Source organism: Rhamphochromis sp. 'chilingali' (assembly GCF_963969265.1).
Source record: "Rhamphochromis sp. 'chilingali' genome assembly, chromosome: 1".
Classification (NCBI taxonomy): Eukaryota; Metazoa; Chordata; class Actinopteri; order Cichliformes; family Cichlidae; genus Rhamphochromis; species Rhamphochromis sp. 'chilingali'.
This window is the reverse complement of record NC_137929.1, coordinates 32,233,564-32,294,511: the sequence shown is the minus strand read 5'-3', so window position 1 is coordinate 32,294,511 and position 60,948 is coordinate 32,233,564. Positions and strand designations below refer to the sequence as shown.

General features: G+C 39.5%; 5 protein-coding genes across 10 annotated transcripts; 4 read left to right on the top strand and 1 right to left on the bottom strand.

The window, feature by feature from the left end:
* Window positions 1-5,866: 5,866 nt before the first annotated feature.
* LOC308395341 (cornifelin homolog B-like) lies at window positions 5,867-6,643 on the top strand (the record flags this gene model as incomplete). Its single annotated transcript, XM_080880146.1, has 3 exons — window positions 5,867-5,978; window positions 6,137-6,282; window positions 6,503-6,643. 3 exons carry the CDS (start codon window positions 5,867-5,869, stop codon window positions 6,641-6,643), a joined length of 399 nt encoding a protein of 132 aa, XP_080736272.1.
* A 1,620-nt stretch (window positions 6,644-8,263) lies between these two features.
* On the bottom strand, window positions 8,264-11,462 carry LOC308395348 (placenta-specific gene 8 protein-like; the record flags this gene model as incomplete). The annotated part of the gene is made up of 3 exons (XM_080880157.1): window positions 8,264-8,639; window positions 11,140-11,285; window positions 11,405-11,462. 3 exons carry the CDS (start codon window positions 11,460-11,462, stop codon window positions 8,499-8,501), a joined length of 345 nt encoding a protein of 114 aa, XP_080736283.1. The 3' UTR covers window positions 8,264-8,498.
* Window positions 11,463-14,398: 2,936 nt separating this feature from the next.
* LOC308395310 (cornifelin homolog B-like) lies at window positions 14,399-23,897 on the top strand. Of its 6 annotated transcripts, none has more exons than XM_080880105.1 (6): window positions 14,399-14,655; window positions 18,027-18,139; window positions 18,225-18,336; window positions 20,568-20,675; window positions 21,181-21,326; window positions 22,873-23,897. In XM_080880105.1, exons 4-6 carry the CDS (start codon window positions 20,570-20,572, stop codon window positions 23,008-23,010), a joined length of 390 nt encoding a protein of 129 aa, XP_080736231.1. In that variant the 5' UTR covers window positions 14,399-14,655; window positions 18,027-18,139; window positions 18,225-18,336; window positions 20,568-20,569; the 3' UTR covers window positions 23,011-23,897. The 6 variants fall into 6 exon arrangements, with proteins under 6 accessions (XP_080736231.1, XP_080736229.1, XP_080736230.1 ...); XM_080880107.1 differs by lacking the exon at window positions 14,399-14,655 and adding an exon at window positions 17,841-17,950; XM_080880103.1 differs by having other exon boundaries at window positions 18,027-18,336.
* A 654-nt stretch (window positions 23,898-24,551) lies between these two features.
* Window positions 24,552-26,288, top strand: LOC308395300 (uncharacterized protein). Its single transcript, XM_080880092.1, has 2 exons — window positions 24,552-25,188; window positions 25,943-26,288. The coding sequence occupies exons 1-2, from the start codon at window positions 24,589-24,591 to the stop codon at window positions 26,276-26,278; spliced, it is 936 nt and encodes a 311-aa protein (XP_080736218.1). The 5' UTR covers window positions 24,552-24,588; the 3' UTR covers window positions 26,279-26,288.
* Window positions 26,289-50,337: 24,049 nt separating this feature from the next.
* On the top strand, window positions 50,338-59,988 carry LOC308407786 (uncharacterized protein). Its single transcript, XM_080899640.1, has 7 exons — window positions 50,338-50,363; window positions 52,254-52,370; window positions 52,563-52,708; window positions 53,186-53,318; window positions 59,063-59,170; window positions 59,252-59,397; window positions 59,726-59,988. The coding sequence occupies exons 2-7, from the start codon at window positions 52,256-52,258 to the stop codon at window positions 59,864-59,866; spliced, it is 789 nt and encodes a 262-aa protein (XP_080755766.1). The 5' UTR covers window positions 50,338-50,363; window positions 52,254-52,255; the 3' UTR covers window positions 59,867-59,988.
* Window positions 59,989-60,948: the final 960 nt, after the last annotated feature.

The following is a 60,948-nucleotide window of genomic DNA, read 5'->3' as shown; positions in this document are numbered from 1 at the left end:
AAACAGGAAAAGTATCTTGTTAGAACAATAAACCTTTCACGTTATACCGTGATACACTTGTATTTTTCTTTTGCCTGGGTGGCAGCTCTACGCTTCCGTAGGTGTGGGTAGTGAGAGGCTCACAAAGTAATTTCTGCAGAACTGGAGAAATGAGGTGGGCATGTTTTAACGAGTGGAAAGTCTCCTTTCAGTAAATCCTGCCCTTCATCACACCAAACAAAACAGTTAGGCATTAAGAGATTGCAACTCTTTTTATGCAGAAACTCTACTTGGCCAACATGACAGAGAGAACCTATCAGAATGAATTAACTAATCAATGCTCTCCTCCCATCCCGTTTCAATAAAGTGATGCACTCAGCAGAAGAGCTCTTAAAGTTCTGACACGTGGAAACATGACACAGAAAATGCACAAACTCATCTTATCCAAAGACTTATTGAATTAAAATGCTGAACATATTGCCATTAAAACTTTATGTTAGTCTTGTTACTGCCAAAAGAGATACTGAGTGAATGATAATGTTTGTTGGGTGTTTAAATAAAGCCATCTTTCACAAATATGTTTATAATATCAGCCTAAAAGATGATGTGTTGAGGGAGTTTACATATGCTTTCCATTCGCTTCATATTAAACTCACTAACACATCTTACATCTTGTCATTTCCAGTGTTTTTTCATAGTAACTCTCTGTTGTCTTTGGGTCACACAGGTTTTGAAGAAAAAAAAAGGTTTTCAAGCCAAAGAAGGTGTGGATTCATACAGATACCTCTGTGTTTGACAGAGTGTGATGTGAACTGAAAAAGTAAGAGCAAGTAGCAGCTGGAACAATGACAGTTGAATTCCCAGGAGAATTAGTCAGCAGCCTTGCAGCGTCGATCAGAACAACCCACAGATGTTTTAAGGAAATCAAAAAAGAAAGTCAAAAATCTAGTAATCCAGATGTGATATAATAAAGGTGTGAATAACACCATTCTCTAGTTTAGAGCGTGATGCAAAGGTACTCGGAAATATTCTAAGCTTCCTGTTACACGATACTACAGATAATAATGGATTGCATTTATATAGCGCTTTTCTAGGCACCCAAAGTGCTTTACAGTTCTGCTATTCATTCACTCTCACATTCACACAGTGGTGCAGGCAAACCACAGTTGTAGCCACAGCTGCCCTGGGGCAGAGTGAGAGAAGCGAGGCTGCCAATATCGCGCTTCTGGCCAACACCAGTAGGCGGTAGGGTAAAGTGTCTTGCCCAAGGACACAACGACCAGGACAGAGAGAGCTAGGGATCAAACTGGCAACCTTCTGTCGCGGTTCGGATTTTGAGGAAGAGACATACGACTGGTAGTAGTGGGTCAACACAGATTATTTTTATTATAACACACAGTACAGTGTGGGAAGAGCCGGACTTCTTCGAGCAGACCGCTCCCCATCCTTATATAACCCTGATGACATCACAGTTAGATCTTACTGGAAATGATCACAGTTCCCTACACTCAAAAAGTTCTCCTTATATAGACATCAGCTGCTACTTTAGAGACAAACAAGTGTGTGATATGTTGTGCAATTGTGGGTTCAGGCCAACAAAAGTCCACTGTCCTTATCTGACTCGCTGTGGAGCGCCTGGACCTCCAGCTCCTCTGGTGCTATTTGCATGACAGAGTATAGTATTATATCTAGAATGTGTTTTATTCTGGAATAGCAGATCTACTAAGTGATCAATGATAATACTGATGATAAACTGATGATCAGTGATGCAGACTAATGAAATAATGATAAAATAATGACAGTGCATGTAAATGATAACAAAGTGACAGTAAAATAACAGGTTTTTCTCGACACTTCCGGTTACAGATAAGCCTCGACTGTGGCAAAGAGGTTGCTCTCATCTGAGGCAGAACTAAGCAGCCAGCCAACAGCTGTTTGTTATAGGTCAGATATTCACAAATAACTAGGCATGCGTATGGAAAATCTGTGTGCAAGTGAACAACATAGCATTGAGGCAAACCAATTACAGCACGTTTTCAGCTGAAGTTTGGATGGAAAAAGTGAAGGTGAAAACTGCATATGTCTCTGTGTCAACTAAAGAGGCTAATAAATACAAGCATGTAAAAAAAAAGAGAAGAAGCTTGGACTGAAAGTGTGAGAATATTTCCACTCCATCAAAGTCTGTACTGCAGATAGTTACCCCTTGAAAATAGCTGTCCAAACATGTATAATGTAATTAAAAGTATTTATAAAAACAACTTTGCGGTTATTTGTTGTCATTTAATCATCACAGAGTTATGTTGGCTCATACGCCACAGAACCAGACAACCCTGCCCTTTTTTTTTTTTTTTTTTTTTTTTTTTTTAATAACATTAAACTTTTCATGGTAGTCCTCACAAAAACATGCTGAGACTTGAGGAAAGAAAAACATACTAAGTCTTGGGGAAAACAAACATGCTAAGACTTGGGGAAAATGCGTACCAAAGTTGGCTAAGCAACAATGGTACTTGTTGACCTTAAAAAAAGAATTGATGCCATTTCGGGGCGACTGTGGCTCAGGAGGTTGGGAAGCGTATCTGTAACCGGAAGGTTGCCGGTTCAATCCCTGGGCTCTCTGTCCTGGTCATTGTGTCCTTGGGCAAGACACTTTACCCTACCTCCTGCTGGTGTTGGCCAGAAGGACCGATGGCAGCCTCGCTTCTGTCAGTCTGTCCCAGGGCAGCTGTGGCTACAACCGTAGCTTGCCTCCACCAGTGCGTGTGAATAAATAGTGGCATTGTAAAGCGCTTTGGGTGCCTTGAAAAGCGCTGTATAAATCCAATCCATTATTATCCATTATTATTATTATTATTTCCTAAACACAACTCAGAACTGTTCACACTTGATGAAACTGATGTAAGCCAGTTCAGAGTGCACAGCAAGCGAGGGCGAGTAGACAACAGTCACCTCTGACAATTTTCTCATACGCCAGGTTCGCTTGTTGCCTGCTGTGTTTGGGTGGGCAGCTAAAAATATTAAGTGGGTCTTGGGTGAGATAGTGATCTCTGACAAAATTAAGCATAATGAAAAAAAATGGTCTAGACTAAAATGAAGACCAGTCATTTGTTACAGCTTCATGATGACTTCTGGAAGGATGAAGACAGCAAACACTGCAGGATTTAAAATCTGCAGCTGTTTTTGTACTTTTGCTTTTTTCGACAGGTCGGTTTTTCGACAGGTCAGTTACAGAGTGCATCTGATTAATAGCACCTGGCTGCTGCTCACCCTCATGGTTCCTGTTGAAGCAGCAAGGGTGCACTTAGGTTTTCACAGGAATGTACACCTCGTCTTAGCACACCGCTCAGAGCACCAGTCAGATTTTCATAAGAGAAAGAGTAATGTAATAATGTGCATGTAATAATAATAATAATGTGCATGTAATAATAATAATAATGTGCATGTAATGTGCATGAAACTTGATGAGGTCCATTTTAAGCCTTGCTCTTCAGGAAGTTGACTTCTTTCCTGTTACGGCGAGTGGGATGAGCTGTGTGGAGAAAAATCACGGAAGATCCAATTGCAGGCACTCATGGAGGTGCGAAGGAGGTTTATTGTAAAAATAAAATACAAGTAGAAAACAACAAACGGGACTGAAGATAATCTAAACTGAGAACAACTAAACATGAACAAGAACACGAATATGAGGGCGGGTGAGCAGAGGCAGATGACGGACAGCAGGGAGAACACACGGATGAAGCACGGTGGATACACAGACGGACTAGTGACTACAACATAAGAAGACACAACTTAAACACACACAGAAGAACACGGGGAGATTACAAACAGGTGGGGAACACAGCTGGAAGTAATAGGGCTAACGAGACAGGGGGAGAAGTAAAACTGAACACACTGACATCACACATGAACATGAACCTTCAAAGTAAAACAGGAAACAAGACACACTTTACTAAGACACAGACTAGAAAGGGAGAGACAGACTAGACACTGAACTAAACCTGCAATAATAACAAAATACAACCAGAACATCAATCATAATACATATACCAGAATAACTGAAACATAGATTTATCATAATAATCAATAAAGCACCAGAGAAACAGAAAACAATCCATCATTCAAAAATAAACCAAAACATAAGAAACTCAAAATGCTGGGTCAAAATGACCCAGAACCGTGACATTTCTCCTTGTTTATTCTGTGACTTTGTATCTTCTCTGTCGTTAAATTAAAAAGTGTGTGACCCTTTGCAGGACTGAAAGAGTGCAGAGCCTTGTTCCCTCACAACACCCCTCCCCTCACAAGTTTTAGTTTTAAGTAGCACTTCCTCTGATTTTTATCAAAGCTCAAAGAACCAGAGAACAGGTAAGAAAAACATCTTGAAGCAGTCAGCATTCTTTCTGAATTTGTGATGCTGTTTGGTGTCATTTTTCTCAGCTGGTGACATGTAGAACTTCTGTTAATGAAACTCAAAACATAAAGATGCTGTGAGCTTACATGTGCAACAACAGCATTTTATTCCCTCAGCGAAACAGGAACAAAGTAGACATTAAAAGAAACAATCTTTACTGTGACCACAGGAAGGTTATAAGCATTTAGGATATAACTAATGTATTTTAATGACTTCAATTTTATGCAAATCCCTAAATTTTGTATTAGGATATTTAAAAGCAGAAGTATGTAATGAAAGACATGCAAACAAAAAAGCTTTAAAATTCAAACAGCTTCTTGACCAAAGAGCAATAACACTGAAATTACCTTTACATGCCAGCATCTTAGGTATTCCACGAGCTAGTGAAAGTTTGTGTTTTTTGTGGTTAATTAAGTAATTTAAATTAGGAAGTCAGAAAATAATAACATGTCAAATTTAAGGCTCGATACAAATACAAAGCTACTCCTGTTCTTGCTGATGTTTGGGCCGATGCTAATATTAACTCAAAGTTAGCTAAACTCTCAAACTGTGAACAATGTGCTGTATAACAAAGGAACTGGACCGAAGGCCACCTTCACCTTTCAAACACGATCACACGGAGCTTTGTCTGCTTTGCAAGCACACCTGCAGGTGTGCTATTGGCTGTATACCGTCAATTTAAAATCAACAGTGAACCTCAAATCTGTGTCTTTGGACTCTGAGAGGAAAGCTGAGCAGGCACAGTGAGCCCATTAAGACTAAAAAGGCCAAGTTCTGCATCACATAGTGTTTTGGAGTTACTACATAGACAAAGGATGTTTTATTATGGAGGAAATATGAGTAAAGTCCTCTTTGTCTGCTTTTCCACTCATCTTTAGTCTATCTCTTGTACCTGACCATTTTCAAAGAAATGCTTTTTGTTTGTAAGCCACTTCACACTGACCTATGAATCATTTAAGCATAAAAAATACACCTAACCCAAAGGATGAACCAGTGTTATGTCTACACAGCCTAATAAAACATGTCAGATCCAAACCCAAGTATGCAGAGATACCTCTGGCCCTTCAGTTGATCCATCTACGGTTCACTGAAGCCTCATCAGAAATGGTCTGAGTGGAAGTGAGGCTGTTAAGAAGCTGTTCTTAAGGAAACAAAACAGACAGAAAAGACTGAGATCTTTCAAGTTACACAAGAATTGCACTGAAAATCAGTGGAAACAGGTGTGATGGAGAAATTACTCCAAAATAGTGGATCTTATGTTGAGGTCTGGACTCTGAACAGTATTTGGTGATATCCATAGGTTCTAGACTTTAGATAGTCAATGGCCGTCTAAAGCGTGCAAAGATCCTTGTAGAGGGTTGCTTGCACCAGGAAACACTGTGCTGTGCACGTTACAGAAACAGCGCTGTAGACAGTAATGTTTTACACCAGTCTATTGACTTTTTCAGATTCTAGCTTTGGCATTTCTATCTTCCAGCCATGGCTGCTGTCTACCAGCAACCCATCCAGGTAGTGACGGTCGCCACCACTAATAAAAACTCCGGACGATGGAGCACCAACCTCTGTAATTGCTGCTCTGATATGCACACCTGTAAGTGAAGCCAGCAAATTTTACAAACAGCAGTGATTTCTGCATCAACTCTGTGCTATTTTGAAAACACAAGATGCAGGTCATGAAAGGAGACGTTAATGAAAACTGTTACAAACTCAAGGATATCTTACATCTCTGTGAGTTTTTCTTCCCTCAAGGTTGCTATGGTCTTTGGTGTTTCCCCTGCATGCAGTGTGAGACAGTCAGTAGACATGGATGGTGCTGCGTCTTGCCTCTCCTGGACGGTTGCTGTGTGGTGTCCTACTTATTCCGCAAGTCCATCAGGGAGCGCTACAACATCCCTGTAAGGCTGGATGACCAGTAAAATTGAAAGTGAAACCTATTTTTATTGGAAATAAGAATTAAAGTTAAACTTAACAAGCCCAAAGTGAGATAATATCGCAGCCCTGTTTTTAATGTTGTATACAACAACATTTTAAACTGTTGCAACCACGACAGCTTCAGAGAGACTACATTAACTCCTGCTGTGTGATCCTCTCTCCTTCTTCTCTCCTCATTTGCAGGGTTCATCCTGTGCCGACTGCTGTCAAATATTTTGGTGTTACGAGTGTGCTTGGTGCCAGATGCATCGTGAGCTGAAAATCAGGGCCAGGCAGGCACCTGCCATCTTGATGGTGGTCACCACGCAGGTCATCCATGGATAGAATATCAACCTCGTGTGTCAAGTGCATGTCACTTTTTCTTAATTAAACTTATTTGTCATAATATTGCAATTAAAAAACATTTAGTTGTTTGTACAGCTTGAAATGAAAGCAAAGAAATGTAGCCCCTTTGTATCTGCTTTTTCATAGCATTGCAGAGGTCATTGCGAGTGCTAGCATGGTGTAGGTGATACGTGACAGCCACATTAGTTGCTTTACTTTTAGAACATTTTTATTACGAAGATGTTTGAACTTTTCATAAATGCTTTGTTAGTGCATTAAAATTGAGGATATATCATGACATAGCGTATAATATCATCACTTTCTTCCAATCGTTCCCCAACTGGGTTTAAGCTATGCTAAAATAAAGCATTCATAGACACCTGTCTAATGCATTCTTTCACCTTTTTTACACAAATGTATGAAAACATGTCTTCAAACCTTTCACCCTTTTCTCAAACCCTAAATACAAAAGCCAAAATGACCTGCATCAAAACTGTTTGTCTGTGGCCAAAACCACACAGTAGTTTTAGATCATGGTCGCCTTAGCAACGTTTAGCTCATTTATAATTAAACAGACTCTGTCTGTGCTGCAATAATTTTTACAGTCACCCACGTATTGCCTTCCTTCTCTTTCTTATGGTTCTTGGTGTGTTCTTGTTCAGCATATTGTCTGCTGTTACTGTAGTTTCTTGATGTATGTGTGGATGTTTGTATCCAGCATCTGTTTCTGGATCGCCTGTTTAAATATGCTGCATCAGATATGTTTGTCTCAACCCTTTTCATTTAGAAGTATAACAACATAAAAACATATATACTAGTGGCATTAAAAGATAAACAAATAACTGAAGACCTTCTTTGGGCAGCCCAACAGTGCCCTCTACAGTAACGTTGATGTTAGCACAGCCTCACCTTCTTTCTTTCGCCATTATTTTGTTTCTAACATTCAGTAGCTTGGGGTAAAATGAATGGTTAATATATCTCCCCATGAGGTGATAGATAGATAAATATTTCCTGCAGTATTTTATGGGTTAAAGTGTTTATAGTCATATCAACAGGCTGACAATCTTTGTACGAGCTGTTTCATTAAACCAGTTTTTATTTGTGTTTCTCCATCAAATCAAAGGCTTTGTAGAACTAGCCAGCTGCAATTCTTCATTTTTAATAGATTTATGTTGAGCATTTCACAACAGCTTTCTGAGTATGGAGGCCTACAAGTGTCAAAATGAATAAACCACATCAATCAAATTAATTAATTAAAATGGGAACTAAATAAATTAATAACGTATCAGATGTTTTCAATGAAATGAACTGATATTTAATTAATTACTTAATAGTGTGTTTATTTTATTCATTTTAGTATTCGTGCCTTGGTTAACACATTCATTCTTAAGTTTTTCAGTTTCATGTAGTCCAAGCTGAAGTTTCAGCAGAAACCGATCCTTCATTTAATTGAAGAGATTTTATATGAACACAGGTTAAACTCAAGAAAAATTACACCAAGAGCAATCAAGTTTTATTAAGCACAGAGATTTTATTAGTCAGATTAAAATCTTCCCTGAGATAACAACCACCACCTGATATGTCAATGAAACCTTTAAAAAAAATCTAATTTTAAAGCTCAAGTGTTTAAAACTGTATGAAAGAAAACTAACATGGAACATGGAACCACACTTGATGGTCGGAGCTAATGACTACACTGTAGTAATGAGCTGTGCAGGGCTCTGAAAATGAAAGCAGATAGGACGCTATGCTACTTGATTCTCTTTGGCAAACTGAACTAATCCCTTCTTACGTGCAAAAAACTAAACAAACCCCAAAACCACAACAGGTCCTGAACATCAAAAGTGGTTGTATCTTATCCACGGACCACCTGAGTGGTGACCACTGATGAGTTAGCAGGCTGCTGGTTTTCCCTGATGTTCAGCTCACGATACATCTGGCACCAGGCGCATGGGTGACAGAAAATCACATTGCTGGCATCATCAACGAACGAGCCCTGCAGGATGGAGAAAAAGGAAGAAGAGAGTGAGGGAGAGGATGAAGCAATGAAGCAGAAGGAGTTACTGTAATTTAATTTAATGAAGCTGTCATGCAGGCATGTGCGGTGTGGAGTCCTGCCTGGGCCCCTCAACAATAATATTTAACTATTAATCACAATTTTGCTAAATAAAAGGATCTGGCTTGCATCAGTCACATCACTACCATTTAACCAATGATTGCCCTTGAAGGTAGAACGCGCTGGTTATGAGCCGGGAATCAACTCACAAAGAAAACGTGGATTGCTTTTGCCTCCTGAGCGTTGTGGAGTTGTAGGAGAAACACAACTTAATTGGGAGATGCAGACGCAGATTGATGCAAAGGAAACTAGGTGTACAGCTCACACTATAGTCTATAGCATATTAGCTTATTATGTAGTGGTCAGTTGTTCTTCTGTGGCAACTGATGAATTGAAATAAATGAGCATTTCTACAGGGCTTATATTTCAATAAAAACTAACTAATATACATATCCACATAATTATGGATTATTATAATTACAATATTATGAAACCCCCCCACTGTATTTTCAAAAATACATTAAGAAACAGATGATATTAGATTTATATTTCAAATATGACAAAATGCTGAATTTACAGCAGCAAAATTATTGTATCTCTACAGTTTAAACATTTAATAAGCTTTCTGCCTGCACAGAGTGGACAGTTAAACAATCACTGAATCATCATAAATACATTATTTTATTTTTATTACTTTAATATCAGAGCATTAGGAATAAATAATAGGAGAAGGATTCTGGAAGAAAACTTGTGGCCATATTGGACTGGAGAAGGTATAAAATGTCACTGTATGTGTGTGTGTCTACGTGTGCATGTTTTATGTGTATAGATTTTTTAAAATTATTATTCATGTTATAACATTGTCCAGACATGCCCTGTAAGGATATGAGGAGAAAACAGTGTCAAAAGGAGCTGTGTGAGGCTGCTAAAGGCAGTGGATCCTTCACCAGCTGGATTAAAAAGAGTAGGTAACAATAACACACGTACCAGTTGTTGCATTGCTGGTACAAACACAGCTGCAATGATTTGGTTCAATAACATTTTTCTATTATTACTTTATTACGGATTAGGTGCAAAAGTTATTCAGTTTGGATAATTAAATAATAGTTTAAAGCAATAGCAAATTGTGCCTTGTTCTCAGATGGACAGCGAGTGGAGCTCGATAGCTCAGATGAGGAGATGGAAGGAGGGAGAGAGGCAAAGAGTGATTCACAGACAAAGCCTAGTTTATTTTCATCTGTTGTCTTATGATTCCATTGCTGTCACCAATCTTTGCATTTTATTTTTATCTGATAACACTTGTTATCAGCAGCAGAAGCAGCAGCCACCCCTCAACAGCAACAGTGTACACCATCAAGTAAAAGGTAGGCCATGTTTGCTTTGCATTGTCCCCACCTGGATAACCAAATATCTGAGAGTTTTTTAAAACAAGCAGCCACAGGTGCAGATTTCTTCCGTATGCAGACAAATAAGAGAGTTCAAATTTGGATAACTTTCCATTTCCTCTTTTTCTAATTTGGATGCAAGCTAGTCCCTAAAAAATGCCATCCCACTCAGTTTACTGATGCCACTGAATGATAAGGTGACTTAACCTAACTTATCTTCAGCTCGGCCTTCTGTTTTTCTGTCAGTAGTTTTGCAACCCATCCACCACAGCAGGCCTAACCATCATCTTGTAAATCTTCATTTTCACTCTTGCAGAAATCCTTCTGTCAACACTCATCTCCACCCACCCCACCCTGGCTGCACTCTTGTTTTCACCTGTGTCTGTTGCTTTGGATGGTTGAGTACTTAAAGAGGACATGAAAGAATACAAATATAAAGTATAATACCCTACTACCCTACATTCATCATCCTTCATCGTCTCTTGATTCAGTAACTTGAATATGCAAATGTGCACATTTTACTAATTAAACCCTACAGAAATCCCTATAAATTAAGGCAGCGGTCTCCAACCTTTGTTGCGCAATGGACCAGTTTATGTCCGACAATATTTTTACGGCCTTTAAGGTGTCACAGATAAATACAACAAAATAAAACCAGCACCGGTACCAAAAAAGAACATTTATTTATAACACACGGGAAAAGACTCAGGGAAACAGAGTTAACGATAAAAATGATAAAAACCATGAAAACCATAAATTTCACACCTGAGCATCAACTCTCGCGGCTCGGTACCAAACGACTCACGGACCGGTACTGGTCCATGGTCCGAGGGTTGGGGACGGCTGCATTAAGGGATGCAGTTTTGCTAATGTGAAGTTTTAACATCGAACTGTTTCTCCACCCCAAAAACAGGCATTTCTGGATCCACAAAGCAAAACAAACAATAGTGAAAACTTTAAAATGGTTCACAAACTAAGGCTAGACGTCCCAGTGGGGTCATCAATCTGTTACACACTGTTTAACATACGCCCCTCCATCCCTAACCCAGACTTACAACAATGTTGTAGCGCTTTCTGATGGACTGACGGAGTAAGCAGGACACCACACAGCAAATGTCCAGGAGTGGCATTGCGCAACACCATCCATTTTTACTGGCTGTCTGACACTGCATGCAGGGGAAACACCAAAGGCTGTAGCAACCTAGAAAAATACACAGAGACATTTGTGTTTCATTACTAGTTATTACATTGCACTCTGCTACCTTATTGCAAAAACAGTCAGAGAAACTGCTGTTTGTAGGATTTGAATGATTAACTTACAGGAGCTCATATCAGAGCAACAGTCACAGATGCCGGTGCTCCAATTCATTGCACTCATCCCTGGAAGAAACAAGGCAGAAACAGACACAGAGTGAAGGGTTAATGCCGTCATAAAGATTATCACTTCTAGAATATGAGAAAGGTACAGACTGGTTAAAACTATTGCTCTCAACATGCTGCTTGTGTTACAGCTGGAACTGGTCCACGTAAATCACTACAAAAACCTGGAAGCAGATGTAGAAATGATCTGCGTGCAATACAGACAAAAAAGTTTGCCAACAAGTGGCAAGGAATTTACACACAGATGTACGTACACACATGTACATGGCAAACATTATTGTTCATATATATCTTTTAATGTAATTGTCTGGTAATAGTCTGTGTGCTTTAATGGATGTTGTGTGGCTGTGTCTTCAAACCCTTTTTGAATAACTTAAAAAAAACAAGCAAATGAAATGATTAAAAACAAAGTTTTGCAATAACCTGAAAAATGTGTTGTTGTACTATAACTGCAGGTGCAGTATCTGCTGTTCAGCTGCACTCTTATATCTAACAGGCAGGTTAATGCACGTTGCTAGACCGAACCATGTGCTGCAGCCCTGCTTTCAGTGACATCGTGGAGATACATGTTCAGTAATAAGAAAATATTCCACAGCCTGCTCACACCTTTTCTTGTCATTCCTGTGACGTGTCCATGGTGCAGCTGTATAGTTGAAGTTTTCAGTACTAGTTTCAGTACTTCAGCGTCTGGCTAGACAGCTACACAATAGGACGCAGCATGAACCTTCTTAAACTGGAAACTCACTCTACTTTAATATCACCCGACTCCCAAAAGGTCTCTGTGTAGTGTGTCACAAAATGTGTCTGTGAGCTAAATGAACAGCTGCTGTATAAATAAAACCCACTAATGTGGCACACAGAAAAATAAAGGTGTAACAAAGAGAGGACAGGAGAAGAAGATAAATCATTATTTTCAAAGAGAAACTTTATAGACTGAAGAGGTCAGTTTTACATCTTCATTTTAGGGTTTCTTTATCAGATATTGGATTGGAGTGACTTCAGAAGCTATTTGAACTTGTTTGCATATCTTTCAGTACAACCTGTCATCAGTCTCATTCTTTTAAATATCTTGCGATAAAATTGAAGGATGGTTATAACAACATTTGTTACTTAATGTTCATCCTCTCTTTTACTGACCCATGAGTAATTATGATAAGTAGACTCCAGAATTTTCTTTCTAATTCTGTGAAGATATGAAAACCTTTAAAAATCCCCCTTGTTTTACTCAGCATCACTTGAGTACACTGGTTCATCAGCTCACTTGAAAATGACTGAGAAAAACGATACAACAGTGCAGTAAGCTTCAGAAACATTGTTGAATGTTTCAAGCTGTTCATTTTTATAGAAAGTCTTTCTTACCTGGTTTCTGGTTTGGTGAACTTTGAAGAAAAATGAGATGAAGGGTAGAAAACCCAACATTTAACTAATACACACACACATAGACACACCCCACCTGTTCACACAGGGAAACACAGAATTCACGATACACAGTCATTCAGCTAGTGTAAATGTAAAATAACTAGTTTGCATGTGGTAACACAGAAACATTGTAGCAAAAGTATTTGAAATATGGATGAAAAAGATAAATTTGTCCCCGGGTAAATGTCCCCAGGCAAAAAACACCACAGTGACTAGATACTTGGTCAGACCGTCTCTTACAGAGGAAGGAAAAACCCAGTGACTGTTGTTGTTGTTTTAAAAAAACAAACAAAATATTTGACTGACACTATTTTGGTCATTAAATGGTCGTGAACAGCCACTGAACCATCTATCAGCACATTAGCATTTTCACATTCATTAACATGTTCGCTCTCACTTGTTCAATTAGGTCATGTGATGTTACCGATTAAACCTTTAGCTCAGGTGTGTTAATGTCACTTTAGTTCAAATACTCACTTAAAGCTATTAGGTGAGTCATCAAATGACAAGCTAACAAAATCTGGTAAAAAAATAAAATAAACCATCCTTAAGATGAACAGGTGGAGATGTTAAGAAACATAAATGCTTAATTTTATTAATTTTATTAAAAGGGATAGACTGTCAGGGTTCAGTGGCCCGTGACACCCAGGTCATGACATAGAGTGTGCAACAAAGACTGTAAAAATTTTCATTTACAAGGAGGAGGATTATTAGTTTTTATTATTTCTTTTGCAAAAACATATGGAAATTTGGGAAAAATAGAGCACCTTCATTTTCACATTGGTGTGCGTTCACTCCTCTTCAGAGTGTTCTGGCATGGATCACACACCTCCTAGGAGAGGTCGTATCTTCTCTTGCTGATATATGGTATAGCAAACACACGTATATCTACCCCTTTGTTTAGATGGACCACTAGACTCCTGGCAACAGCTTTGGGGAGTCTTCACAGGGTCACATCTTGACCCCACACATACACATACGCATAAACATACATACACACATACCTGGATATGGATAGTATGGATAGTGTGTTGCACTTGCTAAGCTGGTGACTCCATAATGTGTAAACCCCACTAGTCAGCAAACTAAAGCTTTAAAAGAAATAGCATGGTGCAGTAGTACAGTAATTGCATCCAGAATACAGCGCAGTAAAAGTAGAAAGCAACATAACATGGACAAACTTAAATAGTACATTACAACAAAGTAAAGTGCTTGAGGAAATGTACTCAGATCCATGCTGCTCCTGTCTATGCGCTCATCTAATGGCGTTAGGGACCGTGAGACTAATAGTACTCATGCACAGTGCTGTGTGGTTAGTACCATTAACTCAAAGCAAGAAGGTCCTGGTTTCAGTTACTCTGGCCCTTTGGGGCCTTTCTGAGTGCAGTTTACATCTTTCCTCATGACTGTGGAGGGGGTTCTCTGTGTACTGTATCACAGTCTATCACAGGGCTCTCTGTGTTAGCCTGTCCATGGGCTGTACCCTGCCTCTGGTGCTATAGCAGCTGAGATACACTCCAGTCATGGCTGCAAAATAGATAAGTGGAAGAAAATGAATGGACAGTCCAATGGCTTCAGTCAGGGGACAATAGGAGGATAATCATATTTCATGGCAGGAGCTAGTACCCTCACCCCCCCATCTCCACGTCCTGCTTCTGGCCCCACCCCTAGAAGCTAGTGTGTCCACACCCCCCTCTCTCATTTCCAGTTTAGTGCTGGGATTTCTCAACTTCATCTAATTTTTTTTCAACGCTCAGAGAATCAGAGAAACGGTAAGACTAACTTTTCATATTGATGAACAGCTTAGTATTTCTGTGTAGTGATTAACATGTAAAGCTTGTGGGGGGACAAGACATTCAATGGTTTTTTTTCCAGCCTGGTTTAACCATAGTTTGCCATATAGTCTATCTATTCTGTCAAATCTAGTAATTTGTCTTGCTTGACACTAATTATTGATGTTTGGTTTTTGGGGATTCCTGTCCAAGCTGGGTCAGAAGCTAGTGTACACATAATGCTAGTTCCAAGTCTGGGTTGAGGGAAGGGTCATCTGATGTAAACTCTGTTCTTGTAGGAAATAAGGGAGCGACCAGAAATGCCTTTCTTATCTTAATCAAGGACACCAAACAGAATTCTGCCCCCGCCTTTATTTGTTAATGCGTATCTCTCACGCATGTTTTGATTGTTTGAATAAATCATCAATGTACGAAACAGTCCTTAGTGGTCATAAGCTTGGCCACTAATGAACTGTTCACATTTAACCTTTGGTAGAACCTCAAAATCCCATCCTTTCGTGAACCTCGGGACCAAAAAATGGTCCCGCCCCAAAAGTGCTCTAAAAATGTTATATATCAATATTTTTTTCTACTTTAAATTAGTCAATCTTTTAAAACTACTTCTGCTTAAAATATCCATGTCAAGTTTTAATTATATTTTCATTGTTTTAACCCTTTAAATCCCAGTTTTATTACATGAGCGCCCTGTTTTTTTAGCCCCAAAAAACAAAAAAACTAAATATTTTCCAAAAAAAACATTTGAAGTAATATTTGTTTGTTATTATAATTAGGCCTTTAGATGGACTAAAGATTGGCACCAACAGTCATTTCGATCGCCTTTTATTTTTTTTCCAGGAGCGCATTTCATAAAATGCACACTATCGACCACGCCCAAAAAGTGCTATAAAAAATTTATATATTAATATTTTATTCCACTTTAAATTAGCCAATCTTTTAGACCTACTTCTCCTTGAAATATTCATGTCAAGTTTTAATTACATTTCGCGGATTTTAACCCTTTATATCCCGGTTTCGTCACATGAGCGCACTGCTTTTTTTGCCCCAAAAACATAAAACATAAAACATAAAATATTTTCCAAAAAAAACATTTGAAGTAATATTTTATTGTTATTATAATTAGGCCTTTAGATGGACAAAAGATTGGCACGAACATTAATTTCGATCCGGTTTTAATTTTTTTTGCAGAAGCCAAAAATGTCCCCAGGCGGCGCTGCTGCTCCTGCTCCCCCGGGGAGGAGTGCCTCTTCCGCGGGTGTGTTTCGCGCAGCGCCGGAGCATATGGTTCGGTTCCCGTGTCTGCAGCACACACTTCCGCTACCACGTGAAAACAAATACGTCATTTCCTGTTGATTAAAAAAAATTAATGCACCCTCAAACGAACCTAAGGTCAGAAAATGGTCCGGAACGAGCAGCGGGCCAAGCTGCTGCTGTACGCGGGAAATTAGTCTGCCTTTTCCGGGTATCTGTCTCGAGCAGGCCGCTGGAGAACATGTGTATGTTCCAGCAGGCGTCACATGTGGAGCAAGGGCGCCACCCGGTGGACAAATAAAAAAAATTACAACTCTAAGGCCTGTAGTCCAAAACGAAACCTAAGCTGGAAACCTGACGATCCCTTTGACCGTAATTTTTCTGGCGTGAAAAATAGCGTTTATAATGGGTTTCAATGGGGCACAAATCGGCCACGAGGTTCGATAGTGGATGTATGCCTTTTATTCAGCCATTTAAGCTCATTTAAAAAACTCAGACTGAAATTTTAAAATAAAATGGGAAAAAAATACATGTTTGAAAATTTGGCTATACTCCATTAAACACAGTGGAAATGGCGTGGAATTAAAAAACGGAAAGGCCACGAAATGGTCCCAGGTTCTACTTAATATGCAAATAAATGTGAAATGCACATAAATCTGGACAGTCTGAAATCTCCTCTCATTTCAACCCTCATTTCTGGTCACACTGTGATTTTTAGTTCACATATTCTTGCCATTTACCTCACAGACAGGCCTCCACAAGAGTGGAGGACATACTGTAGGACTGATAGTAGCCTGTTAGCCTACCTCCTGCCCCATACTGCTTTTAACCTGTCAGGTGTTGAAGCTCAATTTGCCATTGTAATATAGAGATGAGCAGGTATGACATCACTGCCTACCGACCAATGAATTCTCCAGAAAATGGTGTCACCTTTCCTGAAAAATCCCATGGACCTCTGTTGGGAGCCTGGGATGGTGTAAAGTTTCTCACTTGCGTCAGTTGGATAGCAAGTTGATAACCAGCTTTGTGCGACAAAGCTCACCTGATCCTAATCGCCTGTTTCAGGGTAAAGGAATGCAGATCAGAGGCGGAGCCAGACATTTGAAACACCCGGGGCTTAGCCCAAAAGGGTAGTGTGCATGTGGGATTTTTTTTTTTTTTGGGGGGGGGGGGTAGAAATGACTGAAAGATTAATAGGCTCTGTTTTGAGTTTTGTTCAAAAAAGAATGACTTCATATAGGAAATAAAATATATCACATATGCAGGACACCTTAAACTAGTTTTTTAATTAAGCAGCGAGGCAGAACAAAGTCGGGGCTGTATCAAGACACGAGGACTAAACCCCAATTCAACCAGACCCAGAACTGGGCCCTGTTTCAGGAAGCCGGTTTAGTGGAAAAACTGAGTAAGTATACCCTGAGTTAACGAAAACTCTGGGTTTTCGGTTTCAGAAAGCGAGTTCAGATGAAGCCTCAGTGAGTCACTATGACGACACACTCCGTGAAGCTAACCTGCCCCCTAGCAGGTTTACTACAACTAACCCTGACTGTCTCCGCCCCTTTGTCGGAAACCTGACAGTAGGAAGTGTCGGACATGGCGTGCCCCTTCCTTGAAGAGCCAGTAGATCGTGAAGCCCAAATTCTCCGCAGAGCTCTCCGCCGGGAGAGAGTGATTAGAGCGCGTTTGGACATTTTATCATTTCCTGATGATTTTCTGTGTGAACGTCACCGTTTCTCAGCACAATCTATAATTTATTTGGATAACATCCTCAGGCCATATATTACGCACGTGACACATCGCGGACATCCTCTCAGTTCATTACATATTATTTGTATTGCACTTCGGTTTTTTGCAAACGGGAGCTTTCTGTATAATATTGGTGACGCTGAGCATGTTTCCAAGGCTACTGTCTGTCGGGCAGTCAGGAATGTTACAGTTGCACTGAAACGTCTCCTGTACACGTTTGTGGTGTTCCCCGGTCACAGACCCACAAGATTTATCAAAGAGGGATGCCACAAAATTGCAGGTAGCAGGATGACCAAAACTTAATTTATGATGTGGTGATACTTGAACTACTACTTAAATTTTACATTTATTTTCAGGGTTCCCAGGCGTGATTGGCTGTACAGATGGCACTCACATTCCAATCATTGCTCCTTCAGTAAATGAAGGAGACTATGTGAACAGGAAGTCTTTCCACAGCATTAATGTACAGGTACATAGTTCCCTGTAGCATTTCAAACTAACAAATTATTTCATCATAGTAATGGATGCTAATTTGTGTTCTCTGCACTGTGAAGATCATATGTGATGCTGCCAACATTATCACAAATGTGGAAGCCAAGTGGCCAGGCTCTGTCCATGACTCACAAATATTCCGTGAATGTACACTGAGCACAAAATTTGGACATGGTGAGTTGAGAATACTGTAAAATATATAAAGACCAATTGCTTCAGGGACATTTGAACTGAAGTGTATCCTTCTGTCTTAGGAGAGTTCACTGGCTACTTGCTTGGTGATAGGGGGTATCCATGTTTACCCTATTTGCTTACCCCTTACCCTGACCCTGAACCGGGCCCACAGCAGCGATATAATCTGGCTAATTGCAGGACAAGAGCCAGAATTGAAATGACTATCGGAATGCTTAAGGCCCGGTTCCAGTGCCTGCAAAGACTCAGGGTCACCCCAGAAAGGGCATGTGACATTATTGTGGCATGTGTGATTCTTCACAACATTGCCACAATTAGAGGAGAACACTGTCCTTCTGAACCAAACATCAGCAGTGATCCAAACCATGAACATCCTGACCCTCCCACGGACATACAAGATGGAAGAGCAGTCAGAGACACCATATGTCACAATCATTTCTTTTGACCCATCACCTCAACATGTTGAAAGAAGAATAAACAGATTTTTTGTTCAACTGGCTTTATTGGTCGCCTGTATTTCCTGTACACAAAGTATTAAAAGATGTAAACCTCATAAAGTGTCTCTGTTGCTTCCTCCTCTGTAACAGCTGTCAATGTTTCTTCATTATTTTCCTGTAGTAAAGAAATAAACAACATTGCTGTTCTACTGTAAACTCATATAATCTGTGGAGTATTACTCACAACTGCATGTTGGTCTGGCTCAACAGGAGGCTGCACCAGATGCAGTACACCATCACCATCAACTGATAGAATATGAGGTTTATACAGGTCACTTATAACTTACAAGGGACCAAATGGCAATTAACAAACATACCAATCACCTTACACTTCATTGTCATTATGCTCTCAAAGACAACCAAGACTGAGGGAAGGCAAAATCAGTAGGAAAATAACTTGACTACAAAATAATCCATTATGGTAAAGAGTTTATCAAATGAATGAGCAGCACTGCAAAGGTGACTGTGAAGAAAGGATGTATGCACATCATGTATTATTTTGGATTTACCCCCTATGTAGGCACTTGTGTCTTGCGGGGTTATTGACTCAGAGGATGTCCCCGCAGAGATGCCTTCGGCCACAGGGCGCCCACTGTTTTGGCTGAGGGCCAACTGCTCAGCCTCTGTGAGTGGTGGTGGTGGAGGACCCCCACCTGTTTTTCGGGCCTCCGCTTTTTTTCTGTTGGCTATAACGGGTCACATTTGAGCATACAGAGTAAGCAAATATGTACTTGTAATGTGCTCAGATAATTTCAATAAGTGCTTACAGAAAGAAAATTAATGTAGCCTCTAACTGCAATTGATTTACATGGGACAAACAGACCAAGCACTATGGCTCATAATACAATTACACCTTACCTGTTTGGACTATATTTTTATATTTCATTTTTACTTGCTGCCAGGAACGTTTGGGGCCTGTTGGGTTGCACCTGCGCTCACATCACATCACAAAATAAAATGTATAAAATAACAAATAAAATAACATATGATAAAATAACGTGTTAAATGGGTGGAAATCCCTAGATCAATGTTTAAATTAACACTCACGCATTGACTCTGTCGGCTATGTTTTGCCATGCATGCTCCCTTTCTTTTGCAGCTGTGGCTGTGTTACTTTTTTCCGCGGAATTTGCATGTTATCGGCATATACTGCCATCAGAATTTCGGCCTCAAGCGCTGTGAAATACATTGACCGCGCCCTCTTTCCCTCTGTCTCCATGGTGACTCGCTTAATCTGTGCTCCGCTTATCAGGGCTTTATGTATCCTCGTCCGCGCGCTTAACTTGGGGTTGACGCAACTCCGCGTTGATTGAACTAAATGTTATCAGCCTTTCTGAAACCGAATATTCCGAGTTGGACAGTTCGGGGTTACTCAACCCTGCGTATCGTTTTTCACTCTGAGTTTTCTAAACCGGCTTCCTGAAACAGGGCCCAGGGCTCCGCTGGTTTCAGATGATGTCCACCATGATGGTACACAAAGTGCACAGGCATGATTTGAGGATGGTTGGTGGCATGGGGTCCAGAGGACAGAAGAGTGCACTGCACGCAAATTCTTTGCACATCTCACTCCAGCTATTTGTAGTGATTTAAATGAATCAGGAAACATCCTGTTATATATGTAACAAACCAGCCTGTTACCTTTCTCAAATTCTACCCTTGGATTTCTCCACGCGTAGCAGCAATAACTTCTGTCACACTTCACGCTGTCTCCTCCAGGCATGGCTGGCCACCAGCAGACCAACCAGGTGGTGACAATCACCACCAATCAGAACCCTGGGCAGTGGAGCACCGACCTCTGTGAATGCTGTGTTGATATGAACAGCTGTAAGTGAACACTCAGCAGTCATTTCTGCATCAACCATCTCCTCAGATTGTCCAATCAGTTGCATTATGGAGCTTTTGATTATATTATGCTCTTCTCCAGAAATCTGAGATTCTCTAATTGGCACAGGAACTTAAATGCAGCACTCTGTTGGAGTGCTTAGCACTGTTGCATGTTCTCCTGCCTGGTTTCCTGTTGTTACTCTGGCTTCCTCCCAGAAATCCACTGGCAAGTTATTATTTGAACCAACGGCAGCTGAATATTCCAGGGTAACGAATGACCCTTGCAATGAAATGACCAAACCAAACATCACCAGATCATAAGAAGAAGAACAGAGGCACACGCTCAGGAAACAAGAAGACAGAAGTGACAATGAGCAGAAGGGGAAGTGTTTAAAAACCCAGAAAACTACCTGAAACCTAGTGAAATGAGGATTACATACTGGCAAGATTATTCCCTATTCCCTTCTTTTTTTCCCCATTTTCTCTTTTTCTGTTTTGTTTCAAGGTTGCTGCGGCTTCTGGTGTTTCCCCTGCATGCAGTGTCAGACAGCCAGTAAACATGGATGGTGCTGGGCAATGCCACTCCTGGATGTTTGCGGGGAGGTTTCCTGCTTACTCCGTCAGTCCATCAGAGAGCGCCACAACATCCCTGTAAGGCTGGGTTAGAGATGAAGGGCAGCGGGCGTGTTGCTAGGATTTTGAAACATTTGAGGGCATATGTTTTATAGTGAAATTAATATAAAATGTCAAACATTGTGCAGTACCTAATGGCTGAATTCTCATAACTTTTTCTTTTATTGTGCCATATCACCTCTTCCTCACCTTTCATCGTCTTTTGGTGTCTCATCTGTCGGCTGCCCTCCATCCAGCTCTCTCATTTTTGATGTGATTATTAGATCTTTAATACGTGTTATTTCTCAACTTACTCAACCGACTATTCAACAAACATCACACTGGATAAAAAGCAAATGATTAACTATAGACTGGCTTCACAGTCACATGACTTCCTGTTGATTTATGTTTTCTGTTTCTGGAACCAGGGTTAATGACTCACCCTGTGGCTGTGGCCACTGTGACATCACTATGATGTCACTCATTGGTTTGAGGAAAGCTTTAACTTTAGGTTCCTCACCATGTTGGCTATTTGGAGTCCGAAATGACAGTATGTTGATGATAGGGTAGAGTAGAGATAAAAGCTAACATTAACAAACTATAGTTGTGGGCAGTGTTGGTCAAGTTACTTGAAAAAAAAGTAATCCCATTACTTTACTGATTACTTATTTTCAAAAGTAATTAATTACTTAGTTACTTAGTTACTTTTTAAAAACACGATTTACAACCTGAATAGGTGATAAAGCGATAGATCTTTCAGCCCAATTCTACTTTTTCTGCATAATCCATCATACAAAATGTAATCAAATGGAAAAGTCTCTTTTTTTAAACTTGTTTTATCAGTTTTAATCTTTACAAGTAACGCGTAACGCGTTACTGCCCATCTCTGGTTGTGGGTAACACATTCAGCTAACAAGCACTAGCTCAATCCTGGAAGGAGACAAAAGTCCCATTAGAGTTGCATCAGGAAGGGCATCTGGCATAAACTAATTTTTATTCATAAACACAGAGAGAGAGAGAGAAGCATAGAGAAGTGCCTGCTGACCAAATTAGAGGAAGAGGAAATGGAAAGCTATTCTAATCTCTAACTCTCATAGATGTTTTGCCACTCAGTATTTTTTACTGTTCATGTTACTCTCACTGCTTTTATTAGCCCTGTTTGCCAATATTTAACAGTTGACAGTAAGTGAATATAGAGGATCTTTGAGCAGGTAGAAAAAGACCAATGCAGAGCTCATTGAAATTACTGCAAATCAGACTCCATCTGTTATTTTCCTCTGTCTCACTGAAGGAATGGAAACCTCTCTAAATCCTGCTTGTGTGTGGTCCTTCACTGACATCCTGACAGTTAACAGCAAGGAAACTGGCTACAGACAGATAAAGTTTTGAGGAAATAGAGAGGTTGTTTTGAGTTGCATAAAGATTTGAAAAAAATCGCTCCTCCCTGTTTCTCTTTCTAGTCGTGTTAGTTTCAGTTCAGTTCAGTACAAAGCAGCGTGAACAGGGACATTTAAACAGGTACAATCACGACAGCTACAAATTCAATCCCGATAACTCTTGCTGCTTCCTCTCCTCCATCCTGTAGGGCTCGTTCATCGATGACTGCTGCAAGGTATGTTGGTGTTACTCGTGCGTCTGGTGCCAGATGCATCGCGAGCTGAAGATCAGAGAAAGCCAGCAGCCCGCCACCTCGACTGTGATCACCACACAAGCCATGCTGTAAACAGTTTTGCTCTGGATCAAAGGCATGTGTCCCATTCAAAGCCACATGTTTCAATCCACTTCTGTTTTATCTGCATGTAACAGTCATCTCAAAGCATTTTGACCTCAGTTGAATTTTGAGAGCTGTAAACTAACCTTTAATGTAAATTAACCTGTAGTGTGTTATTAGCCTAGCTCACTGTCATTCATTGTTTGCAGAGCTAATTTCATGTAACAAGTAATAAGAATGGTTATGCAGGGATCCAAATAACAGTGCTAGCTCACTGTATTTTTGTGAGAAGCTTATTTTGAAGTGACGAGTTTGACCTAATCTCACCAGACATCACCACATTTATCACTTTACATCTCATCCTGGGAATCTTCGAAACACACCCAGGGACCTGTATAACCTCACCTCGATGACCTGAAAACCACTACTGTGACCAAAACAAGGGGAACCTTTTCCTGTGTTTAATAGTTTAATAGATGTGAGTTATATCCTTCATTTATAATGGTTCACATTTAAAAAACATACAGCCCAACACTGCCCTCTGCATCAGTACAGATGTTAGCACAGCCTCCACATTTATGCAACTCTTGTTATGTTCACTGTCCAGGCTGCATTAAACCTGTTATTTTACTTTTAATTATGGAGACAGTGGAAACAATCTATAAATCCTTGTAGTATGTAAACCTTTATGCGCATATGTTGAACTGAGAGTTAGTGTTTAAACTGACCCTTTTTCTTATACTAAGACAGGATTTGGTGTATAAGAAAAAGAAACATCTTATTTAAACACCCAGCACCCAAATATTAGTATTCATTTAATGGCTCTCTTGTACTCTTTAAAATAAATAAAAAGTCTTTTGGCAAACGTGAGTCTGTCCCTTTACACTTTTACAAGAACAGATTTTTCACCCTCTGTAAACATGATGACACAAATGCAACTGAAAAATGCCAAATTAAAGGTTTATTCATTCACATGCTTAAACTTATGGAAACTGTGCTTAGTTATAGCTGAATGTATAGCAATCAAATAAATTTCATTTGACCAGATACCATTAAATTCTACGGAGCCCCTCTGATGACATGGTACAAAAAATAAATAAATTGTGGCCACGAAATATCATTTCGAGGCCACGAAACAGGTATAACGTGCCCACGAAATACTTATTTGTGGCCACGAAATACTATTTCGAGGGCACGAAATAGGTATAACGTGCGCACGAAATGCTAATTTGTGGGCACGAATTGGGTATAACGTGGCAACGAATTACGCATTTGTGGCCACGAAATAGATAACGTGCGCACATCTTATTGATAGAATTCCTGGACAGCTGCGTAGAGACACAAGCATAAAAGTAGGCTAAATACACCATGGACAGAGACAGTCTGATTGAGTTTTATTTCAGGCTGGGAATGAGCTACAAATGCATTTTGAAAAGCCTGGCAATGCAAGGAACCATCATTACGGAGAGACATTTAAACCGGATATTGAGAGCCAAGTCGCTTTACAGACGTAAGTACGACCTGGACGCCGGGATAGATTTTATTGTGAACCAACTGCAAGGGCCTGGGAAGGATCACGGTTATCGGTGGATGTTTACAAAGTGCAAACAACACGGCATTGCGATCAGGAAAGAAGACGTCAGGATCCTCATCTCTTTACTGGACCCAGTAGGTTCCCAGGTTCGCCAGACCAGACGTCTCAGAAGGAGGCAATATTTTGCTCAGGGGCCTAACTTTGTGTGGCACATAGACTCTTATGACAAACTAAAGCCATATGGGATATGTATTAATGGATGCATCGACGGTTTCTCACGCAACATCATTTGGCTGCGGGCCGCACACACTAACAGTGACCCAAAGGTTATCGGAGGTTACTTTGTGGAAGCAGTGGAGAGTCGTGGGGGTTTCCCCAGGCTCGTACGAACTGACATGGGCACTGAGAACGTGTTGGTCAGAGACCTCCAGCGTTATTTACGGAGAAATGACGGGGATGATAGAGCAGGAGACAGAAGCTACGTCACAGGAGCAAGTACCGCAAACCAGAGAATTGAGAGCTGGTGGGGAGTGATGAGAAAAGAAGGAGTCGAGTCATGGATCAAGCTTCTAGGAGAACTGAAGGACGAAGGATTCTTCTTTGGGGATTTCATTGACAAAGCTCTGTCACAGTTCTGCTTCATGCCAATCATTCAGGTAAATGACCCATATTATGATAACCAGTGGTGGTAATTAATTACATTAAATTAAGCTGTTTTAGCAGTAAGGGTAACAAAATAATTGTTTACATAGTTAAAACGACGTTACCTTTACCGTACGGTAAATGCAATGTATTCCTAACGTTGTTGAAGGTCAACTGCGCTCTGTATGTGCGTAATGGAGGCTGAAGCATCAACCCAGCCAAAGTTTTTAAATCAGGGAACACTTTGCCAATTGAACTGATCAGAAGTCAGCACGACTTAAATGTTGTTTTTTTCTGATCGGAGGACATTATCCTTGTCTGCACTCATTCTGCATCAGCAGTTATGCTGCAGCTAACGATCTGTCACTGCCAGTCTGTCAAAAGCAGTCAGGCTTCACGCATCAGTAACTCTTCAGCGCTCTATCATTGGTACGTTCAGGTCTGAGATGATATTGGATCCCCTCATGGGATTGAAAAATATTGATTTTGTCACCTGTATTATGCGCATAAAGTTGAAAAGCTTTGCGCATCCGCACCAAGATTAGTATTAGTATTAGTATAAAGCCCAGATCCCACAACTCAGTGGTTTGCCTGGTGTGGTTCTTTCTTTTCTTTTTTTGCCATCACTCCCTCTTCCTTTGGTTTTCATTAAACTGCATCCAAACATTGCTGCTTTTCAATTCATTTAAGGATGCACCACACTTATTTTCGACCATTTTAAAAATGCCTTGTATTACAGCTCTGACCTAATTCTTGTTTCTTCATCAGGAGGTATTGAATGACATCCGGAGTGTTTGGAATGCTCACCGTATAAGGCCCTCAAAGAATAACAACGTGCCCTGTGGGATACCTGATGTCATGTACATGGCCCCTCACCTTTGGGGTGCAGAAGACTGTCTCGTTCCACTGACAGAAGATTTGACCTTGTGTAAAAATAGCTGCACTTTTGTTAGTTCAGTCCCATGTGATGTGCAAGTATTTGATTTGTGCACAATAATAATGGAGGAATCAAGCTTGGAATTCCCATCTACCATGTCCCAGGCCCTTGATTTATATTTTCATCTCAGGGATACAATTCGTTCACAGTTATTTGAGGCTACTTAAATGGACACAAACATACAAATGTAGTACATTTTGTACTTCAGTACGTATTCCTACAGCTTAATGTACTTATTATTAAGTAATTATTTTTCTCCAGTGTGTAGTTATCTTGTCTTTGTATCAAAATTATCAGAAAAGACTGTATAACATAATTTTCATTTTGTCCATGTCAGTAAATTAACTCATCATGAAGTGTTGCTTGCTCTTGGTAGCTACAAAGCGTGGAGTATTAAACTAAAATATGATACAGGTTAGAAAAAAAAAATCCTTTTGGGATTGAGTTAAACTTATCACACTGTTAAAGCATCAAAAGTTGTTCATAATAGTTTTTGGTACCAAAAACGTGTTAATTTCTAACAAAAAAAGAGCACCTTGGATAACAACCACATAGACTGGCAATATATCTAATGTTGTGATCAATTAGACAAGAAGACCAAGTAGGCTAAAGTGTAGAATCATAGTTGTGTCACCAATGCTCCAAATGTTTCTTGAGCCTATAATTTTGTTATTGTGGAATAGATTAAAGCAATCCCATGTTTGATAAAGAACGGCTTTTTTTCTTAAAAATCACAGCACGTGTATGACATTATAGAATGAGTAGTTAAATAACTTTCAGCTGTGTCATTAGACATGTTCATGTTTAAAGATGTATAGAATGTAACAGAGAGGACAAAGTTTTGTACCAATGAGAATGGTTTACTGGTGTCTTTCAAAATACACCATACTCAAAAACAGGTTGTATTTTGCATATAATAACAGGATAAAATAACAGTTATTTCTAAAATGTTATACAAACCTCTTTACAATGTAACCAATCTCTGTAATTGACAACTTTTCTTCTAAACCCATTAGGAACATAAAGGTTCACATTCTTGTTTCTATTAAGATTTCTGCAAACATCTGAAATACTTTAATATAGAACATGCTTAATCAGTTGGAATATGGTATTTGTAATGGTGTTGTACTTATGTATGTATATACAGTAGAAAGCACTCAGCAATCTTCCAGTTTGTAGAACTGTTACTGTATGCTATATTGGAAATATTTGTTACTCTTCCTGTAGTAAAAAAGTATTAGAATGTTAAAATTAGTAATTTATTTTGGCACTAGCCAAAAACACAGTAACAATGTGTGCAGCAGGAACAGATGCACTTCTATGTTTAGTGTACGGATTCCTACCAGGTGAAGCACTGAAAATGTTATTTAAATATGTATATGTATTTTCAACTGGTGTTGTTTTGTGGTCTCATTCCCCAACCAATTTGTTGCCTTATTTTGTCCCCAACACTCACTGCTGCTTCTGCAAAATCAGAGTGCTAAGTGCTGTCTACTACAGGTAACTCCACTTTAAAAAACCTGAACATTCCCTTTAGCTTACTATTTTAATTGGGGGGGAGAAACTAAGAAAGCACTTACTGACCAGATGAAAAAAAAGGCTGCACATGAAAAAGGCACAACAGGCTACACTGTTAAGAGAACTTAACCACCCAGTCTATTGAACATTCACATTCATTCCTTCATGTTACTGTTAACTACACCCGTGTTTCTATGAACTGTTAGGGTGGAAAACCTAAAACGTGTAGGGCAGAGTGCCTTGAGGACCAAGGTTGGGTAACACTGACCTACACCACATCCATCACCCACATAGAGCTTGCGAGAATGCTGTTAAATTCACTGCGAAAGTCTGGATAGCTGTGATAACCAAGGGGCAGCTTTAGTACACATCCACATGTGTGGGATTGTGGTCTGCGGAGGAAATCTGTAGTTTCTATGAACTCAATTAGTATGGCTTTATCCAACAGATTGGATCCTGTACAGAACCGCAGGAAAAGCTGAAGATAATTGAAATCAATTTCTCCAATGTACCTTTTCAGGTAACGAGAAACTGTTGACTGGGCAGCTGTCATCTCCTCTGGAAAGATTAGAAGCTCCTTCACTGTTTTTACAGTCGGTTTTTTTTCTGCTATGAAATGATGCAGTCCTTCTGGTGGGAGTAAACCAGCTACAGAACCCACAACGGGACGCCAGCACTTGATTACAAACATTGGGGCCTGAATAAGTACTTTGTGTCCTATCTGTGCCAAAACAGGGAGCAGTGTGTCCTTGGTAGGAACCTGCTTGCACTCATGTGCATCAAGTACTTCCAGCAATTCATCTGTATCCACTGAATTGAAGTCATCCAAAGCCTTCAGGAGAACAGATCGCTCTTCTTGTGAGACGTACAAAAGAAAGGAATCTTTTAAACTACTGGTTGTTGAGCCGTACAATATCTCCTCCAGAAAGGGTATTGCAAGCTTCACTGGGAAGTAACCAGCTTGCTTCCACCCTACAACAAACACTCTAGCTATAGCCTGCCATTCTTCACACTGAAAGTCATGCCGAATGAATGGGACTTTCACCTCAACTCCCAATGTGCAGCTGTCATAGAAATCCATCCAAAATTCTGTCAGGCAGTCCCGCAAAACACCACTTCCTTCCCCCTGTTCAAGCTCTCCATTTGGTAACAACATTTTGATATTGACCTCAGATGAAATAATGTTTGAGTCCTTAAAGGCACTGATCAAATCAGTAAGACAATGACCTCTTCTAACAGTTAGTATTACGGGACAAGATCGTGGTTCAGGGGGTGCTTGGTCAGGAATATTGGCCTCTCCTGTCAGCCCCGGTGAGAGAGACAATGTGTGATGAGGTGGATCAGACTCTTTTTCTGTAAACAGTGTTTCAGGGTTTAGTTCAACCACACTAATATCCACCCTGTTATCCCCACTAATAATAACAACTGCATCAGAATCTTCACTTTCACCTACATTTGGCAGACCATCCCATGGTAATGTGTCATTCAGTTCAAAATATCCACTTGTGGAAGCTCCATCATTAATTACAAAGTTTGATGGTTCTGAATTTATGTTTTCCGCCAACAGATCATCAGCGGCCTGATTAGGTTCATTGCCAGTGAGATCTACCACAGAGGGCTGGGTTATTGCATGATTGGCCTCTACGTCTTGGGGCTGCTGTTGTGTTTTCTTTCTGGTACACAGATAAAGTCGCAGAATTTTGACTTTACTTTGCTTATACAACTCATCAACTGTACTGGAAGCATCCACATGCATCTGTGAGCTCTCAATATGAGTTGAATAGTGTGAAAGACTTTTGTTTTTTTTTGAGGTGCCATTGGGGAAAAACAGATTTTCAGCCATAAGTTTGATATTTGACACTGTTTCATTTTTATCTACAGATAAATGCCTTGTTCCACCACCACTTACAGACTTCACCTGTTTGAACCCACCCTTCGACTCATCAAAATCCATCCAGCCAACCTCAATTCGTCTAACTGTTCGTTTTGCATTTGTATTTTCTGCCCACTGAGACAATTTCTTTTTAGGAGGCATTCCCTCAGCTCCTGTCAGTCTTTGTCGTAGCCTTGAGAGTATAGATTCTTTCCTGGATGGTGACGTCCGTGACAGTGTTGCTTGTCTGCAGAAGGCCACAGTGGAGACTCTATCGCCAACTTTGGGGATGTACTTTGCCAGGTCACTGTCTGTCATTAAGGGAATGACAGTTTCATCAATCTGAAAAATATAAATAACAAATTAATAAAATTGTCAATATTAAAAAAACAATGAATACATACAACTGCATATTTTAGAGTTGTTTTTTGCTATCTACTTTTGATAACAGATACTTTTGGTAATGTGGTACACATTTGTCCAACATAAGATGAACAAAAATTGCTTTTAAAATTACTCTTTAAACATATCACGTCATTAATTAATGTCACTGATTAAACACAAATATGAAATTCAATAAATTCTTTTAGAATGTGCATAGTAAATTGTGGATTGCGGCTTTCCGTTCAAAAACAAACACACAGACACACACGCACGCACACAGCAAAAGCTGCAGTGGCTTACATTCTCATCTTCAAGTTTCTTGATCACATCTTCTTCAACTTTGCGCTCTGTTAAGAATTCTCGCAGCCGAGTATCCATAGCTGACCTCTAAACCACATGAAAATAAAATTAGTATTTTTACACTCAGTTATAAATTTTATGTAGCAGATTTTTACATGATAGCCTACCTATAAAATCACTTTATCTATGGCAAATCAGAATTTGATAATGATTGTTTTATTACTTAGATATTATCTATGGTAATGAGGAATGGAGCGATTGTCTACTTGGAGTTTAAGTAGTTCAGCATGAGCAATGACAACCTGCATCAATACAAAATCATTCCGATCACTGTATGCTTTATTAGTTCCCTTGGCAACGTGATAACCGCAGTGAGCTACTGTAACTGCAAGGCTTCATCCGATAATGCGTTGAAAGCTACGGCTCATTTAGCATGTATTACCTTAACAAGTGTGACTCACATGATGCTACTTTCAAAGGAGATGTTCAGCAAAAAAAAGGCAATTTTAAGATGCTTTCCATCTAAAACTGTTATTATTGTCCAGACCAGATTAGTTGCACCAGCTAGTATGGTGATGTGGCCAGGGTAAAAGAGAGACACCTTCGTGACACAGAGAACTAAGGTTTTATGTTGAACATACCTCATTTATTAGTAGCCTTCAGCCTTGCTCTACTTTGAAAGTGTGCTGCGGGGCCGCCGCACGTCCTACAGTTAAAAATGAGTTTACGGCTACATATTAGCACAACAAAACAACGTGTACTAACAACATGAGGATACAACATTTGAAACGTCAGCAGATACCATTTAGAACATAGTAACAATATAGGTCTGAATAAATAACTGCCGAATTGCGGGATAACAATATGAAATAAATATAAAATATAATACACTCACCTTAAGGACATCACCAACAGCAAGGACTCCGTACTATGGCTGACGCAGGTTCTAGTGAATGTGCCCTGGGATAATATATATATATATCATCAAGTGTTTCGTGGCCACAAATAAGTATTTCGTGGGCACGTTATACCTGTTTCGTGCCCTCGAAATAGTATTTCGTGGCCACAAATAAGTATTTCGTGGGCACGTTATACCTATTTCGTGGCCACAAATAAGTATTTCGTGGGCACGTTATACCTATTTCGTGGCCTCGAAATGATATTTCGTGGCCACAATTTATTTATTTTTTGTACCATGTCATCAGAGGGGCTCCGTAAAATTCAACTTTTTACACCAGCCAATAATTTTGAAGGAACTTCATTGGCAGTGAAATGAGGGAAGAGTTTATAAGCAACGTGAGACACCCACTTACACAAACTCCTTACTCCTCTCACCTCTGTGTTGGAAACCGCTCATCAATTAACAATGCTAGTACACACCATGACCACCTTTCATAGCTAATCATATTATGCTTTTCGATCTACTGAGCCGACAGGCCGTCGTACAGACATTACACAGACCCTTCATTAATATTTTAAGCATAACAATAACTCCTAAACGCTCCTAAAAGGGCTCAAATGTCTTTTATATTCTGGTTCTGATGAATCCATTGTCTTCAGGATCAAGACCAAAGAAGAAATATTTGGCACCCACTTAGATGATCTAAATCAAACTATATCCAGCTGTTGTATTCAGACCTGGTTTCATTGAGACATCCCTAAATTCTGCTCTACTGCAGTCATTCATTTACATTTAACGTGTTAGTAAAATAAATTTGAATGAGGGGATTTTACTTCAGCACTTGACACCACACAGCTTACTCAGCTTGGTTTGCAGTGTTTACCGACCAAACAAGCCATGGGCCCGAAGAGACCAATGACGACTGAGGGATTTGAGTAAATCAAAATGTTGCTGAACTTTCTGGCTGAGCTGTTTTAAAACATTTTAATTCTTTAATCTACAGCAAAGCTTCATGTCGAAAGGACATTTTGCTTGTGGTTTGTTTACATGGAACTTTGCAACTTTTATCTCTTGTGTTTCTCTGAGCATTGCACAGTCTGTCCTTGGGGTGAATTGTTTTGTTAACAGACATCTGAATGCTCCGCTACTGCTTTTATAGAGGTGCATGACCATAAACCCTCTGTTACAGTCCATAGCACTTTTGCCTGATCTTTTCTTTGTAGTGTGATGTTATGAAGTCAGAAATACAGACAGGCACCACTAGAGCACAAGTCAAAAAGTTCACAGCGAGGTGATTTTCATAAAGTAATAATAAATGATGCACTATAAACTGCATAAAACTCGACACGGTCAGTAACTCTCACGCTTAACTCTCGTTTTATTGGAACTGAACTTTTTTGGCCTTGAGTGTTTCATCTATTCTTATCTATCCTGGAATGAAAGCGTGTGTAACTGTTCGTCTTTCTCTGTCAGAGAGGTGGTTTCTTTGAAAATTGAAAGTGAGCAGAGCCTTCAACCCACACTTGACCACTCCCGTCACAATTTACAGTCATAGGTTGGACTTGCTCTCATTTTACTCATAACTCAGAGAAGCAGAGAAAAGGTAAGGACAACTTTCTATACTGGCAAACATCTTAAAGCAGTTAGCAGTCTTTGCGACCTAATAGTACAGTTTGCTATCATTTTCCCAGTGTGGTGTTGTGAGCCAGTCAGAGGAATACTTGCAGCACACGGGTTTACACGCACTTCATACTGCCTCAAGAAAAATAGCACAAAAAACTGGACATCTAATTATTATAAGCACAGTTTTGCAGTTTATACTCATAAATTAATGAATCTTATAGGACTGTTAGACTAGTTGGCAATAGACTATAAGTAGATTAATGTTAGCTAGGAATTTTTTAGTATATTAATTAAGATATTATTTCTAAGATATCTGAAGTAAGTTTATAATATGCCCCATGACCAAGGGTGTAATCGGCCTGGTATCAGGTACATGGAATTTCCATGTATTGTCTTGTGTTCACACAAGTTCAACATTTCTTTATTCTATTTTTGGTGTGTTATGTTTCAGTATAGGGGTGAAGGTGGAGCTCAGGGAGGTGGTTGACTGATATCCTGATTGGGACAAGTGTGTTGGGTTTGACCTCAACCAGTTAATTTAAAAGAGTCACTTCACTGTGTGTGTATTACAGCAAATTGTAGTTTATGGATCTCTGTACAGTGTAGTGTGCATCTTACATTGCAGAACTGGTGTAGATAAATTTGTTATCCCCCAGGCACCTCCATTAATCTCTAAAGTCCCTGTTTTAAGTTATTATGATACAACTACAGTGCAACTTTTGGTAAAACACGTGGAAATGGAAATTATTACCTCCACGGTAACTTATCTTGCGAAGGCTGTGTGCCATGAAGCAAGGGCAACTGAAATATCTTTCATGTACAGCTTCACTTCTCACAACATCTCCAGTCAGGCTATGTGAGCACACAAAGCTGGTTATCAACTTGATAAATTCATATGCAGTTTATCAGTCTTGTAGCAAAGGGTGCTAACGTGAACAAGATGGTATTGGAAACATGTGACAGTTGAGCTGTCCCAAACATGGACAGCTCAACAGGATCTATCAGTGGATTTTACAAACACAAGGAAACTATGACATTTGAAAAGCACAAAAAGGTTCAATATAAAATACAGGCAGAAAACTACACACCTGTCATATATAAAGCAACTGCCTGAGCATCTATTGCAACAAAGCTCTGCATAATAGCCCTAGAGAGTTGAATCTGCTCATCTAGACGTAGTATTTTCTGGACAGTACCATTAAAATCACTGTGTGTGCAGTTGAAGACCTTTGATCAGTAAGATTGGAAAAGGCTTGTAAACATAATGCAGGTTAGGGAAAAATAATCTCATGAAAAGGAATCTTACTGGAGAGCAGAGAAAGAAGAAAACACAGCACGAGGGAGAACATAACAAAGAGCAAGGGAAGACTGAGATAATATATACAAACACAGGCTAACAAGGGAATGGGAAACAGAGTGACGACTGCTGTCCTTTCTCCTGCACTTCTCCACAGCTGGTGCTAGCAGTCTCAGCATCTGGACTGTGAGGACTTAATACTAGTTGTTGTTGCTGCAGTGCAGCTGCAGCAGCAGTCCCGACAGCTAAAATGTCGATTAATTTCTTTTTGCTCTTTTTGGTCCATCTATATCAACCACACTAAACTCTGTTCTGCAAGGTGCCCGAGTGCACAGGGAAGGTATGGGAGGGGTCGGATACATTACGAGATTTGACTCCAGTGTTGGTAGTGAAACACGGGCTGCTTTCAGTGCTTTTAGTGTGTGGCTGTGTGGCAGCCCTACAAGCCAGCCATAGCCTGTATAATTATATTGATCCATTGGCAGACAAGTGCCAAAGATCCTGTTAGGGGTTTACATGCACTAGAAAACACCCTGCTGTGCATGTTACATGTTTATAACCACTATAGCCCGTTAACGTCGGTTTCATCTCTACATCTCATTTAAAAGCAACAGCTGACCAAAACTCTTAAGTTAGTGAATGAACAAGAGAAAACCATAGAAGAATAAATACAATGAAATAAGGCATAAGAAAAAGCAACAACAATGACAACAAAAACTCTCTTCAATCTGTGTCTAATTTTCTACTTCGTTTGCTCCAGGAATGGCCTTCCAGCATTCAACCACCCAGGTGGTAGTCACCACCACTGCAATGAGTCAGCAGTCTGGGCAATGGAGCACTGGCATCTGTGACTGCTGCTCTGATATGAACTCCTGTAAGTGAACCCAGCAAACCCTACAAACAGCAGTGATTTCTGCATCAACCACCTCCTCAGACTTTGTTTGCAGTCGTTTTGCAGAGTATCTGAAGTCAGGATAATGCAGAGGTTACGCAAGAGTTTGTAGAATTTATTAAAAACTGGGGTAAATTCATACAGATATGGCATCTCTGCACATTTTTCTTCAAGGTTGCTTCGGATATTGGTGTTTCCCCTGCATGCAGTGTGACACAGCCAGTAAACATGGATGGTGCTGCGCAATGCCACTCCTGGACTTTTGCTGTGTGGTGTCCTGCTTACTTCGCAATTCTGTCAGAGAGCGCTACAACATCCCTGTAAGTGTGAGAGTGGAGGATAAGGTTATTGTATTTAGCTTAAATTATGCTACCGTTGTATTGTATTAAGCTTAGTAGTAATTAGCAGTTAGCTTAGTAGTTAGCTTACATTAAGCTAACTAAACTGCCCCCTGAACAATGAACAATGCCCCCATCCCTAAACTTTAAGAGAGAAAAAAATGCAAACTTCAAGCAATACTATGTATGTACAAAGCTTAAAAAAATACAGAAGAAATGTCTTCAGTATTAGTCAACACTTGCTGATGAGGTTTGATGAATATTTTATTGATACTCAGGATGACTGTAGTTGCATTAACGTCAAAATCAATAAAAATAAAGTTAACATAAGTGGATGAAACATCAAACCACAAGTAACCACATAAATGAAAATAGGGAGTGCTGAGTGCAGCTTTTAATTGGCGCAAAGCACACATGGTTATATTTGTAAATTAGTGCAACTGAAGTAACACATGAACAAAATACTACACCTTCACTCACCCTAACTACTGCACAGACTTCTTGGGTGGGCTGTTAGAAAGTATAACAAGCCTCATCGTTTGTCATATTATTGTACTGTTTATTGAATTCTCCAGAAAGTACAAATGGTGCAAAATGGCAGAACGAGCCCGGCACACCCCTGACATTAACAAGTCATAAAATGAGACAGCAAACAAAAAACCCACTCCTATTGCAAAAGGGGAGATGAGCCAAAGGCACTAAACCTGCTGTAAAGGGGTTGGGTTTTTTTTAACACGAAGGTCTGCAGTGACTGATTCACTTTTAGAGTCATTCTCGAGTGGTGATTTGAGGAATAGCATTTTTTTTTTTTTTTTGCCAAAGACATACTGACATCCACCACTTTTTGGTGGATGTCTGCCAGGTTTGAACTACATTGTCTTAAAGATGGAGTGCAATGCAATATTGCTTCAGTGCAGCTCAACAATGAGAACAACCAATGAAAAAAATCACCTCATTAAAAAGCTGCCATTAAAACAACAACATCAAACAAGCTCTCCTCTGGATAATTCCTGCACTCCACCTAAGTCTCAGTCCTCAGGACCTCAAACAGTCCCTGCAATTTCTATCAGAGGAGCTATCCTTGATATCAAAAAACCCTTTGCTTACATTGTATTATTTTGATTATGACAGTATTCACTCCTCCATCAGATCTTTAATTTAATTCACTTATAAGATGAATTAAATCCTATTTTATAAGATTTTCCTACTAAGTCTAATACGTTTCCTCCTCATAGTTTAGGATTTCTATTCGATGTAAAATGTCCTCATTCCTTCTTCCTTCACTTATTCCCTGATCTTACTCTTAGTATTTAAGTATGAACACAAAGCCGACAACACAAATCAAAAATGAAAATCAGCACAAAGAGACTTTAAAGCGATCACCATGGTGATTCCACATTAGAAACACGAACAGGATTGTATTGTTGTAGGGTCTTTACATTCAATTTCAATTCAATTTATTTATCTAGCACTCTTCACAGGATAAAAACCACAAAGTGCTTCACAGTAATATAAAGACAGAAATACATAAAATACATCAAAAATCAAACATACAGCATGAATCTAATTAAAAGCCAATCTAAATAGAAACTTGGGGTGCAGCCCGACCGCTCATCTGTTTGTTACCTGATGAAGTTCAGCAGCAGCTTGCTTCACCACAGCTCACAAAAGACAACTCACTTGACCACGGTGCTGGACTGGGCTCAGCATTCATTCAGCTTCAGCATCACTCTGGGTTCTTGGCTAGCTTAGCGTTAGCATGCTGTCTGTGCAGGTGCTTGCAAAGAGCTGAAGTTGTATTAGCAGCATAATACAATTATTTCTGTCCTGGATGCCACTTTACCATCATGCTCTCGTCTTTTTATGCAATAAAAATAAAAGTAATGTCCAAATTCATGCTGTAAACCTGCCTGTTATTTTTGAGCTGTGGGTAGTGAGCAAAAGAATTTTCTTTGGAGGGTGACTGGCCTCTCCTTTTGAGATAGGTTGAGGAGTTCGGTCATCTGGGAAGAGCTCAAAGTAGAATTGCTGCTCCTCCACACTGAAAGGAGCATTTGAGGTGGTTCAGGCATCGCACAAGGGTGCCTCCTGGGCGTCTCCTGGGTGAGGTGTTCCGGGTACATCCCACAGGGAGGAGGACCGAGGGCAGACTCAGGACATGCTGGGGAGATAATATCTTTCGGCTGGCTTGGGAACGCCTTGGCGTTCCCCCAGACAAGCTTGAAGAAGTGGCTGGGGGGAGGGAGGTCTGGGCTTCTCTTGTTAGGCTGCTCCCCCACAACTTAGCCCTGGATAAGAAAATGGAGAGATGGAAAATAAACATCATTTAATTTCATCTGTATACTGAACTATATGCTGTATGTTACTCTGATTTGTATGCTGAAATGACTGAACACCATTTCTCAATTCTCATTCCTAAGCATGACATTCAGACGTCAGCTGACTAAACAGGATATTGTTAGAAATTCAAAATATATCACAAAGTTCTCGTCTTCCTCTTCAATTTTCCTGTCCTGCAGGGCTCGTGCTGTGATGACTGCTGCAAAATATTTTGGTGTTATCACTGTGTCTGGTGCCAGATGCATCGTGAGCTGAAGATCAGGGAAAACCAATACCCTGCTGCCTCGACGGTGGTCACAACCCAGGTCATCCGTGGATAAGATGCAACCATTTTTGATGTGGGTTGAGTGAAACTGACAAAGATAATTTAAAAAAATGTATATGTTTTACAGCAATGAAACACATATGAAAATATTACTTCTGTTTCTGCAGCATGAAGTGAAATCTGAAAATGTAGCCTGGCATGTGATCTGCATTCTTTTTTATAGCATTTCATAGCTCAGTGCTGATGCTCGTTTGGTTCACTGCTCTGCAATAGATAGTTGTTTCATATAATCTAAGCAAGTTTTTATAGCTTTAGATTATATGTTTAAATCAGATGTTTTGAGTTTTGTCAGCATACTGCATATATCATCAGGAAAGATTTTACCCAGGTCGATAAAATCTGTATCATTTAACATACTCACACTTATAATAACTTTGTCCAAGTTGAGTTTCACCTGTGCTAAAATAAAAAGTATTCACATTCACCTACTACACAAGGCACTGTTGTACTTTTTTCAACTGTGGAGACGTGATAAGTTTGTAGCATAAACCTATTCGCTGGAACGTTCAAGACAATTTACTACACAGCAGAAAGCAAGACACAAGTAGGCGAAGTTCTTTGTGTTACTCCTGCATGAGGGAGACCTGCCTGGAGCCAAGTGTCGTTCCACCCACTTGACCTCCGTCAGACTCTCAGCCAGGTTCCCCATAGCACTCCTTTTATTGTGGTTATATGAATATGCATAGGTTCATTAACATATGATGTTTCATATAGGTATAGAGATTGAAAATGTGACGTCACTCAGGGGTAAAACCGCAAAGGATTCTGGGAACTCGTGGCAAGAGGTACTAGCGCACGCAGGCTTTCAATTGAAATCAGTCACACAGCGATAAAAAGAAACACAAAAAATGGCAAGAAGCTGTTGTATTATTAACTGCAATAGCCGGTCGCATGACAGCCACGGGAAGCCGACGGGTAAAGAGATCGGTTGTTATCGGATTACGTTGTTGAAAAGAAATTGTTCAAGCCATGTTTCCGAAGTAACAAAGAGGCAACGGGTGGCCTGGATTGCAGCCATTCAAAGACCAAATATAACGTCCCAGAACACTCCAGCTCACAGGTTAGTCTGCTCCAAGCATTTACACAAAGGCAAGTCTTCTGTTGTAGTTAATACGTCATTTTCATAACATAATTGGTGATATAGGTTACAAGCAAGTCTGGCGCTGAACAGAAATTGTCGCGCTATGCTCCTTTGTTTATTGTGCATAAATAGTGAATTGTCCTGACAGAATATTGTGTTTCGCTTCTGTTATTATGGTACACTGACAAAAACATATACTTTTATTCACAGGATAAAACAGGTTTTTTGTATCACTAATTGCCCAGTGCGATTACAGCATACAATATTATTGTCACTGCTACATTTCTGTGATGCTACCAGAAATTATTTCCACTACTAATTAATTACCGTTGAGCTCAAAGATCCTATTAATAAACGGTTAAGGAATGTGTATTTATGAAGACGATTTGTGAGACTGGTAAACTTACCTTTGTTCACGGTGCGTTTCAAGGTCCTGTACCCATCCGTTGGTAAACTGTACCTGGGCTTGTTGCAGTGACCTGAAGTTACTAAACTTCATGAGTGTGTGCACTCACTCCAAGAACCGTATAATTATAAATATGAGCGTGGTGAAAGTTGGGCAACACGCTAACGTCTTTTGTCCACTCTGTGTGCTCGTAAGGGTCTGACCCTTTCACTCCTTTGATTTTTTCCTCGTATCCTTTCTTTGACTTTTCATCAAGTCTGTCTTTGTACGGACCGGCATTGTTCTCCTTCGTTTTGTACATACCTTTTTGGGGGGGGCAAAGAAAAAGCAAGAAGGTATTGGAACCGGAGAATGAATGCTTGCATTTGATGCAGGTACTTGGATTGTTTTGCCACGAGTTCCCGGCATGCAATGCGCAAAAGTCACGTGGTCTGTCAATCTCTATACATGTGGACAAAGAATACCTTGTCTGTGTGTGTGTGTGGGGTCAGAGTGTGACCCCATAAATGACTTCCCTAAACCTGCTGGTCTGGAAGTCCAGCAGTTCATCTAAACAAAAGGCACTTAGACTAAAACTGACATAGCTACGTTTATCCTACCATAAAACAATAAAATAAGGTACGACCTCTCCCATGCTCCCAGGGTGTGGGTGTGAATGCCAGAGCACTCTGGAATGCACACACAGTCTTTGCAGACTACTAAAGATCACACATCCTATCACTACACACTCGATTATACACCTCTAAGCATATATGGTTAAATATTTCCCAATACAAATGACAATAATAAAATCTAAACCCATCAACATGTCTCTTAAACCTTCGCCCTTTTCTCAAAAGTCTAAACACAAAAACCTACTGGGCTACAGTCACAGATCCTTAAACCATGCAGTCGTCTCAGATCACGCGCACAAGCAGCACCGGTGACTTTGATAATGTTTGACCCAAACAGGCCCCACTCCCTACAAAGGACACATGAGTGACGTGCTACGAGTGAATAATTAACAGGCTCGTCATCTTTCTTCCTTCTTTTATGATTTTTATGCAGTCAGTAAATACTGTTTTACTTTCCGGAAAAAGCTACATGACAAATGATGCTTACCACGTCATCAGCTTTATTTTAACAACACAATTACCTGCAATAAAATGGATTCTTTGCTTTCTGCTGAAACCTGGCTTAATGAGAGCAGTAACACAGCAGTAACATGTTTCACTGAAACACGGTGTATCTGATGTCCAGCAGCAGTATAACTGTGCTGTTCTAGGGTCAAAATTGCAACTGATCAATCATGTTGTTGTGCTGTCATGGCTTTGGAATGTGGAGAAATAAGAAAGAAAAAAAAAAAACCTTTGTTATTATAAAACAAAACTCAGCTCTGGGACAAATAGTAATCATTTCAAGTGCTTTCTTTGTTAATTTAATCAATATAATAGATATATTATTCAAGTTACTTTTGCACATGGACAAATTGAGTTAGTCATGTTGGTTTATTCTTTTTAACATGTCTTTTCACGAGCCTTTGTCTCCTGTTCACCGGACAATTATCTCGCGCATCATAATTTCCTCCACAGCGGAGAATTTCTCGGATGCTTTTAATTTAACTCTATCCCCGCAAAACGGCGTTGATTTTTTAACAGATCTATGACAATGACAAATGACAATATCCGCTCCATAAAACGTGATTGTCGTAAAGCTGAGCGCTTGTGGAGGAAAACTCATTTAAATGTGTACATCTCCTTTACTTAAAGGATCTTTTAGCCTCTTTTAGCAATGCAATTAGAGATGCGAGGGCTGCTTATTTTTCTCATCTGGTTTCAAAGAGCAGAGGTAATCCTAAGGTGTTATTTGACACTATTACTGATATTATTACTCCTGCTCCACCTGCTGCCATTATTTCTTCTAATGAAGACTGTGAAACATTTCTTTCTTTCTTTCTAGAAAAAATTAGTAATGTAAGTCCCTGGTCCCTGTGTGCTCACCATAGTTAACACCTTACTGGGGTCTGGTAAAGTCCCTGCTTATTTTAAAACTGCTGCTATACACCCCCTGTTAAAAAACCCCACGCTGGACCAATCTCTCACTAGCAATTAGAGACCAATCTAAAAAATACCGTTAATTGCTAAGATATTAGAGAAGGTTGTGGCCAAGCAGCTTACAGCAGTTTTAGACAAACATAATATATTTGACAAATTTCAGTCTGGCTTTCGTAGAGCTCATTCTACTGAGACAGCCCTTCTTAGAGTTTCCAGTGACATTCTGATGCAAAACTATGCAGGAAAATGTTCTGTACTCCTAATGTTGGACCTCACGTCAGCCTTTGACACCATTGACCATTACATTTTTCTTGAAAGGCTGAAATACTGGGTTGGTGTATCTGGGTCTGCCTTAGAGTGGTTTTCCTCGTATCTCTATGAACGATACTTTTCTGTGGCGGTCTCTAAGTACAGGTCATCTTCCACGTCCCTGTCCTATGGTGTGCCACGAGGTTCTGTGCTGGGGCCCTTATTGTTTTTAATATATCTACTTCCTCTCCAGCATATTTTGAGCCCCTTTGAGGACATTTGCTACCACTGCTATGCAGACGACATCCAGCTATATATTTCTTTTAAACCTGAAGATGTTTCTAAGCTGCAGATTCTAAACGAGTGCTTAGAATCCATCAAAGGTTGGATGGCTGACAACTTCCTCCAACTTAATGAAGAAAAGACTGAAGTCCTTGTATGTGCTCCAGACAGACATGTACCTAACATAATGAATGCTCTTGGTCCTCTTTCAACATTTGTGAAATCGTCTATCAGGAACCTCGGGGTAACCTTTGATTCTGCTCTTACCCTGGATGTCCACATCAAATCTCTGGTTCGATCCTGCTTCTATCATTTAAGAAACATTTATAAATTGAGCCCTTTAGTATCTCATACTGAACTGGAGATTGTTATTCATGCGATTGGACCGCTGTAATTCACTGTTTACATGTCTAAACAAAAACTCCCTGGAGCGTCTGCAGATTGTCCAAAATGCTGCAGCAAGGCTTCTGACAAAAACACCTAAGTACTCTCATGTAACACTGTTGCTTATACAGCTGCACTGGCTCCCCGTTGAATTCAGAGACCATTTTAAGCTACTGGTTCTTACATTTAAAGCTCTTCAAGGACAAGCACCAGCCTACATCATTGAACTTTTACAGCCCTATGTCCCTAATAGGTCCCTGAGGTCATGTGATCAGGGCCTTCTTGTTATTCAGCATACGGCTCAAAACCAAGGGAGACAGAGCTTTTGCCACTGCCAGACTGTGGAACTCTCTTCCTCAGAACTTAAGATCTGTGGACTCAGTGATCACTTTTAAAAAACAACTAAAAACACATCTTTTTAGAATTGCATTTTGTTAACCTTTGTCTGTTTTTGTTTTATACCTTGTGAAGCACTTTGTGATCTTTTATCTAGAAATGTGCTATATAAATAAAAATTTACTTAGTTACTTAATGCTAAGTGAATGCTTAGACAACGAGATTGGTCAGCTGCAATGTTGATCTTGGACCAACACTGTTATGATGATGTAGAAACTACACCAACACGGAGATAACAGATCTACATCCACCCATCTTTATCAGGGTTGTGGGTGAGCTGGAGCATATCCCAGCTACCAAAGGGCGAGAGGCGGGGATCGCCAGTCTTTCGCAGGGCTAAGGATATCAGATCTTGAAGTGCTTGAAACATTTTATGCAAATTAAAGTTTTGAATGCTGCAGTACTCGTTCAAGCAGGATGGGTGGTAAGGTCAATGTGACATATAATGTGTTGTTTGACAGTTATCTGAGTTTTGAACGTCTACATTTGGGAATTATATCTATATTTTCTGCTGTATTAATTTACTCCACAGATCATCCCCCTAAACTGGGACTTCTTTCCACCTTCCATTCCAAATAACAACAAAATTTATTTCAGGTAATTTCAGTGTTACACTGACAACAGCAACAACTGCGACACATACAAAACACCACAGGTTTGAGCTACATTTTTCCAGAAGTCTTGATGTCACAGTCACAGATGTTTTATGTTGCCATCTCTGACCGTTACTACACATTTTCTGAATTTGTTCATTTGCGTGGAAACAGATACCAACTAGTTTATTAGGTGTTACGTCAATGCCAGAGCAGCTGATACAGCTTTGATTACACATTCCCTTTGCTGTCATCATGTGATGAAATGATGGAAAATTTCCCTGACGCGTTTTTTTTTTTTCCACATTTTATTGATATATTGCTCCTGTCAGAACTGGAAATGTATGTGGAACACCTACAGCAGCACCCTCCCCTTCGTCAACTTGGTGTTTTCCAGGTTAATGAAGGTAGATGAATAAAATTACACTGGAATATTGGGAAAATTATATAATGTATATTTTTCCAATTAAAGAGAAAACATGTATATGGCATATAAATCTTTGAAGGACTCTATTTTACAGACCAAAACTGCCCTCTGCAGCAAAGCAGATGTTATTACAGCCCCATGTTCTTTTTCTTGATGATTTTAGGTGTGTAACCTGTAGTAGTTAATGCAGTTCATAGTTAATGTTAAATCTTGTCATGTTCTCTGAGCAGGATGAGATGGTGACCATTTATTATAATGTAATTACTAATAAGATTTCACCTTTTTCTTTCTTTTCGCCCCTCACAAGCGCTACAGATATCGCAGCGAATAACAATTATTTTGGTTGTGACAACTGACTAAGTTGTAATGAAAATCTGACAGCGTGACTGTTGTACACAACAGCTAGGATCACCTGTTTTTGAGTTTATTCACAATCCCCTGAACTTTAATAATGCAATCATGCTTCTGCTCATATACACAAAAACTAAAAGCATCATCATCCATTATAATTACACATTACATTTGCTGTTCAATTGTACAAAACTGAGATGAGGGCTGTTTTCTTTTTTTAATGAGACACTAGACAATAAAATATGCATGACCATTTTATTAGGATTCATAGGCAGTATGGCATACAGTGAAAGTGGCAAGATCTGTTTACTGAGTTTACTGAATTCTCATTCATTAATCATGGTATATCAAGGATATGCTGTATGTCTTATGAGACTAACATCTCATATAAAATACCAATGCCAGACTGATAAGTACCTTTCCTTTAGAAATCCTATGATGAACACATATTGTGCTACAGAAGCTGTATTAAATAGTTGTCATTTGTTTCCTGGCAGTGGAGGATCACCAGTCTGACAAAGTTACTGCTGCGTTCAAGTTTTCTCTGAGTTTATTGGATCTTGAATCATGTTTTCAGGCCTGGGAGTTATCTCTCTGTTCTTTGACTAAAAATTAAAGACACAAGACATGCAGCTCACAATGACATATATTTGAATAACAAAATACCCAATAAGATGTCCTATAGTGAGGACATTTTCAGAATGATCAGAAATGTAACTGCTTTTTTTATTTTAAATTTCATTTCATTTCATTTTACATACACTGTACTTATAAGTCTCATGCAAGATGCAAGCATCAATTAAAGGATTAGAAGAGACATGTCAATAAAGAAAAATACAGATGCTAATTTCCATTTTCTTTTTTTCTTTTTTGTCAAAGAGACAGGAGATGGAGAAAAAACCCCAGCATGCAACTCTTGAGCAGCAGCCGATATTCACCCCCCAGCCTGCTCAGAGAACATAAGAAGATTTGATATTAACCACCTATTTTCTGAACAGCTCCTGGAGGTTAAAAACAAGTTACCAATAATCAAGAAATAATTGATTAGAACACATTACATACTTTTCTTAGGGACTAATAAAGTATTCTGATTGTAAAATAAAGAATGTGAGGCTGTGCTGACATGTGTTTAACTGTAGAGGGCAGTGTTTGGCTGCACAAAGGAGTCTTTCAATCAAAGAAGACTGGATGAAGCAACTATGCCCATTAATGACGGTTTCATGCTTCTAAATGTATAAAAATTTTAAGTCATTTGAGGAGAGTTATTGCACGGCATCAAACGTCAAACCGATTTGAGCCTAAACTGTAACACATGGAAGACAGTCCTAATTGTGTATACAAAATGATGAAAAAGGCAAAACCATATAATTTATTATTGGTGAGCTGGTGTTGTTATGGTGAAAAAAAAGGAAAGAGAGCTAACTTCACTCAGAGACAGAGAAAGATAAGAAAGACAGGAGAGGAAGGTAAGGATATTGGCTCTGTATATGTAAAACGTCCTGCAAAACAAACTTGGTAAGCAAACACTGTGTTATGTAAAGGTTGCATGAACGCACTTTCCAGTACTGTAAAGGATATAAAGTAAACAGTAACAGTAAACACTGCTGAGTAAACAGTGCGTAACTCATGCACAGTGGCTGTGGTGCTCATGGTCAGAGTTATGTTACTTAAAGCGTAGCAGAGATTAATCGTTTAGTTGATGATGCTTAGATTCATTCACTGAAATCCAACTTCATATCAACTTTATAGCACAAATAGCATATACTGTATACTGTCAAGACAGTATTACAAGACAGCTGTAAAATGATCACGAAGTAAAGATGTGAGATTGCTCTAACAGCTGTTTTACTATAGTGAGCAGTATTGGACTGTTCAAATGAGCCCTTCAGTCATTATTTGTTGTTTTAAGTATGTTTGTTTTTATTTTTAAAACTTTACTTTCTTAAAGCTCCATTTTAGTCCTGCCCCGTCTGGGGCAAGAGTGGCCAATGCCCACTTAAACAAACATCCTGCCCCATTAAGTCAAACTTTTAGAAGTTGTGAAAGAAAATAATACATTACCCACAAACGGAATATGGACAAGATTTAACAACAGCACTTGGCAGAGAAACCCCCCCCCCCCCCCCAGCTAAACATCCAATCACAGTTAGTATGCAAATAACTTGGCGTCAGGTTTCTCGGTAGATAGGGCAGAGGAAAATGAAGCAGCAAATCTCTGTCGTCAAAATCATGAAATGATCAACAACTAAAAAATACATCTATATTTGTACAGTCACTGGAGGACTAGTCCATCAATCTTCTCACCCTTTCAGTCTGGTAGAGACACGTTTACTTCTGTGAGCAGATGATACCACCGTGGTGGGGCTTATCTCTGGGGGAGACGAGACGTTGCTTTTTTGAAAGTGTGCTGAGTGCATCTGTGTATAGTTCTAATAATAATGTGCAATATAAACATACACTAATTCTTTTTATTTATTAAGATAAATTACTGTGTTGTGTTGTGCATAGTGCTGACGCAGGACAGTTTCCAATTTCGTTGTACTATTGTACTAGGTGTGACTGTGCAATGAAAATAAAGAGTTATCTCTTATTTCTCATTATCTTTTGCAAAAGAAAGTTATCTTGGCCCATGAGAAGGAGAACAGATAATGTGAATTAATCTGTTATGGACTTCTTGGAAAGGGAAAAAGGAGTGGATTGAGGAGAAACGGGAGTGGAGGTAGTTCAGAGAGTTCAGTTCCTAACAAAACAAACAAGCTTAAAACAAGACAAAAAAAGAAGAAAAAAGTTACAATGTTCCATTCTAAATAGAGATGGCACGATACCACTTTTTTATGTCCGATACCGATACGATATCATAAATTTGGATATCTGCCGATACCGATATGAATCCGATATAGTGTTTTTTAATCAACAAAACTGTTTTTTTTAAATATCTTGCGGCATTTTGTATAAGTTCATACTCAAGTTTAAAACAACAACTACACTAAAGCTATTCTGTTATACCTGTATGCAAAAAAAAATATTTCATAGTTCAGCAATACTGATCAATCTAATAAACTTAAACCTACACCATCCTCCCTATTCTGGTATTTTAAAGAGTACTTAGCATAAATATTAAGCAGCCTAACTAATAGGGTTCCAACTCCCAGCAACAACAAAAATAAATAAATAAAAAATAGGGAACCACCCCTCACGCTCCACCTCATGATGCTTAATCAACGTAATCAACCTTAATTTGATGCAGTGTGGAAAAAAATGCACAGAAATCAATTATTTTTCAATATATTAAAATATTAAATAGATTCAACATCTTTCTTCAACAAAATTGCAGACTGCACAGATGGTACCTTCCCAAAGGAAAAAGTATTATAGCTTACTAGGGTATATATATTAGACTTAATAGTTACTATATACAGTAATGGACTTCTATTCATTTTACATCAGATTAAAACTTTGGGTGTCAGATAATTATTTATTAAAAGCTAGACATTTTAAATGAGAATAAGAAAGAAAAGTATGTCTTTGTGCCCCCTTTTCCCTGTTCATGCCCTATCGGCCCCCCTGGCTAAACTTTGCTAGATCCGCCCCTGCACAGTTACCAGCGTCAGCTAGAAAAAGATCCTGGAGTAGAAAGTAATATTAAATAAATTCTAACAACAGCTTATCAAGCTTAAATGTGCTGCTGTTGTTCAGCCGCTGGTTTCCTCTTTCTGGTGCAAAGTGGGCCAAAAACAAACAAGAGAGACGGACTCGCGACAGAAAAGCCGATCAGCTGATCATTAAGCAGTTTCATGATTGAAGTAGCAGCAAGAAGAGGCAGTCGCTCCATATATCGTTTGTTAAGCTTAACGCAGGAATGCTTTACAAACATTCAGAGATGGACTTACACACTTGCTTTACTTCTCTCGGGGATAACTTTGTCGGAGATGAAATGCCGGGTTGCTAGCGAAGCTCCACATGCTATCCAGACCACCTACAGATCCCGCATGCCACAGCCGCTCTATCACGTGATGCATACTGCTCCAACGTGCTAACGTTCTGAGGCGAGTTACGGCGTGTTGCAAGTTTTGTGAGGTGCTTTCGTGATATTTAATGGATCGGATTACATTTTTTATTTTTCTCCGATATCCGATCCAGTAATTTAGGTCAGTATCGGACCGATACCGATACGTAATATCGGATCGGTCCATCTCTAGTTCTAAATCTGTTGTAGAACACAACAGATTTAGAATGGAACATTGTAACAATTCTCAGATTAATTTGTAGAACACAAATTTGTAGAACACAAATTAATCTGAGAATTGTTGGAAAAGATGAAAGGTCTTCAAGGAAACTTGGAGACCTTTCATCTGTAATCTGTGAAGCTTCTTCAGTTCTAAAAACAATAGAGTTTGAAAATGTGACGTCATTTCCGGGGTAAAACCGCAAACGATTGTATGTATAAGTGGCAAGTGGTACTAGCCCACATGGGCTATTAAAAGACAACAGTCACACAGAGATAAACAGAGACATAAAGAATGGCAATGGCAAGGCTGTTGTATTATTAACTGCCATAGCGAGTAGCATGACAGCCACGGGAAGCCGACGGGTAAAGAAATAGTTTTTTTTATCAGATTCCTTCGTGGAAGAAAAATTGTTCAAGTCATGTTTCTGAAGTTGCAAAGAGGTGAGGGTGGCCTGGATTGCAGCTATTCGAAGACTAAATATAATGTTCCAGAACACTCCAGCTCACATATTAGTCTGCTCCAAGCATTTCCACAAAGGTAGATTTTTTGTTGTAGTTAATAAGTAATTTATCATATCATAATTGTTGATGTAGGTTACAAATAAGTCCTATATTGATTTGAATTGAAATCGTTGCACTATGCTGCTTTGTTTAGTGTGGCTTTGTGGGCTAATATTTGCAATGCGATAGAGACTGGGCTCCATTTATATACCAGGGTTTTGTACATAACTGTTTTTGGGGCAAATAAAATGCAAGTAGGGATTAAAATTGCAGAATTGATGGTTACAGGTGCTGGAAATGCTAGCGCTTCATGCAGTGTTTTGATTTTGCTGCCATTCGTGCCCACAATGCAACGCGCGCAAGTCACGTGGTCTGTCAATCTCCATTGAAGAGTTCCAGATATTAAGCCCAGATATTAAGTGTCTCCAAGACCCCCTATTGACCCTAATCACAAAGTGTGAAAACGGGTGTGGGTCACAATCAGCCAGGGTTTTGGGTGAACCCATTGTGAAGCCTAGCCCCAAATTATCATGTGATTCACTGAGGTGAAATGGCCCAGGGCAGCGGTTCCCAAACTTTTTTTGCTGGGCCCCCCCTTTGTTTTACAAGAATAATGTTCAACCTAACTGACACATGCAAGCGAGATCAAATATCTGCCATATTTGCATCATTACATTGGCTGCCAGTCAGTTTTCGAATTGATTTTAAGATTTTAATACTTGTTTTTAAGACGCAGCATGGACCAGCTCCTGCACATCTTTCTGATCTCCTAACCTGGTATACTCCTGCAAGATCTTTGAGGTCTGCGGACAAAATGCTCCTAGTTGTCCCAAGGTCCAGATTAAAACACAGAGAAGACCGGGCATTTGCGGTGACTGCTCCTAAATTGTGGAACACTTTGCCTCTCCATATCAGGGCCTCCCCAACACTGGATACTTTTAAAACCTGTCTAAAGACCCATTTTTATTCTTTGGCTTTTATATCACTATGAGTCTGTTACTATAGTTTTTACTATCTTATCATTCTATGATTCTATTCCCTTCTAACTTTATCCTATTTTTTATGTCTTCTGCCTTGACTATTTTTATTGTACAGTACTTTGGTCAACAGTTGTTGTTTTAAAAGTATTATATATAAATAAACTTGAACTTGAACTAGAAGACCACAAACTATTTGGCGTACAAGTCAAATAATTTAAAACAAGAAGATTTTCATAAAGTAATAATAAGCATACACTATGAACTGCATTAAACTTGGCATGGCTCATATCTCTAACTTCTAACTCTCGTTTTATTGGAAGTGAACGTCTTTGGCCATGAGTGTTTTATTAGTGCACATTTACACTGGACTGGAAGCATGTGGGCAGTAAACATGTGTCACCCTCTGCAGGAATGGTTTTCATTCCTTGAAAACCGGAACTGCAGAACTGTGAAGAGCATTCAACCCACACTTGACCACTCCCATTGCAATGTACATTAATAGGTCGGACTTGCTCCTACTTTATTCAGAGCTCACAGAAACAGAGAAAAGGTAAGGAAAACTTTCGATACTAATGAACATCTTAAAGCATTTAAGCAGTCTTTGTGACATGTAAGCTAGTCAAAGGAATATTTGCAGCACATGGGGTCTACGTGTACTTCATACTGCCTTAAGAAAAATAGCACAAAAATCTGGATATCTAATTATTATAATCACTGTCAGCACAGGGAGGTTATAAGACGGGAGTTTAGCAGGTTATTCTTTGAAATTAATGAATTTTAAGGACTGTTAGACTCGATTAGACTTGCATTAGACTGCAAGTAGATTAATGTTAGCTAGGGAAGTTTAGGTTTAATATGTTATGGAATTATTATTGCTAATATATTTAAAACAGAAGTCTTTTATAATTTTATAATATGGCCCACAATTAAGAGTGTAATATCTTTAGAAATAGATGAAATTTCCATACATTTTATCTGAAATAAAAGTATATGTACTGCTAAGTATGTGTAGCTAAATATTATAGTGTAATTCGGGTAAAATATAGGTAAAATTGATTGTGTGTTTGAGTGTATGTAATGTGTTTTTGTTTGCTTTTTTTTACATTTTATTTTATTGCAAGAGCTCCCGTAATGTCGCTGTACTGCATTATATAGGTGCAATAAAGCCATCTTGCCAAGACTGTTTACTATGGACAAAGGTCGACCGGAATATCCTTTATTTACAGCTTCAGTTCTCGCAACATGTGCAATTAGGCTAAGATAGACAGACAAAGTAGGTTATCAACTCAATAAATTAATTTACGGTTTATCCATCCAGGAACAAGCACGTTCACATGAAAGAATTGGCATTGGAAGCATATGGCTGACCCCAAACATGGATGGATCTACTTGCGATCTATTTACAGACAAAAAAGGAAACTATGACTTTAGAAAATATGAAAATACAGGCTGAAAGCAAAACACAGATTATAGATGAAGCAGTGGTCTGAGTATCGGTACAAACACAACTCTGCACAATAGTCCCAGAAAGATATAGTGTTTTCAGGACTGTAGCATTAAAAGCACTGTATATGTGGTCGAAGCACTTTGGTCAGTCACACATAGAAAATTCAGGAAGGAAAAGAAAAGGTGGGGGAAAATAGCTTTGACCCAGATGAGCCTGTGTTATGAGAAATGCTTCATCTGTTTATAAAACTGCTTTAAGAGTGCTGACAGTGATGTTCCTGACGTGAGAACTGGATCAAAAGTGAAAGATAAAACCTGTAACACACACGTGCACACCCAGATACTCCAGACCAACAAACTAAGAACCTTTGCTTTTATAGAGGTGCTTATAAATGTTCTAGATTACAGGCTGTCTGGTTTGGCTGTGTGACAGGCAGGAGTCTGACTCAAATGTAGTACTCAAGCCTCCAGCCAGTGGACAGTGTTTATGCTGTGTTTCTGTTCTGCATTTTTCAAAAAGAAAAATGGAAAATGTGTCACGAGTTTTCATGAGTAAAGATAAAATACTTAATCTATGATACATATATTTGTCATTTATGTATAATTGCAAGATGGGCACGGACTAAACAGAATTTCTTTGACCTTCATGCTGTAAATGTTGTTTTTCATTTTTTATGTATACACATTAATATAATAAATACATATTGAATCATCAATACTCAGTAATTTTATATTTACAGGCTGTGTGTGCGATCTGAAAACATGCTATGATAAAACTGTTTTATGTATGGAAACAGTTTCATTACATAAAACATTTTTAAGAAATGTCTTCTTAAAAAATATAAAATATATAACTTTCGAAAAGTGTACACACAAGTGTTGTGTCAAAGATCCTAACACTTAAACCCATTATCATTTAATCTAACCCAGTGCTGTCAATTTTTTTCATGTTGTGTCTTTGGCTTATGTGTCCTTTTTTCACTTGTTTCTTCAGGCATGAATTTCTACAACCAGTCCAACCCCCAGGTGGTGGTCACCACCACTGCAATGAGTCAAAAGGCTGGGGAGTGGAGCACGGGCATCTGTGACTGCTGCTCTGATATGAACACCTGTAAGTGAACCCAGCAAACAGCTACAAACAGCAGGGATTTCTGCATCAACCACCTCCTCAGACTTTGGTTGCAGTTAGGTATCAGAGTGTCTGAAGCCAGGATATAAAACAGAGGTTATGCAAGAGATTGTTAAAGTAGAATTTATTAAAAACTGGGGTAAATTCATACAGATATGGCACATTTTCTTCAAGGTTGCTTTGGATATTGGTGTTTCCCCTGCATGCAGTGTCAGACAGCCAGTAAACATGGATGGTGCTGCGGTATGCCACTCCTGGACTGTTGCTGTGTGGTGTCCTGCTTACTTCGCAAGTCTGTCAGAGAGCACTACAACATCCCTGTAAGTATGCGAGTGGAGGATAAGGTTATTGTATTTAGCTTAAATTAAGCTGACTACCTGTATGTACAAAGCCAACAAAAACAAAAGGTGCAAACATGACAGAGAGGGACAGGTCAGTTGGTTGTATTGTCATACAATCTATGGAGTGCAATTCATTATTACTTCACCCCAACATGTTTTTAAACTTCTGTTTTATGCATTTTTTAGCCACATAACATGAATTAAATCCTATATTCTTATATTGTCCTGCTGAGTGCAACTCCTTTCCTCCTCCTCATTTAGGATCTCTATGGTCGATGTAAAATTTCCATTACGGCTCTGATCTTGATTTAGAGACAAGGTGACAACTGAATAGGAAGCAGACTTTATCAAGCTGCTTGACCTTCACCATTCAGCTGTGCGTCTAGAAGACTGCTGTTAAAAATTCTAAATACATGAGAACCTCTCTTCCCCCCCTTCAATTTTCCTGTCCTGCAGGGCTCGTGCTGTGATGACTGCTGCAAAATATTTTGGTGTTATCACTGTGTCTGGTGCCAGATGAATCGTGAGCTGAAGATCAGGGAAAACCAGCACCCTGCTGCCTCGACGGTGGTCACCACGCAGGTCGTCCGTGGATAAGATGCAACCGTTTTTGTTGTGTGTTGAGTGAATATGACAGTTACCTTTTCAAACAGTATTAATTTTTCAGCACCACACAGTTTTGTCCTCAGCAATTTGTCTTTTATTTTAATTTAAGCTTGGATTTTATAGTTCTAGATTATATTTCAAAATGAGAAAATCTGAGTTCCGTTAGCATACTGGTTATTTATCATCTGGAAAACCTTTTAACTCTGTCCAATAAAATCTGTGTCATTTAACATGCTTGTTGTTATTCTAAACTTTTCAAGTTCAATTTAACCTGTATGAAAATAAATTATATAAAGACTTGGTGCATATGCAAAAACCAACTGATTCACATTCACAGATCCTTAAAACACAGAGTCGTGTCAGATCATGCACAGAAGCAGCACTTGGGCAATGTTTGGCCCCAGCAGGCTCCACTCCCTACAAATGATACATAAGTGACGTGCTACAAATTAATAATTAACCTGCTCGTCAGTGAGTACTGTTTTACTTTCCGGCTACATGTCAAGGCTACATGACAAATGATGGTTATCACACTATCAGTTTTATTATTAACAGCATCTTTATTTGCAATGAACTGGATTATTTGTTTTCTGCTCGAACCTGACTTGTAACACAGAGCAGAGCTGATTGAATCATACTTACAGTTTTTCACAGAAACAGGATGGGTGTTGGGATCGCTGTGACATATATGTGCTGCTTGACAACCGTCCGAGTAACTGTACTCCTCGCTACAAATCATCCCCCGAAACTAAGACTCCATTGATATAATAGTTTTCGAACTGAATTGAATTGACAGTTTTTGTTTGCTATCATGTGACAGCTTCTGTCTGAGTTTTGAACATGTATTTTTTTTTCGGGGGTTGAAGAAATTATGTTATGTCTGATTAATATTTAAACCTGCACCATGGCGTGTTCTCAGTTTGCTTGTTACTTGATGTTTTTTTTTATTAATAACTAAAAAAAATCAAAAAAACACTCTAAATAATAATGTACAATACAATCTTATAATGCGCTGGGAGCAGTGTTGGTCAAGTTACTTGAAAAAAGTAATCAGTAACTAATTACTGATTACTTCCCCAAAAAAGTAATCCCGTTACTTTACTGATTACTTATTTTCAAAAGTAATTAATTACTTAGTTACTTAGTTACTTTTAAAAAACACGATTTACAACCTGAAGAGGTGATAAAGCGATAGATCTTTCAGCCCAATTCGACTTTTTCTGCATAATCCATAATACAAAATGTAATCAAATGGAAAAGTCTCTTTTTTTAAACTTGTTTTATCAGTTTTAATCTTTTAACTTTATGCATCAAGCAAAAATTTAATTATATGCAACATTCTCTGACTTAAATAAATTAGTTTAACATTTAAACCTATTTTCTGCACATTCCAGCACATAAAATAAAATATTTTTTGTGTTTACACTCACTCTTTCAAATAGATGCCAGTAAAACACAGCAGAAAATAAATAAAGTCAAAGACTAGAGGTCCTGTTGCTCTATTTTCACCTGTAAAGCAGGACTGCGGTAGGCGGAGGTTTACCCTGGTGCAGGTGTGCCGCGGTCAGTTGAAGAATCCGCGAGTTTCTCTGAGAGTTTCCCGTTACGTCATTGTGCACTCGGTGCTTGCTTGGAAGTTTAGGGGTTTTTTTCGCTGTAAAAAGAAGTTTTCTTCCCACGCATGATGGACGCTAATGTTTTTGTCACTTTTTATGGAATCAAACTCAAAGTAAGGTCAGTACTTCCACGCTTTAAACGCTGCACGCTCATACTCTCTCCATTATCCATTGTTGATCTGCACACAGCTGTTGTCGTCACACTCGCTTAAGTCACTGTCATGAGACATTCTCGCACAAAAATCACGGTTTTAGTAACGCAGTAACGCAGGGTTACTACAGGAAAGTAATGGCAATCTAATTACCGATTTTGCAATAGTAATCCCTTACTTTACTCCTTACTTGAAAAAAATAATCAGAATATAGTAACGCGTTACAAGTAACGGGTTACAAGTAACGCGTTGTTGCCCATGTCTGGCTGGGAGTATGCTTGTGCTGAGAGGTCCCTGCCTCCTAGTAATTGTGTATTTAACCAGTGGACAGGTACGTTTATATATAATACACTGCAACTTACACAATTACAACTGTAACTATATGAACAGTGTATTTCTTATGCACATTTTAGACCCGGAGGAAGAATCGCTGATGACCTGGTGTTTATTTAGGAACATTAGCACGTCCTCTCTTCCTCTTTGGCTCCATGCCTCTCATTAAGTCGCAAATACTGAGCATAATTCTCCCAACCCTAGAGCACAAGTTGTCCCGACCTAGAACACAATTCTCCCAACCTAGGAGACCTTCGTGCGCTCACACATAGCCACAAAGTATCAGAGCCAGCAGTGGCTTTAACACTCGCTCTGCCACTGCTCGCTCCGCCACCTTCTAGCCTTGTGTCCCTTTAGTCCGCATCTGGATTACACAGTTGTGCACTAAAGGGAACACACATGTTCGTGTTCCTGGCTACTCGCTCGTTTGTATTTTCACACGCGGGTTTTGAAGCCGGTCGTGCACGCTGTTCTCTGATGTGCTGGCGCCCACTCTCTCAGTGCTCTCGTAGCTCCATAGTTTCCCAATGAATTCGGCAAAAGTCATTGCAAATTCACTTTGTGTGACATGATCCTGGCACTTCTTGCGAACCAGTGCTACACATTGCCCCTCGCTCAATGGCTCACCAGCATTTCTCAGGGCAGCAAAACACTTCACTTTCTCTAGGCAGTCTTAGCTACTCTGCGCCCATAACCTGTTAGCAGAGGTGAAAATACGCAGGAATTCTGGCGCGAATATCTAGACTGCTCCGAGGACAACTGTGGAGGAAATAAACACACAATAGCCACAATCCATTTTCTCACTTGAACTCATTCGCAAGAGAGAGAAGCTTTATTGACGATCACCAGCATATACATGAGCATCACATGTCAATCACAATGCATCTTATCCGCTATTTCCACCTCGCGTTATATACTCTCTGCAATAACGCACACGTTTTCTGCGTGTGTGCTATAATAAATAAAGATGTCCTTCTTACAGTTGAGAGTATATTTTTAATCTGTGTCATCACTTTATGAAAACTCTGAAACTTAACAGACAAATTCTCGTGAGTAACTCTTCTTTTTAAACCGAGCACACGGATAATGCTTGGACGTCCAACTCCATGCGTCTTTGCGTTCATCCTTCACACAGGGGGCAGGTCAACGGTGATCCTTCGAACTTGGCCATCTCTCTGTAACGTGAAAGTGATCCCAGGCAGCTGAATGGTCATAGTCAGAGGTGGAAGCCTGGTCGTGACCGAATACAGAATTTGCCCGCAGGTGCAGAAAACTCTGCTGCTCAGCCAGTGGAGGAAATTCTTCATGTCAATGAGAGCGCGCACCGCGCTGTCACTGAATCGATTCAGCCACGCGTTTGGGTATGACATCGTGGTTTCACACCAGTGAGGCTGTGCTGCCAGCAGTTTGTCCGAGGGTGTAATGCTTGCAGGAGCTGAGTGGATTTGTTTTCAAGCCGGCTCTGACACTTCTTCCTCACAGGACTTCTGTCTAGTGAATAATGAAGGATGTTACAGTTTTTTCTGAATGCTTAAACCCTAACTGTGATTCCTGTAGCACAATCTCTAAAACTATTCAGACTTATAGCAAAACCATTCACTGAGGAGACAAATCCCCCGACCTGGAGCATAATTCTCCCAACCCAGAGCACAAGTTGTCCCGACCTAGAACACAATTCTCCCAACCTAGGAGACAATTCTCCCGACCTGGAGCATAATTCTCCCAACCAAGAGCACAATTGGCCCAACCTAAAACACAAGTTCCCCCGACCTAGAGCACAATTCTCCCAACCTAGGAGACAATTCCCCCGACCTGGAGCATAATTCTCCCAACCTAGAGCACAATTCTCCCAACCTATAAGCACAATTTTTCCAACCTAGAACACAATTCTCTCGAATTGGAGCACAACTCTCCATGCCTCTCATTAAGTCGCAAATACTGAGACTCATCTCTCGCACAAAATCCCCACCAAAAGCACAAATCCCATCAAAACTCAATCCCTTAGAAACCCTTGAATCAGATATGGAGCAGTAACGTGTTGAATCAAGCGTCATTGATCACGTGTTTCAAGCCGGCCCTCACCACCCAACAGTTCAACGTCTGCGGAATTACGAACACGGATCAGCGCAGACACCTGGATCGTTCCTCTGCGTCGTACCGTCACCAGGTAAACTCCAGGTCTTTTTTTTTTTTTTGTCTAAAACAAAGTGTCAGCAGACACATAAAACGCAAAAGAAATACATCTCTAAAGACCAAATATTCACTCGTTTATTTCCAGTTTGTCTGTGGCGGCTCCTGAATAGCAAGTTGTCGGTGAGTTAATCTGTAACACGAGTTAATCTGTAACTCTGCTCTTTGAAGTGCTTTTGTGTGCTTTTTAACCGTGCTTCGTATTTCTGTCTGGCGGTATTTACTTAGTACACCTTGTGTAACTTGGCCCAGTTGAGTGTTGTGTTGTGGACTGTTTTAATCGTGATACTGGTGTCCGAGGTACCAGTGAGGGATCAAAACAGGAACTGCCTCATGAGGTTATGAGGATTCTGTGGATTATGATGTCCTCCTGCCACTTTTTCCTTCTGCATTAACCAGCGCATACTTTCTGTCCTTGTGATCAGTCTACCCCCATCTTCATTCTCTGTTTAAAAAAACAAAACAAAACCTTTTACTTGGGGTTCTTTATCAGCTGAGCTTTCAGCGATGACTGCTCTCATATGTTGGACACTCTTTTCAGTCATTTGCTCGAACACAAGAAAACCTGCAGGTTTTTTTTGTATAAGCATGAAAATGGTGTGGGGGGGAATCCCAACTTCAGTGCGACAAATGTTTTGGGAAAACCAAATTAAGTAAAAAAAAAAAAAAATCAGCTTCTCTGGAACTCTCGTTTCAGCTGGGATAGGTAGGTTCATGTTAAAGCTTGATTTTTTTTGCCCTGGTAAACGTAGACTGAACTTGGTTTTTTTTTAGACCAGTGTTAATGATGAAACAAACAATTACAGCTCCTTTATACCTGCTGCATGAATACAATCTTTGCTTGGTAGTTTTCTTCCGCTGGTTTTCTTCCCACAGCTACGTAGGCACCAGGCTGACAGTAGGGACTCAAAAGTGGCTGTTTTCCCATCTATGCCCACTGAGTCTTTCTATAGGAAAGAAACAACTACATACCAATAGTACACAGAGGTTAAATGAGTGGAAACACAAATTTTCCACTACAAAAGCAAACTGTGTGTTTTTTCAAGAAAGGAAAAAACGTTTAAGATGTTTTGGAAATGCAGTTTGAAAAAACAGTTCTGTGGTTTTTAAACGGTCACGTGCAATTTCTGTGCCAAAAAGACCGCTGTAGGGCCTTAAACGCAGGAGTAATACTCCGCTGAACATGTTACAGAAGCAACACTGCAGATAGTTATGTTCAAACCAGTCTTTCTCTGAAGCAGGTCGAAAAGGTGAGATGCAGGATGGGGGGAGTCTCTTGTGATCGGGATGTATAGATGTCTGCAACAGAAGGGTGTTTGCAGCTGATTATCTTCAAATTAGTTCATAGTCTGGATTGGGTTTCTCCTTACAGATGAGCTATGACCCCTTTAACCTTTCTCTACGTGGCTCTTGTTTTTTCTGTCTATTTTCTTCAGGAATGGCCTACCAGCAGCCCACACAGGTGATGACAGTCATGGGCGGTAATCAACACCTGGGGAACTGGAGCACCGGCCTCTGTGATTGCTGTGCTGATGTGGGCACCTGTAAGTTAACCCAGCAAACTCTATGAACAGCAGTGATGTATATGAACACAGATATTTCACTTGTATATATTTTTCTTCGAGGTTGCTGTGCATATTGGTGTTTCCCCTGCATGCAGTGTCAGACAGCCAGTAAACATGGATGGTGCTGTGGCATGCCACTGCTGGACGTTTTCTGCGTGGTGTCCTGCTTACTTCGCAAGTCCGTCAGAGCGCGCTACAACATTCCTGTAAGTGTGAGAGTGGAGGATGGATAAAGTTATTGTAGCTAGCTAAAATTAAACTAAAAACTAAAATGAAGAGTGAAAACTATTTTATTTGACTTCAGTAAATTACTTAGTATCATATTTTTTTGTATTCCTGTAAAAACCCAACTTGTTACCCTCTTCTTTCTCTAGTGCACCTATACTTTAAGTATTTGTATGTAAATATAATTACAGTGTCATATAAATAAAAACGATCTAAATTCCATTTAATTACACGAGTTACAACATTAACTCTGCTGATCGATCCCGTTACTCTCTCCTCTTCTTCCTCTTCCTGTTCTCTGTCCTGCAGGGCTCGTGCTGTGATGACTGCTGCAAGATACTTTGGTGTTACCCGTGTGTTTGGTGCCAGATGAATCGTGAGCTGAAGATCAGGGAAAACCAGCACCCTGCCACCTCGACGGTGGTCACCACGCAGGTGTTCCGTGAATAAGATGCAGCCATTTGAGCTGTGAATATGACAAAGTTATTAATTACAATTTTACAATGATGAAACGCATAGGAAAATATTACTTCTGTTTCTGCAGCACGAGGTGAAAATAGAAAATTTTGTCTTGTGCGGTTCATGCTCTGCAATATGTAATTGATTTATAGAATAAAGTCTGTTTTTTTTTTTTAAACTTTAGATTACATTTTTAACATCAGATGTTTTGAGTTTTGTTAGCATACTGATGTATATCATCAGGAAATATATATGTATTTTTTTTAACCTTGTCCAATACAAACGATATCATTTAACATGCTTACTCTTATACCAATTGTGTCTAAGTTGAGTTTAACTTGTGCTAAAATAAAGACTATTCATATCCACCCACTATATGAAGGATTGTTGTACTACATTCCTTGAAATCTTCCACCATTTCTGAACACTTCAAAGACAAAACTCATTTAACAAATTTCAAATAAAATAGCCCACACTCCTGGAAACTGTCGTCGAAATTCTTGAAATTTGTTATATTGGTAATCATACGCGACACTGCTCCCAAGTCCACCATCATCAGGCATTTCTTTTTTACACCTGATTGGATCTCTGTGTCCTTGTGGCTCATCCGGAATGCGTACTCCTTGACACTTGACTAGTAAATGTTTCACGCATTGTCCCGTTGTTGTTTCAGTCTGCAGTTAACGTTTCGATGTTTGGGGATTTAACACTCACTCCACCACTGCTTGAACGGACACGTTCTGGCTTTGTGTCCCTTTTGTCCACATCTGCAGTGCACACATGTGGACTAAGGGGAATACACATGTCTGTGTTCCCTGCTCCTGAATCAATTGTATTTTCTCACTTGGGTTTTTAGCCCAAAGATTGTTCTTGAACACATACGTTTAAAATACATTCATATTTCTGTACTGTCTTCTTTGACAGTGCATTTTGACTAGTGACCGGCCCACCATGGTATTATAGGAAAAGTCATAAAGCCTTATTAGAAATTTAAACCTACACCATCTTCGATATTCTAGTATTATAAACAGTACTTAGCAAAAATATAAATCAACATAATTTATAATTACATA

Excerpts from the sequence above, each read along its gene's own strand:
- LOC308407786 (XM_080899640.1), top strand. The coding sequence starts at position 52,256 with ATGAATTTCTACAACCAGTCCAACCCCCAGGTGGTGGTCACCACCACT. Across the intron at positions 52,371-52,562 it reads CTGCTCTGATATGAACACCT|GTTGCTTTGGATATTGGTGT; the intron begins GTAAGTGAACCC and ends ATTTTCTTCAAG. Across the intron at positions 53,319-59,062 it reads GGTCACCACGCAGGTCGTCC|GAATGGCCTACCAGCAGCCC; the intron begins GTGGATAAGATG and ends TATTTTCTTCAG.
- LOC308395300 (XM_080880092.1), top strand. The coding sequence starts at position 24,589 with ATGTTTACAAAGTGCAAACAACACGGCATTGCGATCAGGAAAGAAGAC. Across the intron at positions 25,189-25,942 it reads GCTTCATGCCAATCATTCAG|GAGGTATTGAATGACATCCG; the intron begins GTAAATGACCCA and ends TTTCTTCATCAG.
- LOC308395310 (XM_080880103.1), top strand. The coding sequence starts at position 18,195 with ATGCTAATTTGTGTTCTCTGCACTGTGAAGATCATATGTGATGCTGCC. Across the intron at positions 20,676-21,180 it reads CTGTGTTGATATGAACAGCT|GTTGCTGCGGCTTCTGGTGT; the intron begins GTAAGTGAACAC and ends TTTTGTTTCAAG. Across the intron at positions 21,327-22,872 it reads GAGAGCGCCACAACATCCCT|GGCTCGTTCATCGATGACTG; the intron begins GTAAGGCTGGGT and ends TCCATCCTGTAG.